Source organism: Elgaria multicarinata, chromosome 10 (genome assembly GCF_023053635.1).
Source record: "Elgaria multicarinata webbii isolate HBS135686 ecotype San Diego chromosome 10, rElgMul1.1.pri, whole genome shotgun sequence".
NCBI classification, from domain to species: Eukaryota; Metazoa; Chordata; class Lepidosauria; order Squamata; family Anguidae; genus Elgaria; species Elgaria multicarinata.
In genome coordinates, this window is record NC_086180.1 from 91,683,309 (window position 1) to 91,744,256 (window position 60,948).

At 42.4% G+C, this 60,948-nt stretch overlaps 2 protein-coding genes across 5 annotated transcripts; one reads left to right on the forward strand and one right to left on the reverse strand.

Moving 5' to 3' along the window:
• Positions 1–19,618: 19,618 nt before the first annotated feature.
• Positions 19,619–33,741, reverse strand: LYAR (Ly1 antibody reactive). The gene is made up of 9 exons (XM_063135642.1): positions 33,548–33,741; positions 31,242–31,426; positions 28,124–28,238; positions 27,230–27,334; positions 26,626–26,709; positions 24,284–24,623; positions 22,994–23,062; positions 21,461–21,546; positions 19,619–19,924 (listed from the first exon to the last, which is right to left on the reverse strand). Exons 2-9 carry the CDS (start codon positions 31,361–31,363, stop codon positions 19,790–19,792), a joined length of 1,056 nt encoding a protein of 351 aa, XP_062991712.1. The 5' UTR covers positions 31,364–31,426; positions 33,548–33,741; the 3' UTR covers positions 19,619–19,789.
• A 1,339-nt stretch (positions 33,742–35,080) lies between these two features.
• Positions 35,081–55,025, forward strand: ZBTB49 (zinc finger and BTB domain containing 49). 4 transcript variants are annotated; one of them, XM_063135643.1, is made up of 8 exons: positions 35,081–35,307; positions 38,270–38,441; positions 42,733–43,826; positions 46,828–46,874; positions 48,158–48,231; positions 49,749–49,831; positions 50,286–50,447; positions 54,271–55,025. In XM_063135643.1, exons 2-8 carry the CDS (start codon positions 38,290–38,292, stop codon positions 54,930–54,932), a joined length of 2,274 nt encoding a protein of 757 aa, XP_062991713.1. In that variant the 5' UTR covers positions 35,081–35,307; positions 38,270–38,289; the 3' UTR covers positions 54,933–55,025. The 4 variants fall into 4 exon arrangements, with proteins under 4 accessions (XP_062991713.1, XP_062991715.1, XP_062991714.1 ...); XM_063135644.1 differs by lacking the exon at positions 35,081–35,307 and adding an exon at positions 35,863–35,931; XM_063135647.1 differs by lacking the exon at positions 35,081–35,307 and adding an exon at positions 39,962–40,044 and having other exon boundaries at positions 38,359–38,441.
• The last annotated feature ends 5,923 nt before the right edge of the window (positions 55,026–60,948 follow it).

Genomic DNA, 60,948 nt, shown 5'->3' on the forward strand with positions numbered 1-60,948 from the left:
AGGGGAAGGGGGTAAGAAAATTAAATATCAGAACTTTTCTGAGAAAAATGTTCTGAGAAATTTTGACTCAGCTCTAGTTGTCATGAAAGCACTCTTCAAATACTTAAAAGTTTGTCACACAGAGGAGGGCCAGGATCTCTTCTCGATCCTCCCAGAGTGCAGGACACAGAATAACGGGCTCAAGTTACAGGAAGTCAGATTCCGGCTGGATATCAGGAAAAACTTCCTGACTGTTAGAGCAGTACGATAATGGAACCAGTAACCAATGGAGGTTGTGGGCTCTCCCCCACTAGGGGCCTTCAAGAGCCAGCTGGACAACCATCTGTCAGGGATGCTTTAGGGTGGATTCCTGCATTGAGCAGGGGGTTGGACTCGATGGCCTTGTAGGCCCCTTCCAACTCTACTATTCTATGATTCTAAAGGACGTAAGTGGGCAGTAGTGAGTGTGTGATAAAACTCGTCTGATGAACCTCCAGGTTGCCAAGCTGGAATCATAAATTTGTTCTATGAGCATATAAGGTGATTGTTATTATTTTCTATATTAAAGGTTGGCAAGTTAAGTTGCTCAGACAGAGGAGCAAGCTCTGAGGCTGGTCTGGTGTTGCACCTAGGGGATTCCTTTGAAGAACACAGCTTAATCTGCAGGGTTTGAAACAGAAACGTAGTCCTGGTGGCATAGGTGATACAATGCTACAGCTCAGCATATAGAACCCCAGCTTGACATGCATACATATGCACCTTACAAGCCAGTGCTGGGTCCAGGATTTGGATGGCCTTTGGGCAAGGCAGTCTCAGGGGGGAGGGGGAGTCTGTTTTCTCGCCACCATTGTCACTAGCTGCTATTGCTGCTCTGCTTCTTCATAATTGATACCACTTGCTTGCTCAACAGGCAGAGAACCAGTGAGCAAGTAAGCAGTGTCATCTACTGCTCATCCTTCTCACCACCACCTCTACTGTTGTCTGGGCCAGAGCAGGAGGTAGATGAACACGTAGGTTGCAATGGGGTGTGGGGGAGAGACAATTCTAGGGAGCTGTTGGGAAATCCATAAGATGCAGACCTGCAAATAACAGTGGATCTAGAGCACAGAAAGTGGTAAATCTCCCCCCTGCAAAGGTCATAAATTATACCAAACACAGAACAACACTGGATGGTTGTTAAGTACTTCCACATTGCTAATGGGCTGAGTCCAGGCCCATTCTAATGAAACCAAAGGAGCCCCCCTCATTGCCCCACTCCCACTAGAAGGGCAGGGGAAATAAGCCATTTGAGCCCACTGATGGTCTCTTCTTCTAACCGTTTCCCCAGAACAAACAATGCTTCAGCTATCAAGTCAGATACTGCTATAGATGGCCCCCATGATCTCCTGTTTCCTCCACTTCTGTCTGTTGCAGTTACATTTAGTTGAGTGATGTTGCCCAGGAGGCATGCAACGGCCCTTCCTTGTAAAAGAGCCGCTGCATAACTCCTTGGCAATATGACTCAACTAAATGGTAACACAGAATGGGCTAACCTGTTCTTCTCTGTAGAAAGTGAACCACAGGGCAAGTGGTGCACATCTTTCCTTGTGTTGAGATGATGTAATTATTTATCTTGGAGAGTTGTGATCATGAGTAGAACCTAAACTGGGAGACAGCCAGTTAATGGGAGTTTACTAGCATATCAGAATTCATTTTGCCTTATTTGATGTGTATGTGTGCATTTTTCTTCTCATTTAAACCATCATGAAACAAATGCACAGATACTGGAGCTTATCAGCACACCATCTGTTGAATGCAACCAGATGCTACAATCCAGTCTAAGTTTGACATTGAACAACCTGTTGAGTTCAAGTGAGAATTCTCATGTGTATATTAAGTTACTTTGTAACCCTGAACTGACCCTTTAAGGAGGGGGCACTAGATAATGGTGTATTTGATGCAAGGAATGGACTAGCTATAAGCATGTATGCATTTGAACTGCATGAGAGGAGAGACAGAAAGATAGAGGTAGCAGACAAGCAATTAAAAAGCCCAGTAGGGTATGCTTGGGAATCCAATATGTAAAACTGAAAAGGGGGCCATTGTGTAATAGTACAGTCTGGTCCACACAACTTGTTTACATGTCCTATTTCAAACAAGAACATTGCGAAGTTTATAACACGTGTCCAGCTGAGATTCCTCTTTCTGTGTCTCTGATGAAAGCTATTTTTCACCAGCTTGTGCTTCTGTTAAAAAAACGAAACACACACACACACACACACAGTGCAATGCTGTACAATAAATTGCATCAGAAATATTGGTGCTGATACTTTTACACCTGGCATAGACATATTTTTGTAATGATAAAAACAAGGTTTTCATCATATATATTTTCATTGAGGCATGAGCACTCAATATCACTTGAGCACTCAAGCAAGTCTTTGCTGAATATGTAGACAACCTCCCACCGCTGAAAAGGTTGCAGCCAATTCATGCCTTAAAGGCTATGCACACTTCTCATTGAACTCATTGGGATTTACTTCTGATGAGATTGGGAATATACGGATTTTGTTAAATCTCTTCCACCTATATTTCGTGTATTGTCAGACATCTTTCATTCTGTCGATCGCTCATCGATGGAATCAGATTTTTTTTAGGGATATATGAGAATTTTCTTCCACTTGCACTAATCCACATTCTGTGGGCAGCGCTAAATTGGGTCCAGTTGGCGAAGGAACAAGAACAAATAGACACACAGGCACAGCTGGGATAATAAATTAGCTACAAATGTATTGACTTACTTTAATAGGCTTGGCAGACCCCTTCCTGGTCTGCATGCCAGGAGCACTGGTGGTGGTTGGAAGGGCGAGGGGCAAGACCTCTAATGTGAACCCCTTTCCACCACCATGGATGTGGCCAGCTCGCAACTCCCATGCCAGTCTGATCTTGGCACCACATTCCTCAGATCCCTTATGGGAATCCTCGAGCATGTAGCCCAATCCCACTCCCCTTCACCAATGAATCCAGCCCAGTGCCTATCAGGCCACAAGAGGAGGGGGACGGGTGTCCCTTACCAACCCTGCCTTGCTGCCACACCTATTCAGGTTGCAGCCAATTCATGTCACAGCCTGTTGTCTTCCAACTTTAAGGTCTTGCACAAGGCACCATATGGCCTTATTTATCTTCCACCTGGCCTCTTCGATTGTCTAGGCCTATGGCCACCCACAACACCCACCCTAATGTTAGAGTAGAGAAACTTCTGACAATCATACCCAAGTTTCAAAAAAGAAATTTTTAAATTTAAAAATAAAGCCAGCCAGCCGGCAGCAAGCTTTGTTAGCAGCAACTTGCAGCGGAGTGAGGATACAGTCAAAAAAGATATTTGAGGGAAGGGGAGAATGTATCACACAAAGTATAGCAAAAGCTTCAAAGTACAGCAAAAGCTACAAAAGTAGAAGTGAGTGAAGTTAATTTCAGATACATTGAATGTCTCGCTTGTTCTTTATTTCAGTGATTTTAACATTAAGATGTTATGTAGAACGGATTTGTCTTAATTGTTTGCTGTAAAATCAGACGTAAAAGGCTATGTTCGGGTGGGCACGCCCCCTTGGGGGCCAACCATGTTGTCTCCTTTTTGGTTTCCAAAATATCACCCTAAATTGGAACCCTTACACAAAGGTCTCCTTCAGGTAAACCAGGCGGTCCTTCACTTTTTGAGCAGTTTTTAAACTCCTAATGTTAAGGCACACACTTTCCTAGTGGTGCCGCATCTTGGATATTGATGGCTCATCTTGTGACATCTTCCCCATTTGTATCACTAGTTCACTCATCATTAGTTCTGGGCTCCACAACACAAGAAGGATGCAGACAAGCTGGAGGGGGTTCAGAGAAGAGCAACGAGGATGATCAGGGGTCTGGACACAAAGCTCTATGAGGAGAGACTGAAAGAACTGGGCACGTTTAGCCTTGAGAAGAGAAGACTGAGGGGAGACAAAAGCACTTTTCAAAGACATGAAAATTTGTCACACAAAGGAGGGGCAGGATCTCTTCTCAATCCTCCCAGAGTGCAGGACACGAAATAATGGGCTCAATTTACAGGAAGCCAGATTCCAGCTGGACATCAGGAAAAACTTCCTGACTGTTAATAGGATGACCATATGACCAGATCTGCCCAGGTTTTTAGGGACAAATCCAGGAGGGGGAGGGGAAATCCGGATTTTCCAATCTTCCCCAGCCAGCTCTAATGGGAATTACCAAAAATGCTTATAACTCTGTCATTTTTAAAGATAAAGACATGAAACTTGGCACAATGGTAGCCCTTAGGTAGGGCTTTAGTCTTACCAAATTTGAAACAGATCCGTTCATCCATTGATTTTTTAGGGGGAGAAATTAAATGGAGGTTTTAAAATTATTATTTTTAAAATTGTCATTTTTAAACATAAAGAGATGAAACTTTGCACCATGATAGGTTTTAGGTAGAGCTTTAGCCACACCAAATTTGAAACAGATCCGTTCATCCATTGATTTTTTAGGATTTTTTTTAAACGGAGGTTTTAAAATTATTATTTTTAAAATTGTCGTTTTTAAAGATAAAGAGATGAAACTTCGCACCATGATAGGTTTTAGGTAGCGCTTTAGCCACACCAAATTTGAAACAGATCTGTTTATTCATTGATTCTTTAGGGATTTTTTAAAAATTGAGATTTTAAAATTATTATTTTAAAAATCGTCATTTTTAAAGATAAAGAGATGAAACTTGGCACCATGATAGGTTTTATGTAGAGCTTTAGCCTTACCAAATTTGAAATAGATCCATTAATCCATTGATTTTTTTAGGATTTTAAAAAAATATTTTAGGTTTTAAAATTATTATTTTTAAAGCCATGATTTTTAAAGATAAAGAACTGAAAGTTGGCACCATGATAGCTTTTAGGTAGAGCTTTAGACATACCAAATTTGAAACAGATCCGTTCATTTTTAGAAATTTTTTAAATTTGAGGATTTAAAATTCTTATTTTTAAAAATGACATTTTTAAAGATAAAGAGATGAAAGTTGGCACCATGATAGCTCTTAAGGAGAGATTTAGCCATGCCAAGTTTGAATCAGATCTGTTCATTCATTGTTTTTTAGGATTTTTTAAAAATTTCAAAGTTTTAAAATTATTGTTTTTTAAAACTGCTGGAGCCATATCCTTCAAATTCAGTTTGTGAAACCTCCTCTTTGGGGTCTAGCACAGTGAGCAGTTTCAGCCCTTGGCATTAAGGGGATCTCCAGTCTTTAGGTAAGAAGTCCTGGGCAAGCAGGGCACCTTTCCTGTTGCAGTTCGGTACGTGGAGCTCAGTAGAGGCAAGACATCCACAAATCAAAATGTGGGAAAGGAAAGGTCAGTCAAAGCAGCCCACAGGGCAAAACAGAATGGGCCAGAGGCCTTTTTCTCAAATTTCCACACCATGGGCGATGAAGGGTCATCTTTAGAGAAAAACTCTCACGACCAACAGTAAGGTGCCAGTCGAGAGAGAGGCTCTCTTCTTTGTGGATGCCCTGTTGCTGCAAATGTTGGAACCTGGCATATCATTGCTTTGCTTCGCTACCACTTCCCTTCCACTTCACTTTGTACACTTGTGAGCTAGGCTCTGACTGCACTGTTGGGATGCAATGCAGATTATTTGAAATGCATACCAGAGAAAAATAGATAGATTTGTGGCTTTGGCTGGCTGGCATATCTCTTAGAGACAGTGTTAGACTGAAGACACAACTCAGAGATGGCTGTAGCTGAGCCCTGAGAGGCTGCTGTACCACACAGAGCCTTTTTAAGAGTGTCTCAGAGCCTAGTTTTGGTGCAGGCAGAGGCAACTGGCAGTGGAGTTTTTTTTAAAAAATCAGGAGTCACCGGATACAACAAAGCTATAAGCTATTATTATTATTATTATTATTATTATTAATAATAATAATAATAATAATAATAATAATAATAATAAACATAGCACCATCAATGTACATGGTGCTGTACAGAGTAAAACAATAAAATTTACTCTGTTGCCCCACCCCCAGCCACAGGGTAAAGTGCACAGCCTGGCTGGGCCGTTGGGAGACTTTGGCAGAGAGAGAGGAGGGTGGGGGATTATTTGAGGCTGGAAATGTTGGCAGGCTGGCATAAGGCAGAGAGAGGCTGAAGGCAACCCAGATGCACCTGTAGCTTGGCCCTGAGGCTGGCTTGCCACACAGAGTGTTTTAAGAGTGCATCAAACTTGTGCAGGAGGAGAGGAGGTGGAGGTGGCTGGTGGCAGAGGTTTTTAAAGTATTTAAAGTTTTTATTTTTATTTTTATTTTTTTAAAAGTGAGGCCCTAGTTCTGGCAAGCTGCAGATATTGAAAGGCCATCAGTTCAGGTGGGGGGCCAGATGCCTGGTCGCAGTGTTGATTTTGGAGGTGTTCTCAGTTCACCTGGGAAAGGAGTCCAGGCTGATTCCCACTTCCATTGTACTGACTAGCTGCATGGTTCTGTCTGAGCAGTGAGGTTGCACGCAATGCCTACAGCCTGTCAGTGAGCTGGCCATATTTTGCAGCCGATCCCGGGCTTCTTGGAGAATCAGATTAGATTTCTAAATCCAATCCTGCTAAAAGCTGATCTTGCCCAAAGGACACCCAACTGTATTTCGTTATGAAGGTTAGCATTCCTGTCCTTTGTGTTCTAAAAATGCTTCAACGGCGGCAACTACTGTGAACAGGTGTCTTGCCCCCATTGAAGCATTTTTGGATTACTTGCCAGGGATTGAGAAAAACCTCCTTTTGAGGGCTTAAACTAAAAAACAGGACAGAAGGACTGCTTAAAGTTTGCAAATCCCCTGTACTCCCACGGTATTGCTCGTTCATGGCGATAACAGAATTGTTTTTCTGGCGAAGTCTAAACATATGACAAAAAAACGGATGCCTATAATCAGACTTGCAAAAAAACAACCCATTTGATTTATCTGACATAAAAAAACAACCTGTTTGATTTGTATAAAACAATTTGACTTTGTACTCAGTTGTGTGCTCTTTAGCATTGTTTAGTTTTGTTTTCTGTTCAACTGCTGCCCTCTTTAGTTTGTTGTACTGATAAATCTTCCCCAGGAAGCTGTTCCCCCCACCCCCCAAAAAAAATTATAATGGTGAAAATCTGTAGAAATGGGTTTTTGAGCTCATCCCAGGATAGAAATACATTTTATTTAATGTGGCAAATATAGGAAGGTGCGTCATTCTGAGTCAGACTATTGGCCTAACTACCGTCTAATCTTGAGAGTTGACATTCCAAGGTCTCAGGCAGAACCCTTTCTTCACCCTGTGCTAGCCTATTTTCTTTTAGCTGGAGATATCAGGTATTGAATCTAGGGCCCTCTATTATTATTATTATTATTATTATTATTATTATTATTATTATTATTATTATTATTTCTTTATAGAGCACCATCAATGTACATGGTGCTATACATAGTAAAAGAATAAAACAGCAACACCTTGCCAGCGCCACGTAGGCTTACATTCTAATATAATCATAATAAAACAATAACAGAGGGAAGCAGGGTGGATTTGATTTAAATCACTACTCAGAAAGACTCTATTTAATCATGTGACTCCCCCCCCCCCAAAGTGCACTCTTCCTCGCTAAAGCAGCTTTGGTCTCTCTTGTAAGCACTTTCAAACCAGCCCCACTGCTCTAAAATATTATATGCATCTACACTCTTAAGTCCCACTGCTGTCAATGGAAATTAGTCACAACTACCTTTTGCTGGATTGTGCCTAGTCAGTTTGCTGTGGTCTAAGTCAAAGAAGATGGATAAGTGTGGCACATTCAAAATGCTTCCTATGAATTGTACATGTTCAAAGCACTGCAGTAGATAAAGGCATTATGTGAAAGGAACCTAAGATGTTTCTCTGCAGTAATAATGTTCTGTTCTATGTATCTGAAGTTCTGGACAATTAGTCCAAAAGCCAAAATAGGCTGTCTTTTCAAATGTGACAAGTAAAGTTGGTGCCTCAGATTTAGAAAGTGTCCTTGAATTAAGCTGGACCTTAAAGACAGACAGACAAATGGATGGCTAGAGAAATTTAGGTTCTGCAGACTGAAGTGATGAATACACATTGGGCCTGTTCAGATAACACATTAATGGTTAGGCCACTAACCCTTTCACAGGAAAAGGTTAGTGAGCATGTTTAAAATGTGGTTATGTAGCCACTATAGTTAGGAATGGTTTATATGACATGGTAAGTCATGGTTCACATGACACACTAAGCCGTAATGTTTAGCTCAAAATACGTAACCAACCACCATGGCTTAGTGTGTCATCCGAACAGGGTCATTAGAAGCTAGCAATCTGAACGTAACCCTGGAGGAAATTGAAGTATATACACAAGAATTGTTCATAAAGCTCAAGTAGCAGGGCTTTCAGAATATGCTTTGAATATTCAGTGGGTTGGATTAGATGGTCCTTGTGGTCCCTTCCAATTCCACAATTCTATTATTATTGCTACTGAAACAACTGACCTGCTGGATCAGACTTAAAATGTCAATCTAATTCAGCATTGTTTTTCCAATAGTGGCCAGCTAAGTAGACAATGTACTTTTCTTCCCTGAGATTTATCTTTTAGAAGAAGAGGGCTTAAACCCTGAAATTTCACATCATACCCTGCCAAACTATCCACTTGTTGTTGATAAGCCACATATCCCTCCAGGCAATGTTTTTGTTGAGTAACAACGCTGAGGAATAATTATGCAATCTGTGTAAAATATTGCTGAATGTATGAAGGATTCTATTTCACTGCAACAACCATTCACCTACTTTCTGACCATTTCTCACCTCAGTTGTCTTTGGTGTGCTAAACTGTACGAGAGAGGTGCAGCTATATAAATATTCTGTACTGGGGGCAAGACACGTTTTAAGAGAGGCGAAATCCATTTGTAATCACAGCAATGAAATACTACAGGAAGTCTAGACTACCTAGTTCTCAGTGTGGGCTGAGGTGCCCCACAGAAATTCATCATATTCACCACAGCTGAATCACGGTGTGCATGTGGCTAGTTTACATATTTAACCATGCCATGGGAATGCCATGGTTTGTTCTTGTTGTGTCATCTGAACCTGGGAGGAAGCAATTGAGGGTTAAACAACCTTTAAATAACCCTGAACAGACCACAGGTTATAAACAACCCCTGGTGTTCAGGTTCAGACATAGCACCAAAGCTCATTGTGGTTTAAAAAGGCCACAGCAGGCTCCAGTGATTGTGCAAACCAGGTAACTGACTCTCAGTAGCTAGACCTAAGGTTTATCCCAGGATCGTCCTGGGGTCATCCCTGTTCATGTAAATGACACACAGGATATCTCGGGAGCAGGCAGGGACTACCCTGGGACGATCCCGGGATAAAACAGGGTAAATAACCCTATTTCCATTTATAATCTGGAGAAGGCAAACCTTTTGGGCTGTGGGAATATTTGGCAATTTGAGAAAGTGTCCTGGGCACCACCAAAAATGGCTGCCATGGGAGACGAGGCAAAGGACAAGTACTTTGCCCAAAAGACTGAGTAGAAGGCAAATGTGGAGTCTGAGTCCCAACATACTAAACAACTTGCTTGAACTCACAGTTTTCAGCACTAACAGAAAACCATTTCACAGCAGTAAGCACATTCTTACTGCTGCCAGTAAGAAAATGTGCTAATTTTTTTTTAAAAAGTGGGTGAGGTAGGGCACCTCAGCTGGTGCCAAGAAGGGTGTCTGTGGGCACCACATTGCTTTTTCCTGGGTATAATTAGTTCATAAGATGAAAATAATGAGGGAACCATCAGAGAAAAACAAATGTAGTTTATGGTGAACATTTCCTTGTTTCCATGCAATAGGGTGACCATATGAAAAGGAGGACAAGGCTCCTGTATCTTTAACAGTTGCATAGAAAGGAAATTTCAGCAGGTGTCATTGGAGAACCTGGTGAAATTCCCTCTTCATCACAACAATTAAAGCTGCAGGAGCTATACTAGAGTGACCAGATTTAAAAGAGGGCAGGGCACCTGCAGCTTTAACTGTTGTGATGAAGAGGAAATTTCACCAGGTTCCCCATATATATAAATGACACCTGCTGAAATTCCCTTTTCAATACAACTGTTAAAGATACAGGAGCCCTGTCCTCCTTTTCATATGGTCACCCTACCATGCAAGAAACATAAACAAGGGCAGACTGTATTTCTAATGGCTTCACCTCAGTGGGTGAACCCACAGACAAAAAAAAAAGAGCCCAAGCATTTAAGGAAGTTGCAGTTAAAAAACAACAAAAGGGTAGCCTGGTACAGAATTCAAATATATGTTTATTTTATAATTACTAGTCATTTTATATCACAATAGAGTGCTCAAACACTTCACATACATTATGTCAGGGATCCTTTGTAGAGGCAACTTAATGGAGAGTCAGAGGGAGGACACTTTTGAATCAAAAGCATTTTCTAGTAACTCCAGTATCAGCCATTATACATTGGCCAGGTCCAAACAGCCCTTTGCCTGAACAGATAATGTTTCTGTGGTGAGGAAGGAGTTGCCCATTTTCCTTTCTAACCTCAGCACTCCGTTAAATTCTTTTCTGAGCTTCAGAAGCAGCTTTTCAGCAGGTGAGAGGAGCTGTAGTCCAAAGAGGGTTGATGATAAAATTTTTTAAAAGCCATATTGTGCATGAGCCAAAATACCACATGTGACCAGGTAGATCCAGACCATTATATATCTGCCTCACAGATGTACAAGTGTGCTTTGAACAACAAAGCTCTATTTATTACAAACAAAGAGTAATCAAGGTATTTGATGTGGTGATGGCCACCAATTTGGATGGCTTTAAAAGGGGGTTAGATAAATTCCTGGAGGAGAAGGCTATCAATGACTACTAGTCCTGATGGCTAAGTGCGACCTCTAATATCAGAGGCAGGAAGCTTGCATACACTAGCTGCTGGGGAACATGTCCTGCTTGCTGGTCCCTGGCCGATGGCTGGTTGGCCACTGTGTGAACAGAGTGCTGGACTAGAATAAAAAAAGGCTTTGCCTGCCTCCAAAAACATATCAAGAGCCACTCTAGATTGCAATGATTAGAAAGAAAATACATGTGTACACTATGCACTACAGTTTAACTGTTTCTAAAGCTTATTAGAAAAACAGTGTGACTAGGCCGGAACCAATGTTGTACGCCCAGAAGCACTTTGAAAGTTTTAAAAATTGTACTTAAAAACTTACACCAGGCCAATCTAATTAAATGAAGTGTTTGAAGCTTTCAAATTTATAATTCATATGAACAAAAAGGTAAAAGAAGCATGAGCAAAAGTGTAGTACTTATTTAAATATTTTGCCCTACTTTTTGCAGTGTATAAAGAGGCTTAGAAAAAGTTGTTAATTGTAGGATTGTTGTGCTGGAAAGGAGGAAATTCTCAGTAACATCTCTCACTCTCCTCCTGACCAAGGTTCTGGGCAGTTTTAAAAGGGCTACAATCCCCTAAACAGTTACCTGGGAGTAAGACCATTACACTCAATGGAACTTACTTCTGAGAAGACACTGATGATTCTACTAAGGAAATGACTGTGCTAGAGGAGGCAAGTGGCCATTTTATTTTCAACATTCTAATCTAGCTGAGTCAGGAGGGAGGGGGAGAGTGACGGTACTGAGCATGTGTCATGCTATGCCTGAAGAAGGCCCCTGTATTCTCTCTAATAAGATGAATAATTATTAATTGAAAATCAACCAAAGGGAATTTTTTAAAAAAACGCTATTCCACCAACTAGAAGGAAGGAGTAAGAAGACACCACCACTGGATTAATGAGTAAGGGGCTAATTCCTCCAAATTTCATGGATAAAAAGATCACCAACCTAAATTCAGTAATCACAATGCATGGGAGAGGTTTTGTTTCTTTAAACTGCCCTTCTTCCCTCAGTCTTTCACCAATCTTCTTGAAATTTTCAGATGATGTAAAACCAACATTTCTTTCTGGCACATGTAAATTTCAGCAAGATTGGTGGAACATTTTCAATTTTATGAATGTTAGAATGACCACCCCCAATTACCCTTTTATAATGGTAGAATGCTTTTTTATTTACTGTCCAACCTTAACTAAAGGGACACTGCTGTGTCCCTTTAAATCACCCCTGCTAATTCTATTTTCTCATTGATTCAGAACACTGGAACTTCCATTGGATTATGACTAATGGTAACCACTGGATACAGATATCTAATAATGCATTGTTTCGCTCAGATACTTTTAAGCTGCAAGGAAACCAGAGAGCAAATATTAAATTTATTCACAGTAAGTTTTAAAAGGCTATATTGTTCTTATATTGAACTGTAGTAAAAGGTTACCAGATCTCACAATCAATATATTCAACATGTACTTCTCCCAATTAAGCTTTCAAGGGGCGGGGGGAGCCCTACACACACAGAACAAGTCTTCTAAGTTTCTTTTCTGTTCTGTTGGCCAAGGAGAGCATATTAAATTTCCCATTAGTACTTTAACAGGAAGTGTTACTTTATATTCAAGTTTACCACTCAGCTGGGCAGAAGACATTTGTTGAGAAGCCTTTCACTTGTTAAGGAGGATACAGTCAACCCAGCTTACCTTGCATTTGCAAATATAAGTTTTGATCATCTTTATATTCTACTTGAATAGACACGGTCTCTTGGAAATTTCTGATTCAAACAAGTAAACTTTAAACAGTCTTTTTGTTAAAATGCTCTCAAGCAAGTAGTTGCTATAAGAAGTCTGCTTCCTGTGTTGTTGTAGGTTGTAAAAAGACCATCATTTCATCACTCCTTAGCAAGGACACTGAGAAATTACCCCATCCTGAAGGCAGTGCCAGGAACAGAGAGAAGGGGGGATGTGTTTCTGACTCTTTCCCACCCCCTCCATACCCAGTTTTGTGAGAAAAAAGAGACAAATAGATGAGAAATAAACTTTTCTTTTTTTTTTTGAATATTTTTATTATTGAAACAACAAACACAAATCAAAATCACTTAATACAAGATATTATCATACCTTACTATCATATATTCAATATTAACCTATTAAACATAATATAATAAACATAACAGTGCTCCCCCCACCTCGGGATCTCATTCTTGTTTCCAAAAACTCATAGTTTCATCTGTTGGTGGAACCCCCCTTCCTTTAGAAAATACAAACTCCAGGAACTTTTTCCATATACTCTCAAAATCATTCGTTTTTACTATGCCTCTTTGCATTTTTATATTACATGTCAATTTATCGTTTATAGCAATGTCCCACACTTCTTTATACCATTCTTCAATACAATAATCTCCTGTAATTTTCCAATTCCTAGTTACTATCAACCTCGCAGCTGTCAGTAGGTTCGTTATCAATTCTTTCATTTCTTTATTACATTTAGGATCATCATGCAGTGAGAGTAATGCAATCCTTGGTGTAACTTCTACTTTAAATCCCACAATCTGTTCAATCTCATAAAACACCATCTTCCATAACTTTTGCACATATATACAATCCCACCACATATGTAAATACGTTCCCTTTTCTCCACAACCCCTCCAACAATCTGCTGAAAGCTGTTTATTAATCTTATTTAATCTAACCGGAGTTAAGTACCACCTCCATACAAGTTTATAGTAATTCTCCTTTATTCTTACTGACATATTTCTCAACACTCTCTGTCTCCATAGTCCATCCCACCTCTGTTGTCCTATTTGTATCTTCAAATCAGTCTCCCAAACCATTTTCCCAGCACTATCCAGCCCTCCTTTCTCAACTAATATATTATATATTTGACTCACTAACCCCTTTATCCCTATGTTTTGTCCCTTATCTATTTCTTTTTGTTCAATTAATTCCTCAAATTTCGTCCTCTCTTTACATTCTCCATTTTCTCTTACCCAATTTTTAGTCCATTGTTCTAATTGAAAATAATTTAACCACGTTAATTCCAAATCTCTCAAAACTTCTTCCAACCTCTCTCTTGTATTCATCCCCCTTAACCACTCTCCTAATTTCATTTTGAAATAAACTTTTCTTAACCCCTCCCTCCCCAGGGCCTGAAGGCTGTTTTCTATTTGGAGGAAGAGTGAATAGGGCCAAGCTCAGAAATGCTGCCATTTATTTATTTATTTGCTTACTTATTTGTTTATGTAGGGACTGTCTACACAGTGCGGCTTTCACTACTGGGGGGAATCCGCACGTCGTTCCGAGATCGCTTCTAAGCGACCCCGGTGCGGCGTGAAAGCGATCGTGTAACTGGCCTTTGGAAGAGCTGACAAAGAGACGTCCTTCCCGCCACCACCGCCACCCGCAGAACTCCTCGCCGACCGGCGAGGAGAGCTCGGCTGAAGAAGGCGGGGTTGAGAGCGGAAGAAGCTCTCCACCCCGCCTTCTTCCCCCGTGCTCTCCGTCCCAGCTGGCGAGGAGGTCTGCGGGTGGCGGCGGCGGCGGCGGGAAGGACGTCTCTTCGTCGGCTCTTCCAAAGGCCAGTTACACGACCGCTTTCACGCCGCACCAGGGTCGCTTAGAAGCGATCTCGGAACGACGTGCGGATTTCCCCCTGATCCCACCCAAAACCCACATCATTGCAGTTGTGAAATGACAACCACCATGATACATGCGCAGGATTGAACATAGAATATCCTTCCCCAAAACTTCACAGGATCATTTACACAGCCGTAATATGCAGCAAATAGTGACTAACAACGGGCTCTGAAATGGGGTTTTTCTTCTGCTCAACTCCGTAGCAGTGAAAGGATGCCTCTGTACACCTACCCAGCTTCAAATCAAGAGGCAGCCACCTTCTCTCAGTTGTGCTCCTTCGTAGTTGTGAAGCTTTGAATCAACAGGCTTCCATTGCTTGCTTGTGTGCTAATAATAATAATAATAATAATAATAATAATAATAATAATAATAATAATTTCTTACGTGCCTCTCCATTCTGATCGAGTCGGGGAACAACAGTAAATATAAATACATAAAACTGAATTAAAATATAATATACATTATTAAAGCATCCTAAAATCATTTTAAAAACATCCTAAAATTACACTGGATACAGAGATCAGTCTTAATAGCTTTCTTAAATGCTGATAGACTGTTAAGTTGACGAGTCTCCTCCGGCAGGCCATTCCACAGTCTGGGAGCAGCAGAAGAGAAGGTCCTCTGGGTAACAATTGTCAATCTAGTTTTTGCTGACTGAAGTAGATTCTTCCCAGAGGACCTGAGTGTGCAGGGCGGGTTGTACAGGAGAAGGCGATCCCGCAGGTAGCCTGGACCCAAACCATGTAGGGCTTTAAGGGTGATAACCAACACTTCAGCCCATGAAGAGATTTTAAAACTGGTGTAATGTGATCACCTCTAGGCGCACTGGTGACCAACCTGGCAGCCATATTTTGAACTAGTTGAAGTTTCCGGACTAGGCACAAAGGTAGCCCTATGTAGAGCGCATTGCAGAAGTCGAGCCTCGGAAGTAACCAGCGCATGCACTACTGTCTTCTAACTCTGCATTGTTGCTGTAGACAATCACATGGGGATTGCTGAGCATCTACACCAAGTCTTCCTGTACATTCAGAACATAATTAGGCTCAGACTTGGATATGCTCATATATGTGGGGCCATTTTAAATAAAAGCGCAATGCTAGGTGGAGACATTTAGACGGTTTAATATCCCACTCTTCAGTCCTGAGGGATTCCCAGAGCAGCTTACAGGCTAAAAACAATTATTAAACAACGAAATTAATCAATACAATAAAATTGATTAACCAGTACAAGCAGCCGGAATATCTCAGTTTAATAAAGATCTAAAAATTCTGGGCAACCCTGCTTGGAGTGATATTAGATATGACCTCTCTAAGAGCTTCTAGGATGGAGTACACCTGCCCTCTCTTGGAGACCGTATAGTTTGCATGGATGATACACACAACTGACAAACTACACTAGTTACAGTGGAAGCCATTTGTGCCTAAAACCAAAAACATATCTAGACCTAAAACTGAACTTTTTAATATATATAATCAGTTTTTATTGTGAATTTTTAAACAAAATAAAACCCATAAAAGAAAGGAAAATAAAAAATAAAATAAAAAATAGACGTATACAACTACATACTTCAAATCCTCCATTTCAAATATCACAATTTCTAAATGAAAAAAGAACAAAAAGAAAAGTAGCATAGATTACACATGAACGTCCATAAAGGCAGGCCAAATGCCTGAGCAGAAGTCCATTCGTAAATGACGCCTGTATGCCACTCTTTCAAACGTTGCTAATGTTGTTATGACTTCAGTCCACTGCATTACAGGGAGTGTGGTTTTACCTTTCCAGTGTTGTAGAATAATTGTTTTGGTGGTTAAAAGGGTGCAAGAAAGCCATTTATGTTGACAGTGGGGTTTTTTTCCAAGAAACCGGTACAGAATTTAATATGACATGTACATATGAAAATATTAAAAAGCTTTCTAATACAAAATGTATGTGTCTGATAATTTCCTTTCCAGAGGTGGTGACTATTGAACATTTCCAGAACATATAACAAAAGAGGCATTAGCTGTATGACACTTCCAACAATTTGGACAAATCTTTATTAGACAGATGCTGTGGCATCCAATATACCCAAAGCACTGCCCCTGTCCATATCCCAGCGTAGGTCATCCACCAAGGTGACCAAAGCTGTTTCTGTTCCATAACCAGGCCTGAAGCCAGATTGAAATGGATCTAGATAATCGGTCTCATCCAGGAAACCCTGGATTTGAGAGGCCATCACACGCTCCAATGCCTTGCCCAAAAATAGAATGTTGGAAACTGGCCGATAGTTATCCAATAGTTATCCAGTTATTCAAGGAGGGCTTTTTCAATGAGTGCCAGCAAGTCTAAACCACACCAGGTAGTGATCTGACCATGACAATGGAACTGTAGAAAGTCCTCCACTCTCAGATCCGTCACCCCATCCAGCACAGAAAACAAGGTCCAAAGTGTGTCTAGCAGCATGGATGGGAACAGATAATATTTGGGACAGACCCATGGTTGTCATGGCAGACATGAAGTCCTGAGCCGCTCCAGACAGGACAGCCTCAGCATGGATATTGAAATCCCCCAGAACAACAAGCTGGGTGGACTCCAACACCAACCCCGAGACTACCCCGGCTAGCTCAGGAAGGGAGACTGTTGAGCAGCGGGGTGGATGGTACACCAACAGAATCCCTATTCTGTCCCAGGCACCACCTTCAGAAACACACATTCGAACCCTGCAGACTGTGGGACAGGGCACCTGGTCAGGGGGATGGAATCCTGATAGACCACTGCCACTCCGCCTCCCTGGCCTTGCTTGCTGCTGGACAGAGAACCCTGGTGGGCAAAGCTGAGAGTAACTCCCCCCCACTTCATCCAACCAGGTCTCTGTGATACAGGCCAGGTCGGCATGCTCATTCAGGATCAAGTCCTGGATAGCCGTTGTTTTCCCATTAACCAACCTGGCGTTCACCAGCAGCAATTTCAACCCAGGAGGTCTGTTGCCAGGGCCATCCAGGTTATTTGAATTGGGGGGAAGTTTGGGGACAACCAACACCCTGTTGTTGCACCCTCTCTTATGACAGTGCAACTGTCTCCCCACCCCTCCCCTGTATCTCCCTCTGCTCTGTATAACTCTGATGGCTGCTCCTGGACTCACATCACCTCCCCTCTTCCAGGGGAAAGGATATATTCATGATGACAGGCTGGCAGAACCCTCACACAATATTAAATGGAGGTAGTCCAGCAGGCTGAAAGTAGGGGGAGGGGGAGAAAAGGAAAGCAAACCAACAGGGGGACAGGCCCTCACCCGCTTGTACTTCCCTGAAGTGGAAGTACACCCTTTGGTGTCGCCCCTGAAGGAGCCTGTTTCTTACGTTCCCAGTCCCAAAAAGTTGTTGCAGCTGGGGGGTGGGGGGGTGGCAGCTCTTTGCTGGGGACCTGAGTCTGCTAGAGGCAGTTGGAAAGTTCCAGACCAGCTAAGCCCCCGCAAGGCAGGACACAGCAGCCGCTGACTGGCCACTTGCTTTGCACGCTTCCTCTCTTGGCTGGATCAGGTGGACAGCTGTCCCAGGTAGCAGGAGCCTGCTTTTTACATTCCCAGTCCCAAAAAGTTGTTGCACCTGGGGATGAGATGACTCTAAATATAAGTGGAAAGGACCAAAATTTGGTGCACTGAACTTAAAAAAATGGCATCTACAGATCATAAAAATAAACTACTCTCATAGAATTAGAAAAAATCTTACCTGAAACCACTCATAGTAAATGAAAAAGATCTCCAGCATCTGAATTAAAAAGCAGTTTGGCTCTTCCTATTATCCAAAGAACACATTTTTCATTATCCTTAACCAAGTTACACAATTGTTACAAAATGTCTCAAAATGTCCCAATTCCACATAAAAGGAAACCCACATAAATGGCTGCATCCATTTGTGGTGACCCCTCCCACCTGCCATGTGTGGTTTTAAAATCGTAAGTAGATACATGTCTTTGAGAGGCTGAACTCTGGACATGCTCAAAGGCACCCCATCCTGATACTGGTTTTCTCAGAAACTGAGGAAAGCACACACACAGCCTTCACCCTTAAGAGGGAGGGAAGGGAAGCACTCGGCACATGCCCAGAAACAGGTTTGACAAAGGGGGGCAAGTGCCCAGCCCAGTCCCGGCCCTTCAGTAGGATCCTGATGGAGCACTTTGAGGGTAAAAAGTGTAGTTTTTGTTTTCTGTGGGGACAAGGAAAATCACGATGACAGCTTCAAGTCAGCCCTGGTCAGGCATTGAGAGAGAGAGAAGAAACTAATTTAATTTGACGGTGGGGGAGGAGTTCCCGCCTAAAACGCTTCTCAGCTATTGGAAGTCCCGATCAAGACTCCGCGCAGGCGCAGAGCTCCATTAAGTGTGATGCACAGAGACCATGAAGAACCAATGTGAACAATGATTTTACATGTTCAAATGAAATTATCTCAAAAACTAATGTAGTTAACAAAAATGTGTAATTACAAAAAGTATTCAGAAAAAAATTCATCTCAGTAGCATAAACGGGTGAGAAGTTATGCATATTTAAATGTGGCAACTACATAATAGTGTGGCAGCCATATTGATGACATCATCACACAGCCCCTCACTTAGGGCGTATATAAACAAAAAAAATCACTAAGTTTTTGCACTCGCTGAGGTAAATAAATCCTGCCTGGCTCTGGGACTATAATGGTTCGATTCTGATCATAAGGTGCGTCCATTTCCAGAAGAATCATTTCACTCATGGAATAGAACATCTGGACTCATAAAAATAGTTGTTTATTTTGGGCTGCAATCTTGAAAGGATGTACATTGCTGGAATCAATGGAACTGCTTTGGCTCAAATTTCCTCACGCTGCATTTGTTTTCTACTATAACAGAATGTCAAGTGCTTACTAATCCAGTGAAAGGCAATAATGATTTTGTCATTCAAATGAATAGAACAAATTAGTTGTTAATTTATTATTTTCAATGGTACTTCAGCATGATTAATATTAGCTGGACAGGGGCCAAATTATTTATTGCGCCAAGACATTTTATGATGGATTCATATGTATATGGAGCATATATTAGTTTGTTTGCTCTTCAAAAACACTTAACAATTCAATGACAACAGAAAACACAAGTCTCTAGAAATAATACTGGAAAGATTTTAATGGAGGTTTAATTTCTTTACATTCCAAAAGTAATTTTTCTATCAATATAAATGGTAGATGAAAGAAAAGGATGTACTAATGAAAACTTTATTTGCACTCAATAACAACATTAGCTACAACGTACAAAACCAGATCATTTGACCACAAAAAGCTATTTTAAAAGTTTAACTTTTTCCTTTAAAACTCTAAATTTAGGATTGCTGTTGACTTTCTTATTAAACAGGGCAAGAATTTCCTCTTCAGATTTGTGATGATCACCTGCTATTGCATAATACTGGGCTAAAACCTGCACAATAAACAAAAAGAGAAAAATGTTACATTCAAAAGACTTTAATGCTGTTATTAGTGTAAGCAGATTTTCAGGAATAAAATATAAAACTCGCACAACCACTGTTTCCCATATATTTCAGATACTAGCCCAATCAATGTGTGCAAGCATGGGCTTCTCTTTCCATTGAAATGTTGAGGAATGTTCTATACATATAACTCCACTATCAGCACCTGTAGATTTCATCATATTTTACCAGTCAGTGCAATGTACTGGCTACCAGTTTGATGATGGGGGGCTACTTAAAACAGCCTTCCCCAACCTGGCGGCCTCCAGATGTTTTGTACTACAAATCACATAATTCCCAGCCAGGTTGGGGAAGGATGACGTGAAGCATTAATTTTGAGCTTTCGAGCTCTAAATGGCCTTGGACCGGGGTATCTGAGAAGTACCACCTGCTCCAATATCAGCCTGCCAATGCGTTAAGATTGTCCACTGAGGCTCTGAACTAATTGACCCCACCTATGGTGGCTACTGGGGTGAGTGCAATGGCACCCAATTAAAAACACGTATGGGCAGAAGCTTTTCATGGCACACAGCTGGTGTTAACCTTTTCACTTTTCTGTTTTAATGTTATAAACCATTTAAAGTTATATATAGCCCATCAGTTATAACCTAATATATACTGCAATAAAAAAGTGGAATATAAGGGTTTTAATAAAATGTGACACTTTCAGTCACAAGGTCAATAAGGGCCTAAAAGGCTGCAATCCTAAGTGAACTTACTTTCCAGGAAGACCCATTAGATTTGTGTTATTAAGAGTTGACCATGTTTCAATGCTGTAATTTGTTGATACGTGGATTTCATTTAGAACTGGAATCAAGCCATGGCCTTTACTCTGTTCACACATTGGATGGTGGTGATATTAACATTGTCTCAGGCTGTAGTCTTGAGTTGCATCACATGCCTCTACAGAGGGTCCCCCATCCCTCTGGATTGGCATTTCAGAGGGCAGAAAGGGCCGCAGTTACTGGGTGGGTGAAGGGGAAGGAGGGAGGGAAAATCAGTGACTCTCACACTCGTGCATGAATAGAAGTACTGCCAACTGCACACATCCGAATCCTTTCCATTTTGAATTTTCAAAGTTGATGTCAAAACCACCATTGCCAATCAGTTGGGTGAAATTAGTACTCAGGAACATTTAGTGGCCAAAATTTTATGGAATATTTGTGAATGTTCCAACTGCTTAGAAGTGTAAAAAAACTGTCAGCACACAGCTTGTACTGTATGCTATTGGTGGGACAGTGGAGGTCCATCGGAGAAGAAACCAGGCAGCACTGCTGAAGTGTTCGTGTTACAGGGCGTTAGCAATTGCTCGTTTATAAGACCGATGAAAGAGTAGTGCCTGCTTTCGTTGCACGCACTCTCAATATGTCTATATATCAGGGTATAACCCAACAATCCAAATGGGAACTACTCCCATTTATTTCAATTGTGCTTACACAGAACTTCCTCTTGGTTTGTATTCTGTTTCATAAAGTGTTCCAACATACCTTTTTCCTTAGTTTCTTAACTGATATTTCATTGTCAGGTGCTTGCTTCAGAACAGCTTTTATGGTTCCTTTCCAACTGAATTTACCTGTATAATTGGTAAAATCATAAGGTATAAAAGAAATTGTTTCCACATATTTTGGCCCAAGATACTACCAAAACCATAACACCACTCAAGTGTTACACTTTCTTGCTAAAAGATTGCCATTGAGCATAGTACTAAAGGAAGTGACTAGGTCACACAACACGCCTACTCATGATGGTTTATTTTCCGAAACCATCCATGATGGGTTAGTGTGTTGTCTGTGAGACACCCCTGAGAACCCACGGTCTGCAGTAAGGGTTATTTTACCTAAAGTGTGTTAGCATGCTGTCTGAAGCACGGTGTGGGTTATGGAGCAGCCAAAAACAAGTCCACCACTGTGCTCCTGTCAAGCAATCTCTATTCCCACCACAAATGAAGCTGGGATATCTGCCCAGCTGGGTGGGAAGACTACAGGAGGGGGAGGGGGAAAGGGTGTGTGTGAAATTAAATGCTCTGCATAGCTTGCCTGCCTGATTGCCTGCCGGGAGCACAGTAGATGGTTTGCATAACCACCTATCCAATGTAGCTCGCCACTCACCATGAGGTGTGAACCCAGCCAAAATTACTCTTCTGGCCTAAGTAGCGGATTTTTTTAAAAAAGCCCTTACAGAGTAGATCCACATGAGCATGCAAAATCAGCAGTTGGCCACTAGGTTTATTTACCACCCTAAGGAGTAACACATCTGACTGGTTCCTAGTGGGGAAAGAAAACAGTTGCATAGATTGCATAGACTGAGAATCATGACCAGTGTGTTTCAAGGGGGGAAATTCTTATCTGAAAATATACATAATCTAACACCCAAATAAAATAACCTGCATACATGTTATACTCAATATGGTATTCTACAATCAGGAGACTAAACCCGTCTTCAATAATACATGACAATGGCTTTTTAAAAAGCTAGGAAGAGACATGCAGTGGGAGGGAGGGGAAATCAGTGAAAGCCAAGGGCAGGCAGCTCACGCTACTTTGGACGCAACTAAGATATTCTTCAAATATGTATAGGCTGTCTTTTGGGACAAAAGCCTTTGCAGTAAGATTTATTCAAATCATCAAATCGTAATACAGTATTGTAAGGCAGCAGGTTAAAAAACGCAGGCTTAAGCCAAACCAAAGTTTAAAAAAACAGATTAAAACAGCCCAGACCTCCCTAGTTTCCCTAGTGCAAGTCATCCAGAAAGGCAACCAAGCTGCTTCCATCCCAGAGTCCAGAATGGAGGCCAAGCACCCCGTCAAGCACATGGCCCAAAAAAGGAAGGTTAAAAACAATACGTCTTTTACTGCGATGGTGAGAAGACCCCTGCCCTCTTTGGATTCTAATATCTTGAATCACCTGGGTTTAGCATTCAGTAACCCACTTCCAGGGCAGGGGAGCTGTTCCCGTGGTTATTATTACCATAAATACCTTTAGCTCACTATTGCATACAGCTAAATCCAAATTAAGTTTACCTTGATGCTCATCCTCGTTTTCTTCCGTTTCTGAATTATTCAGTCTCTTCTGTACAATGGGACAGTCACCTGCATTTATTTATTTCGAGGGTGAGTGGGTAGGGAGAAATACAGTGAGAATAAGTGTCAGAAAGTCCAGCAATGAGAGCAGATATCACTGTGCTGCAGACAGCCTCTCACAAAATGGAAAAAGCAGAACAGGTTTTTTTTTGGTGTTCTTAGATAGAAAACAGAATGCCCCCAAAGCTGTCCCCCTCACCTCAACTTCACCGCAATTTTAATTCCAAGCAGTAAAGTTCATCATGGTGAGATATTTTCCTGCTCTCATCCCTGCCCATTAAAGAGTCTCAGAGTGCGTTCGTAGAACACGTTAGCACACCCTGCCCTCACAGGCCACTCCACGGATGACTATTTGCACGTCACACTTGGGTGATACACTAATGAATCACCTGTTGAGTGGGCTAGAAGGGCAGGGCTGGCTATTCCTCTCCCCGCCCTCCCCACCAAATGGCAGGCGCTGGTTCCCCCTTACCGTATTGGGGCACTGTCAATCTGTGGGGAGGGGGGGGGGAGAAAAACTTCCCGCCTCCTTGTTGCTGCAGCAGCACCAACAGCACGCATGTCTCCCTCTGCGGCTGTCGCAGCCCAAACCAGTGGGGAGGAGACCTGTCCCCCGGTTCTTGTTGCAGCAGCATTGCCTTCGGCGCGTGTCCCTCTATGGCACATGTCCCTCCTTGTTGCTTCCACAGGACGGAACGCCATGCGGAGGGATACCAGCCTTGGACCAAGAATGTTCTTCCTCCGCACTGTGTCCTTGCCCATTTGTTTTGACGCTGAAGCCAGAGAGAGCAGTCTCGACATTGAAACAAATGGTAATGCTTGCGCTACGGATGCAGTACCCAGTCCGGGTATGGTATTCATCTGCAGCATGAGTGTTGCCATTAGTTTCGAGGCTGAGGGCAGCGGGGGGAGCTGATGCTGACAGAAAATGCAATAATCAACAGTTGTGCTGATAATCAAGTCTGCACAGCGTTGATTATTGGAATTGGGTTATTTTTAGAAAATAACCAACTGTGGGGTGGTTTTTGCCCCACAGATGACACAGTAGTCAATGGTGGATTATTTAGTCTAGTGTGGACTATTTAATCAACCATTGATTATTGTGTTGTCCAAATCCAGTCTCAGTCTCTTTCTCATCTATATTTAGCTGTTAAAAAAAATCTGTCCTTTGCTATAAGATGCTAAAACGGGTTTCACAATTAGGAACAGCATGAAGTGCAAATGCTTTACCGTTTGAGAGGCTGCGCTTGCGTTTCTGCACATTTGCTTTGGACACTGGTTCAACATCCAGGCAATTTCCATTCATTTCAAATTCAGCTGAATCAACTGCTTGCTGTGGTGCCATCTTTAAATGATTGCTTCTGGACATTTTTGCATTTCCTGGTGCTTCTCTCTTAGACTTTTTGCTTTTTGTAATTTCTAAGCTCTCTTGTTGATCTTGTAATCTCATTTTTTTTGGCTTTTGTTCCCTTGTGCTCTTTTTCTTGGCAGGTTTCTCTGTTTTTACTACATTATCTTCTGATTGTGGCGGCACAGGCTCATTTTTTACAGACTCTTTTTTAACTGTCTCCTATTGGAAAGATGACAAGGGGCTTAAACTTCACAACTCATGAAGGCTTCTCAATCAGGTGGTGGTGGATTCAGTGGCCAGATAGAGAGTTTATAGCCTGTATGCAGCATCAGACACATTCACTCATCTGGCACAGCCACAAACATCCAATTCTGAAGTAATAATGACACAGTTTAGAATCCCTCTTTTCCCATAGTTGAAAGGGTTTATATCTTATTTCTCACTCATTATCTCAGTAATTCTTTCAACAACCCTATAAAATATACTAATATTGCAGTTATGGGAACTGAGGTTGAAAAAAGCAACAGTGGATTTACTGTGATCCTCATTCTCTTTAACAGATGAAGAGTGGTTTACTCCTTCCAGAAAGCGGAGCTATGAAAACAGACTTCTGTGTACTCCCTTCCTGTAGAGTGTCAAGGCATGAGGAAACAAAGAAGAAAATAAAAGCTGAAAGCATCTTCCTAACTGAACTTTCTTCCAAACAAGCATGCATAGGATCAAGCCGCATGGAAAAACAATTGGGGGGGGGTGGGGAGGGGAAAGAGAAACAGGGTTTGTGTTACTGGAAAAGAAAGCAAGAATACTAAGAAAGATGATTGCAGTTTTATATGAAATGCAATTTGTTCTCTAACCTGATGAAAAGGCACACTTTAAAAATAAGAGGCAAGCAGCTTTGGCAAATTAAAAAAGATAGGCAAGAGGTTTATACACTGTAACATGGGGGCACACGCAGGCTTGTCTATAGTCTTTATAACGGTGTGCAGTTCTCCCTGATCCTCTCTCTTCTGGGTTGCTCCTTCTCCTGGGAACCCCCTTCTCTCTTGCTTGGGTTCAGGCCACCTCCTCTGCATTTTGTTTGGTAGGCACCCATTGTTTTCCTTTGGGGCATGTATTCCATCCAAAAATGTCCAAATCTTTATCTTTGATTCACATGAACCCTTAACAACATCCGTAAGACACCATCATGCACTTTATAGGAAGCAAAGATGGAAGTGTTTTTAATGCAGTTCTTTAAGCAAACAAGATTGGTTTACTCTGCATGTGGAAAGGGAAGGACATTATCTATTCAGTTATCAGGTGTTAACAAGATTGCTTGGTGTTTTTTTAAAAACAACAACAACAACACTGAGGTCCCACTGTGATACAATTGGACTTTGCAGCTGGCAGAGAGAAAAGAAATTCTGGCTATAGCTGAACCACAATTTTTGGATCTCTGGCTACAAAAAATATCTGCCATGCTGTAGCAATACTACAAACGAGAAAGATCTTGGAATTGTTGTAGATCACAAGCTGAATATGAGCCAACAGTGCGATATGGCTGCAAGAAAGGCAAATGCTATTTTGGGCTGCATTAATAGAAGTATAGCTTCCAAATCACGTGAGGTACTGGTTCCTCTCTATTTGGCCCTGGTTTGGCCTCATCTAGAGTATTGTGTCCAGTTCTGGGCTCCACAATTCAAGAAGGATGCAGACAAGCTGGAGCGTGTTCAGAAGAGGGCAACCAGGATGATCAGAGGTCTAGAAACAAAGCCCTATGAAGAGAGACTGAAAGAACTGGGCATGTTTAGCCTGGAGAAGAGAAGGTTGAGGGGAGACATGATAGCACTCTTCAAATACTTAAAAGGTTGTCACACAGAGGAGGGCCAGGATCTCTTCTCGATCCTCCCAGAGTGCAGGACACGGAATAACGGGCTCAAGTTAAAGGAAGCCAGATTCCGGCTGGACATCAGGAAAAACTTCCTGACTGTTAGAGCAGTGCGACGGTGGAATCAGCTACCTAGGGAGGTTGTGGGCTCTCCCACACTAGAGGCATTCAAGAGGCAGCTGGACAAGCATCTGTCAGGGATGCTTTAGGGCGGATTCCTGCATTGAGCAGAGGGTTGGACTCGATGGCCTTGTAGGCCCCTTCCAACTCTGCTATTCTATGATTCTATGAGCGTGAAATAAGGGAGAAACCACCTGCATTTTCCACTTCTACAATAGCGCTTGGTTTGCTTACCTTACTGGTAGCTTCTGAAAAAATATCCCACACCTGATCCTGCAGAGCAGTGCTGTGTATTTTCAAACTGTTGGCTATCCAGTTCTGTTTAGGTTAAAAAAAAATAGCATTACTATTTTAACACAACGCAGGTCTACTTTCTGACAAAAATCAACTTGCAGTGTTTAGTTCACCACAAAGCCCCATCTACTTGTACTCATGTTCCTTTTTTCAAAAGCTTGTAACAGCCAGAAGCCAACTAGTTTTGTGCAATATTGTGTTTGGTTGTACCGAAAAACAGTAAAATTATATGACACGTCAACTGGTGCCCTGTAATGTAGTATTTGGGCACCTTCTAGAGAACAGCATTTTCTTCTGGAAAATACTGTACCACTTGGTAGGATGCTGCAGACAATCACCCAAGATCAATTTGTCATGACAATGGACGCTTCAGGAAAACTTATCTGTCATTACTCATCTTTTCATTAATCAAGAAATAAAGTCTCCTACATTGCAAGCCTCTACATATCTCTCAGAAGTAGGTCTCATTGAGCTAAAAGGGGCTTACTCTCAGGTAAGTGAGTATAGAATTGCAGCTTAAATATTTAACCCCTCAACAACTTACCTGAAACTTGCGCTTTTTTCTTGGAATATTGTCATAGGCACATATCTGTTCTAATATATCCTGAACTTTGGGGTTGTTTGTTTCCTTTATTGTCTCATGAATCTTCTGCAAAAGGAAAGTGGATATGATTACATCTGAGACAGAATACATTTAAATAACAAGTTTGATTACCTGAAATAAGATGTATGCAGTACACTGGTAAGCATCAGAGGCTAGATTCTAGTATCACCATTTCCTCTTCCTGCAGGGACTCTGGGGAGTTGAGCAATAGTGCCAAATGCATCAACGTTAGATGGCCGGGGGGGGGGGGGGGAGGAGAGATTTGGTTCCCTCTTGATTATGATACACCCTTCATAAACAAAAAAGCCTGGCACCTGCCACACTATTTTTGGGGGTAAACATGACTTAGGGCGAGTTCAGATGATTTCAATGAGGAAAGCAACTATCATGGCTGCTGCCACTGCCCCAGCATGCCCAACCGCCATTTGCATTATTCCTCCACTGCAGGTGGCTTGTCATTCAAACCCAGCACACATGCCCACCCCTACAAACTCTACGGCAAGTTCTAGGGTGGCGCGACCTCCCTGCCCGCCACCCACCAAGTTTGGATGCCGCTCAGGAATAATGAAAATGGTGGTTCCATGCGCAGGGGAAGCAGGCCACAGGGATTGTTTCACTCACTGCGAACATCTGAACCCAATCTCAAATGTTTAGCAGATATTATAGAACACTTGTGGAATTAATGTGTTGTTTGCTTAAAATACATACTTCATTGCATTTTTGTACTGCTTTTAGTTTGCGGGTGCAAAGTTATAGATGGAAATGACACTTGGTACACAATTTTTTTCTAAAAGTAAATGTGATATTACTTCTTTTTTTAATAAGTGTTTTTACCTGAATCCATTCCTGCTGTTTGACATCTCCTTTGTGAGTTTTGGCTTCATAACCTTTGCCACCATATTTCTGATCTTCACTCAGGCACTTCACATGACATTTATAATCATCACCCCTTTGATAATAAGAACAGCATATGTAAACAACCATGATAGAAGAGGGCATTTTAGGACAACCCTTCAAGAGAAGGATGTTTTCAGCTAGGAAAGCACTAAAAATAGCCCTGATACCTGCCAGAGAAGCCGCTGGTCCAGAGAAGCCATTGGCAGAAGCTCTCCAAAGTCTCAGCCCTTCGTGTGACTTCCCAGCCCTGCTGCTGGGATCCTTTTAGCTGGCATTGAATTTGAGAATTTCTGTATATGAAGCATGTGCTCTACCACTAAGCTACGAATGGTCCTCTGTCTATACTGTCTGATAGACAATAGGCCCGTGAAGCATTTAGGTGCTCAATGGGCCCACTGTGTTGCACCTGTGAGAGGGGGCCAATAGCCAGGTTTAAATCACTGCTCAAACCATGACATTTACTGGGAAGTTGAGGGAAACAGCCTAATCTGCCTCACAGTGGTATTACAAGACTAAAACAACAATCTTATGTAGAGTTAAGTATACTTAGGCCATAGCTAGACCTAAGGTTTATCCCAGGATCATCCCGGGTTCATCCCTGCCTGAGCGCTGGGTGTGGCACTTAGATGAACAGGTTTGACCCCAGGACAATCCTGGGATAAACCTTAGGTCTAGCTACGGCCCAAATCTATTAATTTAAATGGCATTAGATGCACCGAACTCTGCATCATAGAATTTAGGCTACACTTAAGTTAAGAATTATGAAATACTTAGGTCATTGCCTCAATACTATTCATATGCTGTGTAAAACAAGAATGGGTTTTTTACCCACATAAGATTTCCCCTTTAAATTATAAATGAATAAAGCTGTGTCTGAAGAAATTTCTCATCATCGTTAAGGCCTATTTCACCATCTGAGGACCTCTTGACCTCAGCAGTTTCTGAGAAGCAACAGATTTCTGCTTCATGCTTCAGTATGGTAGTATCTACTAGAGATTTCATTTTTACAGAGATTTTAAATTAGATGACACTACTTCAAACATAACCATAATTAAAATTCAAACATGTATTAGCAGTCTATTCTGGAATTCACCATTTGTTAAGGTATGTAGCAATACTGGAAAGATTTGCACATCCAAATAGTAAATTGATAAGAATTTCTCTGCTTTTTTTGTTTAACTTTTTTATTTGGTGAGTAAACTTTAGATGGATATCCAGAGATTGTTCTAGAATATATATATGTGTGTGTGTGTGTGTGTGTGTGTGTGTGTGTGTATAAAATTACATATGGCTAAACTAAGAAAAAAAAATCCAAACTTACAATCCTGAATCTATCGATACAATGATGGATCATCATCTATACTAACAGCAAACTCCAAGTGCCAATCCTTATATAATGAAAATGGTATCATAGAACCATAGAATAGTAGAGTTGGAAGGGGCCTATAAGGCCACCAAGTCTAATGGAATCCCTGAGGTTTGAGAACAAAAAACAAACAAACACCTCTTTGAAAAAATCCTAAAGGGATGAAAATTTCCTACATAACCTAATAAGGACAGAACATGCTCAGTGGGCATAGAATGCTGACTGTCTTTAGGAGAAGGGCAGAAAGGAATGAACATCGAGGGATAGGGGAAATGGAATGGAGTATCCTGGAAGAAGGCATAGCTGGAACACTAAACAGGTGCACTCCAGACTGCTGGTCCTATTCACAGAACTGCATTTATGAGATGTAGCTGAAGAGCTCTTTGCTTCAGTGGAATGGAAATGCATTTAAACATGCTGAGAAATTTCCATCCATCCTTTCTACAATCAGAGGGTACCTCTCTCACCCTAAAAGACTGCTTGGACAGTCAAACCTGCATGGTCAAGGAAGTGTTTGCTTGTTTTATGGTGTTCTTGCTATTGTGAATGAGATTTTATCTGCTGCTCCTGTGTTGATTTAATTCTTAAGTTTTTTCATTGATTTTAAATTGGTTGAGAATATATTAACATCACCAGTATCTCCTGATTCGGATGAGCAAGAAAATCTTTTCCCACATTCAGTAATAGCAGAAAGACCACATCTAAATAGCCCCACAGTTGAAGAGTTACTTTTGGAAAAATAAAAGATAATTTTAACACTTGGCTTTCTGTACACATTGCCTAATTGCAACTTCCCAGAAAGTTTTTCTGCTGACAACTTACTGGAGTGGTTCAGACAGAAGAATTTATTTATTTATTTATTTTATTGCATTTACATACTGCCCAATAGCTGAAGCTCTCTGGGTGGTTCACCTTCGGCTTGAGCCCTCCTCCTCCTCCTAGTAATGAGTAGCTTTCTTGTAGCAAGCTTACTACTTCATTAAAAAGGCAAACAAAAGTTTGTTATTTGCCTGTAAGCCAGGAGCTCAAGTCAAGATCAAATTATTATTAATATTTATTTATAAAGCACCATCAATTTTCATGGAGCTGTACAGAATAAAATCCTGAGTACAGACAAATATGAACCATAGTTTGCTATTTCAGATGAAACAACAAACTATGATTTGCTGCAAACAGAGACTGAAAACTAGTAATTACAGCACACATGAGGCGGAGGAGGGTGGAAAATGTATGCAAGCCCAAGGTTTGAGTCTGCTGGTTCTTGTAATGGTAAACCATAATTTGGCATCATGGCCACATTCAGATGTAATAATAAGCCAGAATTGCTGATCACCAGTGCACTCTGCCCTATTGGCCCTGCTTTGCTCCTCCCACCATCAGCTTCACGAGAACCCCGACACCTAGTTTATTATTCGCCCGTTTGAAGTTGGTTTCCCGTTTTGGTTTGTTAAGGGAGTGACAAGCCAGGGCCCAGGGCTCCCTCATTAATTTAGCCATTCCTGCTGGTAGGAGGAGCCAAGGCACAGCAGTCACACAGCCTACACAAGTACCCTGCTCATGAACAATAAGCCAGAATTCTCAACAATTCCGGCATATCTCTATGTCCAAATGTGCCCTTTGCCTGAACAACTTCATTGCAAAGCTACTTTATTTACTAAATAATGAAATAAAAAATTGATTTCTACCTACCAGAAATCTTTGCCACAATCCATACAAGAAAGGCATTGACAGTTCCGGCACATATTTACATGCTTTTCTACCTGCCCCTTCTTCACAGATTCTCCACATGCGTTACATGTAAAAACCACCATTTCTGACAAAATAATTGAATGTTTCTTCAAAGGCGGCTAGAGCTGATTGTTCTCCAGGAAATTCTAGGAATGAATTAAATGTAGAATTAATAGTTCTATATAAATGTATTTTAATTACTTTTTAAAAGTAAAGCTACCAGAACAAAACGCAGCAAAGATATTCAGATCCTTGTCAAACTTAAAGATAAAAACTGTGATGTTAATATCGTACATGAAATACCATACACTCAAGGCCATTAGTATTTAAAAACCTAGAGGTGCTGGTATTTATTGTGAACATCCAACAGACTGAGTTCAAATAAAATTCAATAAGGAGATGTTGCTCATTTTACAGAACAGTTTGCATTCTTATGCACATTTATTTGTCCTCTGAATTCACTGGGACTTACTTCCCAGTAAAAATACACAAGATCAGGCTAAGAGTATTCTAAACTTCTCCCTCAATTTCTTTATATCTCAGAGCAGGAAAAGCCCAAACTATTCTCCTTGGCACCATTCCCAGGCTCCAAAACAGGATGGTTTCATCAAGAAGCAGCCCAGGAACATCCCATCAGCTTGGCCTGAGAGAACTGTTGGGGCAGCCCTTTCTTCACCTTCCTGAGGCTACTTAAGATCTCTGTGCCCCGAGGAGAAGGCCAGGCCAGGGAGCTTATGACATCAGGTCCTGAAGCGTCCCATCAGTCAGCCTTAGAGAATTCTATTGTTTTGTATTTTGTACCATTTATGTTATATTAATATATTTTTAAAAAACCCTGCAAAGTGCCTCAGGCAGCTGGGCAGAAAATCAGCATATGAATGCATTAAATAAAAGGTGGTATTTCACCAATGTATTACCCAAAGCATGATAAACTTTCTAAAATTTGAACTGTAAAAGTTATGAAGACCCTACAAGAGGCCCCGTGAAACCAAATACTTAGCTTTCAGACACCTTTCCAAATATTTGTATTGAAAGATGATTGACATAAGCAACACATGACAGATTTACAGACACGAATGAGACTCAAGAGTTTAAAATGTTTCACTCATTCAAAAAGGTAAACTTCAGAAATTGACAGGAAGCAAGTTTAATGCAAACAGAAGGAAACATTTTATGTACACAATATTAAATCACCCCATGGGATTCCTTGCCATAAGTTGCTGTGGCAACATTAAAAGGATCCTAACAACTCCATGAAGACACATCTCTCTTTACAAGCTTAGGCAGATGCCTCCCATCACCCTGCAGGATCTGCCTGTCTTTGTTTTCAAACAGAAGGCCAAGCTAGATAGATTATTGCTTTGATCCAGCAAGGCACATAATTAGAACTGACTTGCTAGGTCAGTCAAGATGCATCTACTAGTCAGGCAGGTAACAAGACATGCTGAAAGCTCACCAAATGCTCTGCCCCAATGTGTGTTTATATCACAGGTATAACCCCCCCACTCCCCTCTGGACACGGGGGTTTCTCTTTGGCCGCTGTGGCAAAGAGCAGTTGGTGGCCCCTTCTTCCTGAGTTTGTCTAATCTTGTTTTAAAGCCATTGAAGCTAGTGGCTGCTGTCCCAGGGAATTCCGTACATTAATTACACTTCAAACAAGCTTCCTTTTATCACACTTTTCCCAGATGCATACGATTGCAGGGGACACAGGCGGGGGGGAGCGCTGCTGAGAGAACAGGTGGGTTGTCCCCATCGTTTACCCACCAGTGACTCCTCACGGGACCCTCAACCTGCGTTTATTTACTCCCCATAGCTTGCAATGCATGGACTTCTGGGGTGGGGGAAGGTGTTTGCAAAATGGCTCAAAGCGACTTCTTAATTTCAGAAAGTTACGTCTCACTTATTATAGCACAGACGTTCAGAGGGATTTAGTATCTAATTGGGCAAAAGAGGAAGCGGAAAGGACGCCGGGCCCCTGTCCTTTGCACACACGTACAGAGCGGGCAAAGGGCCTCCGAGCAGGGACGTCTGTTCTAGATGCTCGGTGCGGGGGAGGGAAGAGGAGCAGGAATAGAAGCCCACTGGCGCTGCTGCGGCCGATCTTTAAGGAAAGGAAGAGAGAAAAGGCCTCCCACCACACTTCTTAGCACGAGCAGGCAGAGGGGCCGGGACGGACGGACGGACGGAGGGGGGGTCACGGGCACCCCTTCTGTGCCGCTCTTCGCATGGCTCCGCGCATGACGCAGAGGGGCGAACGGGGGTCTTACCGCAGGATCTGCCCGTCCGTCACGTGTGTCCCCTGCAGTCTCCCTGGCTGTCGCTCTCGGGTGGACGTTGGGAGAGGCTGCTGGCAGCCGGGCTGGGGAGGGCGGAGGAGAGGCGCCGGGGGGAGCCGGGCTGGCCCACGCGGCGCAGGCCCTCGCCCACTGCTCACTCCCCGATGGCGCCTCCGCCTGGCGCACGTGCCGCCCCCGCCGAGGTCTCCTTCCTTGGCGCAGGCCAGAGGCGGCCTCAGATCACAGACTGAGGGAAAGCGACGCGCGCGCGCACAGCCGGAACTTCCGGTAGAGTGGTGTCGTCTACCTCTCGGCATCTCTATGGTCGAATTGCATACGCTCATAGATGTACAAAAAAGACTCGCACCAAGCATAAAACTTCCGGGTTTGCATTGCCTGTCTGTCTCCGCTTCCCTAGAGCGGAATGGGGAAAACGGCGGCGAAAGCCGGGCCTATAGCGTCGCCGCGATGGGGCAGCGGGGAGCCCCCCCTCCCCCTTACAAGAGCAGCACGGGAAGGGCTTCGTGAGTGGGGGTGGTGGGGGCAGTAGAGCCTTTCCCTGCGCGTTTTGGTCTTTCACATATTGTGATCGTTACAGGGGGGCGTAGAGCAGAAAACCAGTTTTAAGCAGAGTTTTATCCATGCCTACTTAGAAGTAGGCATGGATAAAACTTTGAGCGCCATAAAACTTACTCCCAGGTAAAAGGGGTGCAGGATTCCAGATTGGGATCAGAAATGTCCAAACCGACGACGCTGAGATCGCGGGGATGCGGCGGGAGGGCAGAGGACGCTGGGCGCTCACAAGTCACTTTTGATCGTTACGTTTATATCCCGCCTTTTTTCCTCCGATGAACTCAAGGCGGTTTACATTCGTTTTATAGAATCATAGATTGGTAGAGTTGGAAGGGGCCTACAAGGCCATCGAGTCCAACCCCCTGCTCAATGCAGGAATCCACCCTAAAGCATCCCTGACAGATGGTGGTCCAGCTGCCTCTTGAAGGCCTCTAGTGTGGGAGAGCCCACAACCACCCTAGGTAGCTGATTCCACCGTCGCACTGCTCTAACAGTCAGGAAGTTTTTCCTGATGTCCAGCTGGAATCTGGCTTCTTTTAACTTGAGCCCGTTATTCCGTGTCCTGCACTCTGGGAGGATCAAGAAGAGATCCTGGCCCTCCTCTGTGTGACAACCTTTCAAGTCTTTGAAGAGTGCTATCATGTCTCCCCTCAATCGTCTCTTCTCCAGGCTACACAGGCCCATTATCCTCACAACCACCCCGCTGTGACTGTGAGGTACAGTTGGGCTGAGAGTCTCAGACCGGCCCAGAGTCACCCGGATCTCTTGGCTCCCAGGCCCGCCCGCCCGGTTCCCACCGCGAAAATCTTTAAAGCGCCCCATCCCCGAACCATTCACATGACAGAAAGTGTGCAGAAAGCAGAAGGCCCCTGTCTTTCCTGTTCTATCAGTTACTAAGTCTAGGGATGCCGGAAGCGACAGCAGGAAGCCACTCCGGAGGAAGAGGGGGAGGCGAGGCCGCCCCTCCAGCCCGGGCGAGGCGTCAGGTTTCGGCCTGGTGCCCGGGGAGGTTTTGCCGGAGGAGGAGGAGGAAGAGGGGAGCCACGAGGACGGCGCGAGCCGAGCCTGAGCCCTGGCGTGAGGGCGACTGACTGCGGGGGGGCGCCGCCTGGCCAGCTGCCCTGCCTCTGCCTCTGCCTCTGCCTCCTGGCCCGCCCCGGGGAGAAAGGTCCGCCAAGGTTCGTTCCTCGCCCTCCGTGCTTCAAGGAGCAGCAGCAGCTCCCGAGCGTATTATGGCCAAATGCGAAGCATGTTTATTCGGCAGCTCTGCATTATGTCACGCGAGGTGAAGCGAGTGGATGGAGCAGAGGGTGAGCTGGTGGGGAGAAGGGGCCACCCCACCCCCCGATATTGGGCTGAGGGTCCTTCCACGAGGGCAGCCTCTCCTCCCTCCCTCCCTCCCTCCCTCCCTCTCTCAGAAGACAGGCCCTGGGTTCAGCCCAACAGGGCTGAAACAGTCATTCTGAAGCCAGAAAGGCCCATTGACCCAGAGTTCAAAGCTAATGCAAAATGACTGTTTAGAGTTCACAGTAGCTAATTTTATAAGCCGTTGGATATGCTGCAGCTGATCAGGCAAAGTGTAATCCGCCTGCTTTCCAGCCTTCATCGCCCCCCCCCCCCCGAGAATGGGCCTGGCTTTCCGAAATGCGCTGTGGTACCCAGCTATTGGCAAAACATTCACTCTTACCACTCTTACCAAGCAGAAATAGGATGGGATCCTGAATGCTCCCGTGGGTGGCTCCGAAACAATACTCCTCAAGTAGCCCTTCCTTTCACAGGTGATCATCAAGAAATCCCACTAGGTACTTTATTAACCCTTTCCTCCTAACTAACCTTAAAAATGTGTAGTAATCAATCTGTTTTTCCTCCATAAGGTCCATTACAGTGAAATACTATGCATGTCTACTCAGAAGTAAACCCCATTGGGTTCAATAGGAGTTACTCCTAGGTAATTCTGTATAGGATTGCAGCCTTAATGTTTCTGGCAAACAGCTGCCAGGGTGTCCCTGTTCCCACATATGTGACCAACCAGCATCAATTGTGGGGAGTTTATCTAAAACTTCACCACGGTACACTCAAGCACCCGAGCCTGGCTCCTACAATCCCAGCCTAGAGTAAAATACGTCTTGTGCCAAGAACCTTTCCTTAGGGTGGGGACATTTACACTAGGGCAATCCCACCCCTAGAAGATCACCCACCACCGCTGAGCAATCCCTCCCTTCACTTACACTGCCACCATTAAACTACCCTTTATTTAAAATACATATTTCCCCCTAAAATAGCTGATCATTATGTGTGAGACAAAACAGTTCAGAGGTACCAGGAAAGTAAGCAAAGGTATGTAGTATTTTTTTTAAAAGAAATAAAACAAGAGAATTTTACTACTTTTAAACAAGGGTTCCGTATAGTTACTTTTACCACCAATCAAGTGTTAAAAGTCCCAGTTCCTGTTCACAACTAACCTTAAGCTAATTCCTATCAAGCTCTGCCCCAGTTAACTCACAGGCCTAACTACAAGGGTTTAAAGGGCAGCTTCCTTCTGCTCAGGGTCAACTCCCACCTAGAACTTACAAGGCTATTCAGGCTTCTTCTGAAGTCTTCAGTTTGGTCTAACTGCTGCCCAGTCTTCCGACCACCATCACCATCTGACATTCAGGCTGACTCAGTTAGACTGACCATATGAAAAGGAGGACCGGGCTCCTGTATCTTTAACAGTTGTACTGAAAAGGAACTTTCAGTAGGTGTCATTTGTATATATGGAGAACCTGGGAAAATTCCCTCTTCACCACAACAGTTAAAGCTGCAGATGCCCTGCCCTCTTTTAAATCTGGTCACTCTAGTATAGCTCCTGCATCTTTAACTGTTGTGATGAAGAGGGAATTTTGCCAGGTTCTCCATATATACATATATACAAATGACACCTGCTGAAATTCCCTTTTCAATACAACTGTTAAAGATACAGGAGCCCTGTGGTCACCCTAACTCAGTTCTTTCCTTCGAAGGCTGCTCCAGTCTTCCTCTCCCCACTTGCAGAACTTCTCCTGCATCTGTCTCATGTGCTGTCCGATCAGCCTTTCTGCCCTTGTAGCTGCTCATCACCTTGGCTGATGTCTTCTTCAGCCTCTCACAAACACACCTCCTAATGACTTAGGCAGACTTCTCCTGATACACTTCCCCACCCCCCAGATGCCTCTCGGGCTCTTTATATCCTCTAGCCAATCAGCTTTGGTGTAGCCGACTCCACCTCTGTATAGATTTAGGAACAATGCACATCCTTAGAACGTTCAGGTATTCTCCAATCAGATGGTACCAGTTTTGATCTGACCTTCCCATATATAAGGACAGAAACACAACATATCAGTTAAAGTTTTATTTCAGCTTTACCTCAGTTTCTTTGCAGTTGGTAACCTTATTCCCACCATTCTCACTACCCATATGCCTCGCACCAGCTTATTACATTAGGGGACTTATAGATCACTTCAAATGACCACCTTCCTTTGGAAATATAAACCAGGCGAAAGCCGTCTCTTCCTGCATTAAAAATCAGTGATGTGTTCTGCCACTGACTTTCCTGTGTGAGAGAAGGGGAAATGCATATCTTAAAATGGTGCTTGTCATCTACAGTTTTTATAAGAACTTGAATTAACAATATTTTAAATTTTTAGTTGAATTAATTGTTGATTTTAAGGCTTTTAAATTGATGGATCTCATTGATGAAACATTGAAGAGGCAGGCTCCCAGGCTGCTGAGCTGGAGTTCTGTGATGGTTGTACTCTGTTTCGACCTCTTTTTAATTGTTGGAGTGATTCTGGATAAATAAAAGTTTGGTTTATTCATATCTTCCTGAACAGGAAAGTAACATCAACACTGGGCAGGGAAAGAATTACGTTTGCTTGTGAATCTTTCTCTCTATAGTCATCTGTAGGATGTATGCATGAGTTGTATGCTGAATTGTCACATATTTGAGTATGGATAGTGTGCTATAAAATAGACTACATTTTAAATCTTTGGATTAAGTAATTATTTTAGAATGTAACATATAGACCTTTTGTGTATAACAAATCTATTATAATATATGGTTCCCCATAGTGTATATGTAAAATTCTGCTTCCTCAGAAGTTTTATCCTTTATTATCATAGGTAAATAAGGCCCATCTGGCATGGATGCTTTCGCCAGCCACAGCTGTCACCTTCTTCAGCAGCTCCATGATCAACGCATTCAAGGCCTTCTCTGTGATTGCATGTTGGTGGTCAAAGGTGTTTGTTTCAAAGCACATAAAAATGTTCTAGCTGCTTTCAGCCAATATTTCAGGTATGTTAATAAAAGTAGCGTGGTGAAAGCTATAGTGCATTTTAGGCTGCAGTCCTTAGCAAACTTACTTGGAAGTTTCACATAATCCTAGGCAGGCTTGTGACAACCCCACACACTTCTCAGGTGATCAAGTTGGTATGTGAGTCACTGCTTATATGAACTACAGATGGTACCAGTTTCTATCCTACCTTCCCATATATAAGGACAGAAACACAACATATCAGTTAAACTTTTATTTTAGCTTTACCTCAGTTTCTTTGCAGTTGGTAACCTTATTTCCACCATTCAGTTACAGATTTTAAAGCTCAGCTGAAAACTTTTTTCTAAAGTTTTTAGAAGTTGATTTTGACCTTACTTTTATATTGTTAGTTTTACTCTCCCCTGTACCTGTTTAGTGCATTCCCTTCCTTATTGTTTTCTTATGATTTTATTAGAATGTAAGCCTACGCGGCAGGGTCTTACTATTTTATTGTTTTACTATGTACAGCACCGTGTACACTGATGGTGCTCTATAAATAAATAAATAAAATAAATAATTAGCTCTTAAGTGACTAGATTGATTTTTGGAAGATTTATAACCAGGCTTTCAATACAGTGGTTTTCAAGTTGGAGTAGAACAATTAAAACTATAAAATACACTTCAACAGCAATAGTAAATTGAATAGAATCAATTAGAGGGAAATTATACACCTGTCAATGAAACTCAATAAAATTAAAGTCATAAAAGGACTGTCTAATGAGAGGGGTCTTTGCAGCTACTTTGAAAGGGTCCAGATGCTGCAGCTGGTACATTCTGGTGGGCAACTGTTTCATAGTTTGGGGGCCACCACAGAAAAAGACTGTTCCATGGTATTTGCCAGTCTACTGAATGATGGAGCCATCAGAAAATTCTTCGTGCTAGATCTCAGAGTCATGAGTATGGGAAAAATGTACTTCTTCAAGTGTCCTAGTCCCAGACCATCCATGGCTTTAAAGGTAAGCACCAGGACTTTGAATTTAGCTTGGAAGCAAACAAGGAGCCAATGAAGCTCATAGAGGACCAGTGCTGTGTGTTCCAGGTAGTTAATGCTAGACATTCTGCATTTTAAACCATTTGCAGTTACCAAGCAGCTTTCAAAGGCAGCTACAGTTAAAAGGTTACTAGGTTACCACAGTGGCCAAATCTGTGATGAGAGAAAGACAGAGAGGGTGATCCTGTTAATTCTTCTGGACTCAGTAGCTTTCAGTACCATTGACCATGGTATTCTGCTGGATATGCTGTCCAATATGGGAGTTGGAGACACTGTGTTACAGTGACTCTGTTCCTACGTGGATGTAAAATTGCAGGAAGTAGAGTTGGCCGACTACTGCTCATCTCCCCAACACTTATATTATGGGATCCTGCAGAGTTTGTGCTTTTCCTCCGTATAATTTGAACATATACATGAAATTGCTGAGTGAGGGCATTTGGAAGTTTGGGGTACAGTGTCATCAATATGTGGATGACACCCAACTCTGTTTCTCTTTTTCATCTAATTCAGGTGAGGAAGTGCTGAATCAGTGCTTGGGTGCTGTAATGGACTGGTTGAGGGTCAATACATTGTAAACCAATCCAGACAAGTTGGTGAGTGGTTCATCTGCCTGACAGACTAGTGTTCATCCTATTCTACATGGGGTTGCACTGCCCCTGAAAGAACAGGTTCATTGTCTGGGAGTGCTTATTGATCCATTTCGGTCACTGGAGGTGAAGTTCTGCCCTTGTGGTATGGAGCACCTTTAATAGCTTAGATCAGTGCCCCAGTTGCTGCCCTTCCTGGACAGAAAGAGCTTAGCATCAAATGCTTTGGTAACTTCCAGATTAGACTAATATAATATGTGGAGCTCCCTTTGAACAAAGCTCAGAAAGTTCTCTTAGTTCAAAATATAGTTGCAAGTTTGACAATTGGGATTGGGCACTATGATCCTATTACACTGAAATGTGGTCAACTCTCCTGGCTCCTGGTCTGTTTCTAGGCCCAATTCAAAGTGTTTTTTTAAAAAATCATTTAAAGCCCTTCATGGATTAGGGCCAGGATACCTAAAGACCCAAGTTTCACCAGGGATATACTGACTTGCACATCTTGAGTGGAAGACAATGAATCTGACTGGAACATTTCAGTTATCCCTGAAGCCATAGGTAATTTTGTTTTTTGAAGGCTGGGGGAGGATTATTTCATTTATTTTACCCAACTTGTAACCTGCCTTTCAGTTAAGACCAGACTCAAGGCAGCTACAATAAAAACAATATATTATCCTCAATTTTAATTATCATTTTATCTTTCTAATCATATTACTCCTTTTACCACAAAAGTTTATTAAAGTTTGTGCTTCTTATTTCAAAAATATAATTCCCTCTAGTACCAAACTATGCCTAACGTTATGGTATAGAAACAGGGCCACCCAAAAATAAGGTAGTGGTTTCTGCATACTCAAGAGTTTCCCCAACTGTGCAGAAGTATATTTGTTTATAAATTCAAAGAGTTTACTGATATTTTATAAAATGGACATTTTATTACATCATAGCAAAATATATTCTCATTTATGTAACAGTATTCTCCAAACCATAAGTCTGTCGGTAGTCCCTTGAAAAATGTAGAAACACATGCCATTTCTTAGGAAGTTTATGCGATTGATCACTGGAGAAAATGAAAATACAAGGTCTGGGTGGTGGTGATGGAGGGGGATTGGCCAGGTTGATTCTTTGATATCCCAGAGGTGATGCTAGGGTCAGGGGGTGCGTGCATCATGTGGTTTAAACCTTTCCCTTCTTGCACTGTATGGACAGAAAGGAACAATGACACTTTCCCCGTTTTCCATTTTCCACAAAGGATGGGGGTGGGGTGGGGGGGTGGGAGATGCATTTCCCCCCCCCTCCCCTAAAATGAAATTTCTTCCTCCACTGTGAGCCCTGAGAAGCACCAGCTTCTAAGCTAGATGAAGCCCTGAACAAGAGAAATCTTATTAGTGGCTGTGGACTTGCAGTCCCTTTAGAAAAGGTGAATTATCCAGAAGAGCTGAAAGGTAACATCTGAATGTTTTCTCATCAGTCAATGTCAGAGGCTGAAATTGGACTTCGAAATTAGCAAATTTAGAAGTAGTTTCAGACTAGCTGCTATCAACAGTGGCAATGATACACTGCAATTCAGCATTTGCTAAAAAAACAACAGCAAACATTTTGTGCGAAGAAAAGCTGAATTCTAGCATGCTATCTATATATTGTACAAATGAAAAATATTTGCACATATTTGCTTATTTTGCATAAGCTATTCTCCTTTTGCTAGCTACAGACAAAACGCAAACCAGAATCCTGAAGCCCTACCCTCTTATCAGTCGAAATGCTGCTCAATACAGTACCATCCCACCTGGGTTTCTGAGATATCCCTAGTCATAGCCCACAAGTATTGAAGCCTATTTTAGCATTCTTAAGGGCGTTGCACATGACTTCTTTTTAAATGAAATTGAGATTCTCAGATTGTAATCCTAAACCCACTTGCCTGGGAGTAAACCCCACTGAACTCAGTTATACTTACTTCTGAATAAACATGTATAGGATGTCAAGAAGCCAAATTCTCCTAAATACAATTTCTGCTTGTGTGTGGTACAATTTTGGAATAGTAGACTATTCAGCATGGCTAGCACATAAATACCAAGGGCCTAAAAATTAGAAAGCCACTTTTTCCTGATGTCTTGTTTTTATGCCATCACATTTTTGAGTAAAATGTTTAATACAATTCTTACATCATTAGGAATAATGTATGCAAATATACAAAAGAGAGCAAACGCTTTAATCTAAAAACCGCTTTGCTTCCATTAGTTTCACAAGTCCTGGCATTACTCCAGAATGGATTTTCATGTAGTGTAACTTTGCTCTGTGCAGGAGGATTTTTTAAAAATCATTGACTTAGTTGCTCCTATGCACAATATTGTAAGTAACAGCTAAAAAATAACCACTTTAGGAATTTATAATTTGAATAGCCATCACAGTGACTGCAGAAATAATGGATTTCAGTAAGTAGCACAAGTTTCACTTAGTATATTAAGTAAAAAAATGTGATGTTTTTGAAGCTTGGCAGTGTTGTTATTATTATTATTATTATTATTATTATTATTATTATTATTATTATTTATTTATTTATTTATATAGCACCATCAATATACATGGTGCTGTACAGATTACACAGTAAATAGGAAGACCCTGCCGCAGAGGCTTACAATCTAATAATTATTTTTTATACATTTGTACGTTTTAAAGGGTTGTGCTCTTCCTTCCTAGGACTCTGTTTCAAAATTCTTCAGGCCAGAAGAATGATGTCTTTCACTTGGATATTAAAAATGTAGGTGGCATAGGCCAGATATTAGACTATATGTACACATCTCATCTTGACCTCAACCAGGACAATGTACAAACTTTGTTGGATATTGCACAGTGTCTACAAGTGCAAAATATTTTGAGTATGTGTCGTTCATTTTTAAAATCCTCCACAGCTATAGAGCATCCAGTCAGTATGCCTTGTAACAATGCTTTCTCATTGCAAAATGCGTTGGCTGCAGATACTAACCATGAGAGTTATAGTACTAATTCACTGTGCATGTGCTCATCCCCTGTGGAAGCTTGCAAAGTCCTGGATGACCACCATCTACGTGGGCCACAGCCTGTTGCAGTCCACATCTCATCTGGTGATATAAATAGACAGAAGCAGGATTCCATGGATGCTAGTTGCACAGATCTCTCCTTTAAACAGCCAAATCGCCATTACAAACTCCGTAATTTTTATAGCAAACAGTTCTACAAGCAAACTACTTGTCCCAGCAACAAGACCTCACCAGAACCATCCTTTGATTTCACTACCTCTACAGAACAAAACACAGTCAAGAATGGTTCATGCACCATCAATCAATCTAAACGTGTTTTGGAATCATCCAGTCACTTACCGCCATCCTTTCTGGTTCAACCCTTGAATGAGCGTTCTGAGGATCAAGATTTAGAAGGCACATCTTTACAGCCAACCAAAGAGATGAGGCTTAAAAAAGCCATTCATCTTAAAAAACTGAATTTTCTGCGGGCTCAAAAATCTTCTGTACTTAAAATTGCTAATGGAGACACTGCCAGGGAAACTGAGTTAGAAAGGCAAAGTAGCACAAAAAGGACAATTATTGGTGCTATTGAAAGAAACGAAGTTAAACATGCGGTTAGTTCAGAATGCTTGGAGCAAAGCGTTGAACTTGAGCCCGAGTCTCAGGAACCTTCTGAGCCAAGTAGCCAGTTGCAGGTTTTCCTGTCGGAGAGGCTGCAGTATCCTTGTGCGTTGTGTGGAAAGGCTTTTAAACATCCAAGCAATCTGGAGCTCCACATAAGGTCTCATACAGGTACAGTTATTTAACACTCTCAGATCAATTATTTAATTACAAAATGAAAAGCAGATAGAATACGGTGTTAGCAGCTGAAAAGACCGTCATGGTACAGCAATTATGTCAGTCCACCATATGTGGCAATCAAATTCCATGATCTTGATCAGCTAATCAAGTGAATATGATTTTAAATATCGTATGCCCCCAGCAAAGGTTAACACATATTTATCAGACAAAGGCCAGTAACTGCAATTTTTACAAAATTACATGTTTGACCCCTTGCCATGACTTCTTGCATGAACAGCAGAATACATTTTGATTCTTTGCCATGTAGTTGTGCATGTAGCTTAAAAAAGTAATGTTTGTTACTAGATAGTTGGAAAGGAACACAAAGTAGTTTGTAAAAGTCCTGCCTTTCCCCCCCTTTACCTATGTCAGTATGATCTTACTGCATCACATTTACAGTGATGCTAAACTGCTTACCGACTTTGATCCTTCCGTTGGATAGAGTGTTGGTTTTAGAATCATGGGAGATTTGTCTGCAAATCCTACTTTAGCTGTGGACTCATTGGGCAGCCTGAGCTCACAATTCTGTGCCCACTTATTTGGAAATAAGTCCCATTAAACCCAGTGGGACTTATTTCTGAGTAAATATATGCAGGATTATGTTTTAAATTAGGATTGGGGAACATGTGGCCCTCTAGATGTTGGACTGCAACTCCCATCATCCCTCACCATTAGCTATGGTGGCTAGAGCTGATGGAAGTTGCAGTCCACTAACATATGCAGCATCACGCAGTCCCCACTCCTATTTTAAGTCATCTATGTTCCTGTTAAGCTTTAGTAAAACAGAACAGTATTGAATTGTGTTGGGAATAGGAACAATGTAAGACAGGGCTCTCCATTGTGGCACCTATAGGCACCACTGTGCCCAACAAGGCTTGTTAAACTATTTTCTCCCTCTGCAAGTGAATGGAGTGATTCCTTCTTTCACTTGTATAGTGAAAATTCCTTCTTGCCCAAAAAATGGCTGGAGTGGGGGCAGGGTCCACCCCCACTAAGGACCCTTAGGGTATCAAGGGGTGAATTTTGCTTCCCTCCAGCAGATTTTTAGCAGGTGGGGGCTTTTTCTTGCCCCATGCAAATAAATTGAGAAATTACTGCATTCACTTGCTTGGGGAGAGGAAGAAAGAGGAGTCAGAGTCACAGAGGGAGGAAGAAAGAAAGAAGCCAGAGAGAGAGAGAAGCCAGAGGGAAGGAAGGAAGGAAAGCAAAAGAAACAAAGTGAAAAAGAAAGGGGAGCCAGAGAGAGAAGCTAGAGTGTGTAGCACACCAAGACACAAACATGAATAAGGGGGTGTTCCCGTTTTTTGTGTGTGATTGGCAGCCAATTTGTGGTGGTGCCCAGGGCATTTAAAAAAAAATACAAATGTGCCCAAATAAGGTCAGAGACCCTGATGTAGGATGTGAATACCATCCATCCAACTAGTTAAATAATAATAAAATGTGAGAGGCTATATTTTTGTCTTGAAAACAGTAAGCATGATCAAGCCAAAGTCCAGCACTGTTAAGGACCATTGATTTCAAAAGTCTAGTTAAACATGTGCTTAACTCCGCCTGAAAGTGAATGGGACTTTAAAGTGCTTAGGTCTATTTCCAGTGTATATAAAATTGATTAGTACTATCAACCAACTAAAGAATGTTCAGTTGATTCAAACAATCAAGTAAAAAAATAATCAGTCTGCATATTACCAAAATCTCAGTTAAGGTGCTTTTTAAAGATAGTAGTTTATTTAGTAAAAATTATTACTTTTAAGAAGAAAGGGGTCTTTTTAGTATTTTTTATTCAACGTTACAGTAACTTGCTAGAGCCAAAATATCCTTAACCCTATGCTGTTTATTTACAGCCTGCTGTAAAATTGCCTTCATTAATTAAAATCAAGTTTTAATTAGTTAGTTTTCAGTGTTAAAATGGATTGTACTACTCTGCTGCAGTACAATATAGTAAATATATTTGTGACTTTTGTACTGCAGTTCTAATATTATTTACTTGAGAGTAATTTATTTTTGTGAACCGCCCAGAGAGCTTCGCCTATTGGGCGGTATAGAAAATCAAATAAATAAATTTCTAACCATTTGAGAATGTAAGATTAGATCACAGCCTTAGTCAAACACACACACACAAAGCTCTCTATTCAAACTGTTTTTTGACATTTAAGAGGTTGCTCTTAAAACCTCTTAAGAGGTTTTTAAAAGGTTTTAAGCTGAAGGGCGGGCATTGAAGTTCAACAACATTTTTTGGGTGTGTGTGTTCCCAGCCCTTGCTCTTCTGGTTTGTGCATGCACACAGAACTCCCCTGCTCATAAGAAATTCCCCGTTCACATTGTGGAGGAGATGTTTCTTCTTTTAATGTGATCTTGCCATCTGTTGACTAACTTTTTGTAGAAATAATGGCTTGGACCCAGATTTAGGTGCGGACAGTTGAGCTGAAGGAAGGAAGCTGACTTCCTCCCCATCTCCTCCCCATGGCAGCTCCTACAGTCCCCTGAAAATGCTACATAGAGTTGGAGAACACTTTTCTGCTTTACTCATGGAAAGTGACTTTGCCAATTTTCAGGCATCTCTCCCTTTTCCCCACACCATCGCCAACCCCATTCAGTGAGGCTTTATCGCCCTGGGTGGGATGGAGGGACTGCTATGGGGAGGGGGGAAGTTCACTTCCACCAGCCCAGTTGCATGCTGCTAAATCTGGATCCAACCCAAAAGTAATACTGCTGAGCAAACAATTCATCTGAGACTAGTCCTGGTGTTGTTCCGTAGGCTTCATTGACCCTTCTGTGGAGTGAGAGATGGCTAAAGTGATTATTTCGCCAATGACAACATTATGGAAGGTTTACCTTCAAACATTTAATCAAATATGCTTACTATGAAATTCAGAATATCGTTTGGCAGCAAATTTCAAATTTGTGTTCAGCTGCAACTGTTAGAAGTGCAAAACACTATTGCTTCTTCTTTTAGGTGAGAAGCCATTTGAATGTAACATTTGTGGCAAATGTTTCTCACAGGTAGGAATTTAATAATATTTTACTTGTTCTGCTGTGTTAAGTCTACTGTTGTTTATAGGCCATCCAGCCACCTGGGACTGTCCAGTTCTACTGCACAGGCCGTTGAGGCTGAAATAGGTTCTGCACCCCTATTCTAACAATAGTTCAATTTGCGCCTCACCTTCAAAATCCTCGAGGAGGGACCGCAGCTCAGCGATAAGAGCACCTGCTTTGCATGCAGGAAGTCCCAAATTTAATCCCTGGCATCTCCTAGGCCTTTTGGCAGTGCAGTGGGAAATGAGGCAGAATTTTTTAAGGAATGTTTATCAGCTCTTTAATTGAAAAAAGAATTCATAGAATAGTAGAGTTGGAATGTGTTATTTAATAACCCTTTAAGTGCTATTAAGTAATATTAGATTAATGAAATACAACTTGAGTTAGAACTAATTTCTCATTCCTAAATATTATCCTCCCCATTCTTTTAGTTCTTTTTTCCAAATCTGTGTTTTGTTTTTGGTATACTGGGTAAATAAAACACACATTATGCTATACTTCAGTAATTGAATAATTGTGTCTTTCAGTATGGCTTGGATCCAGTATTGTACAAACGGATCCATTGTCTCCCCTTGCAGCCCCCCGTGTACCCCCCAATCTGTTCTACACAGTCAACCAACCCTTTAGAGCAGATTCGGAGGGCGTGCAGAGAGTGGTTTTGCTACTGCTGGTGAAAAGACACCATTTGATTCAACCTTATATCTTTATTACAAAGACTGAGAAAAGAAAAATAACGTGGTAATGAGATTAAGGGCCACGTAGAGACTCTAGGGAGTGCAGTATTAAGTTTCTATAGTTGGTAGACTTCTCTGGCCAGAATGCAGAGCAGGGCATTGGAATAGGTTCAGGGCTCTGCACACTAGTACAATGATAACGCTGTCCTCTTCCTCAGGAGTTGTCACTTTGGCACTGGGGAAAGAGACAACAGCAAAGGGCTTGACCCATCCTTCCTAATGCCTGCAGCTTCACACAAAAGTTCAGCAATGCTCTGGTGAAAATTTGATCCTTTTGTGGCAAGTAGGGATGCACAGGAACTTGTGGTAGCTCTTTTGGTACAAGGAAACTTGTCAGTTTCTAGTCTAAACACTTTTGTCCCAGTTCTGGGAGACTTCGTTTTTCAAGTGCCATGTTGTTAACATCACGAGCTAAAGCAAGATTCTCATTTCTAATCATTAAACTTTATCAGCATGACCTATTTGATTAGTTAAGTTGTGTTTAAAAAGCACACACCACTTCCCTTATTTTTGTAGGCAGGTAATCTTCAGACTCATTTACGTCGGCATTCTGGTGAAAAACCTTACATCTGTGAGATCTGTGGAAAAAGGTTTGTATGACAGAAACTCCTGTGTAAGTACTGTAGTATTGACCAATTAAGATATCCTATGATTTAGAGGATTGGGAATAAGCAACAAGTTGAGCACACCTTCTTTTTTTCTCTTAGACACCTTAAGAATGACACGCTGGGAGTTGTAGGCCTTTTTTCTGTCTAAACATGCATGGGATTGCACCTTTACGTATAGTAATAAAGATTTCCTGGTCATCTTAAAATTTTTCAAACCAGCTTGAGCGGTCATTCCAAAACAGGATTGAGAACTAGAATCAAATTAAGATTTACAATCCTGGTTTGGAGGGATGGCTAAAACCACAGTTTTCCAGTATGGCAAGCTGTGGTTTGAGGGAACCAAGAAGTCTTCTAATAAGGGGAGGGGAGGAGGAAGGAGTGCTCAAGCTTGTTCTTTCTTCCCAGTCCTTCAAACCATGGTTTGGAGGATTGAGAATGTGATGTCTGAATATGGCCATTGTTGTAAATGTTCTGGAATTTATTAATTTCATTGACTATGGGTAGCTGGGGTGGATAACTTTGCATGCCACAGGGTTGGGGAACCTCAGGCCCAAGTTCCCAATCTGGCCATCCTGGGGTTTCCAGAAGGTCACACCCCCTTTTCCCCAATCGCCAATGATTTCCCAGCTTTTGTGCAGTTGAAGGTTGAGAGGCCTCTCCTCTAAGATTTCGTTTCTGGCTGTGAGAACTTTAAGCTATAATATGTTTGATAAACATTGGCCCCATCCCCCACCACTGGAAGGTCCTGCCCTGAGAGCTTCTCCAAAATTGAATTCGGCCCATGGTCTGAAAGAGGTTCCGCACCCCTAGTATACTAGAAGGTCAAATTAGCACAATCGTGAAAATCCAGCAGCAAAAGGGACACTTGCCAGTGCAGCAACATCAAGTCTATGACAGTCCAGCATGTCGGGGAGTTGCAGGATCAAAAACAATGTTCAGCTAACTGTAATAACGATTTCTCAAATGTTTCTCTTCCAAAATAGGATTTGTCCTAGAACAAAAACCTTTTATTCATAAAATGATGAATAAAGTTTCATAAATATTTTATTAGTCTAATTTTTAACCAAATAATTACTCAATAAAATTGAAAAGCTGTACATATTGCAAAACCTGAGTGAAGTTATAATTTTCACCTTTTTTACCCCTTCCGTTATAATATTTTTGCTTCATTTTGTTTAGCAAGACTGAAATTCATGACCAAACATAAACTCTTTCAGGCTAAGTGACAGGCTAAAGAAACCACATGGTAGTAGGAGTTTGTCTGCCTGCTAGTGCAGTCACAGCATCTCAGGCATCATCTCACCTCACTGTGGCCCTTGTCATCCATGTAATTATGACTGCTTAAAAGAGGGCAGACTTGCTATCAGGGGAATGGTACGGGGGCCATGTGCACAGCCTCCCTGTGGAAGTGCTAGTTCATAAATGGATACCATTTATGAAGCTCAGTTGTGAAAAGGTTTCTAGCCAAAGTTCAAATGATCTTTTAAATTGTGTTACAGGTTTGCTGCATCTGGAGATGTCCAGCGCCACATTATTATTCACACTGGAGAGAAACCACACCTGTGTGATATTTGTGGTCGAGGTATGTTGGCATTAAGCCCTGCTCAAGAGTTAGGAATACGCTGCGTACAGGACTAATCCACAACCCCACTGTGCTCCCTCCTGGTCCGGCCCTCCCCAGCCCAAGCAAGTCTCAGCCATTCCTTGAATTTGGGAGATGGTACGGCCCAGCTGACATGCAACAATTGGCAGTGTTACTAGTAAGAGCAGCCACATCAGCCCATGGTGAGGAACTGCAGGCCTATGATGTCTTGTCCTCTGCTTGAGACCTGGAGATCAACCATTTGTCACAGCCCAACTGGGCAATACTGGGTCTCACATCCCTGGGTATGGATGGGATTTGCCTGTGCCAGTGTGGTGAGAAAGGATAGTTACATCAGCATAGTGGGAGCCTTTTGTGGTTTGTATCCTGCGAGCAATATTTTTCTTACTTCTTCTGTGAGCAATATTTCTCTATTTCTCTTACATTGTTCCAGGATTTAGTAACTTCAGTAATTTAAAGGAACACAAGAAGAACCATACAGTAGAAAAAGTTTTCACCTGTGATGAGTGTGGAAAGTCATTTAACTTACCTCGGAAGTTAGTAAAGCACAGAATCAGGCATACAGGAGAGAGACCATATAGTTGCTCAGCCTGCGGTAAGTCCCTGCTAATTTTCCATCTAAAACAATAACTTCCTTATTTGGAGGTCATGTTTTTAAAACACATGATTCAGATACAGATATATAACAATAATATTTGTTCTTGAACTATCAGGATATATTATTCAACTAAGTAATAAGTAAAGGGCACAATAATACCCCCCAAAAGCTCCATCAAGTGTAGAATTAATGGGCACAGTCATAATGAAAGAGAAGAGCTAATGTAAAGCCTCTGTGACATCTATTATTATACCTCTCCTTCGCTGCCACCACCCTATTCTTCTAAAAGAATGAGGGAATAATAAACCTTTTGTGTGTGAGTGTGCGTGTGGACTGTCTACCTGAAGTAACGCATAGGACTGAGCAGACGTTGTTAAACAAAATGAGAATAAAGTTTATCCATATAGAAAAAGATTTTAAAAGACACTTAAGGATTATTCTACTTTATCCACATACATCTACCTCCCTCAACCTCCCAGGGAAATACTGTCCTGAAACAAGCCTCTACCGAACTCTTCCCACTCCTCCCCTCACTAACGCCCTAACGCTGACTGACTCCTCTAACTGCCCCCATTCAAATCAGCCAGTCGGATGACACCAGTCACACTGCTCACCATTCTAACTCCCCCCTCCCACTTACTTACCATTTCCTGAAAATAAAATAATAATAATAATAATAATAATAATAATAATAATTTATTTATATAGCACCATCAATTGGCCACAGCAAATCCAAACCTGAACTAAACACTTAAATATACGCATATAAACAATGACATAAATTATCATTTTGTCACAGGTATCCTATAGGCTGTTCCATATGACATTAATAGGACCAGATTTAAGGTTCATGAGTTAGTCAATAAAATCATAGTGTAAAATTTTCTCACTACAAAGCATTAATTGCATGTATTTTGGGTTCATCTTGTGGTTTTTACCGAGGTATGAATTCCTAATTTTGTAGATGCCTCAATTACTTCAATGATCTCATTCTTCAAGGTGGTGTTTGAAAGTAGTAAATGATCATTAACATAAATATATTAAAAACAGACATTAAAATTAATGCAAAATATTAAAATATAAAATATCCATATGAAATACATAATATACTAGTAAGTGTAGAGGTCACCCAAATACATTAGAACTATATAATAATAAGTTAGGGGGTTTCACTCACAGGAACTGATGTCTGCATGTTGCTGTTCCTTTCTGGACATACAATTCATTTTCTGCATCTTCCCCAACTCCTCCTTTATTCTGTTCAATATCTGTCCCACTCCTTTCTAAAACTGGTATCAACATTTACACCATCCCAGCCATTGAAAGAGGAAAGTTTTACAGTTCTAGAAAGTATTCAGGTTTGGACTTTGACAGACCTCTCGAATCTGGGAGTTCTATGATTGTGGAGCAGTTGAGAAGGATCCTACATGCCCTTGCTGTTCAAACTTAGTACATTGGTGGCACAGTTATGAAGGCACTGACGGGGTTTGGACGACACAATAGTCAACGGTTGACTGAATAGTCCACCGTCGTCTCGCGAGCATTTTCCACACAATGGTTGATTGTTTCACAGAAAGAAATAACCAACACAGAGTCGTGAGGCAAGAGCAGCAGAAACCCTGCCACTCTTGCCCAGTGGGACTCCGTAGGCAGGTGTGTGTCATTCATCTCGTGAAGCGTGTGGAGAGCCACCGATCGGACAGCTCCCCACACACCTCCTGGGACATGCAAAAATGGAGATCGAGGCAGAGGGGTGTAAGGATCTCTCCTGTAGCTGCAACGTCAAACCACAGGAGAAATCCAGCCCCTGCCCCAATACCCGTGGCAGAAGGAGACACTCCCCTGATGCTGTCAAGGATATCAGTAGGGATGGGACAAGCACATGGCGCCCCACCCAGGAATGGGGCGCACACAACCTGGGGGAGCCGCAATCATCTCATGTGATGCTAGTTCTCATGAGAATCTCCCTTGGTGTCAGGTCACCCCACCGTCAGAAGAAGAGGAAGAGAGCACAGTGCCAGGTACTGACAGTAGGGGGACCCAGCCCAAAGGCGATTCTCATGGGAACCAGGGCCGCTATTCGGTGGTGAGGACGGAACGGAGGTTGGGGGTGGGCAGTAGTTAACTCTGTGATAATAGTCAACTCTGCGGATGCCTATTTAGGGGGTATCTCCCAAGACGACGTGATCATAGTCATCTGTGAAGGGTTGACTATTAGCACAGGGTTGACTATTGTATCATCCTAATGCAGCCACTCTGCCTGGTTGTAGTTTGATTTTTAAAAATGTTAAGTATTCCCCCCCCCCCCCAATTCAAAGCTTCAAAAGCTTTGCTGAAGTCAAGATATATGACGTCCACAGCATTCCCACAGTCCACAAGGGAGGTTACCCGATCAAAAAATGAGATCAAATTAGTCTGACAGGATTTGTTCCTGACAAATCCATGTCGGCTTCTAGTAATCACGGCATTGATTTCAAGATATTTACAGACTGACTTCTTTATAATCTGCTCCAGAATTTTCCCAGGGATGGATGTCAGACTGACTGGTCTGTAGTTCCCAGCTTCCTCCTTTTTGCCCTTTTTGAAGATAGGGACAATGTTAGCCCTCCTCCAGTCGTCCAGCACCTCACCTGTCTTCCATGATTTTGCAAAGATAATAGACAAAGGTTCTGAGAGTTCTTCCGCTAGCTCCTTCATTACTCTAGGATGCAGTTCATCGGGCCCTGGAGATTTGAACTCATTCAAGGAAATTAGGTGTTCTTTGACCATTTGTTTATCAATCTCAAACTGAAATCCTGCCCCCTCAACTTCTGCTTCACTTTTTCCAGGGGGGTCATAGACCCGCTTTTGGGAGAAGACTGAGGCAAAGTAGGAATTGAGCACTTCAGCCTTTTCTTTGTCATCTGTTATCAATTTGTCATCCCCATTAAGCAGTTGAACCACCATTTCTTTCCTCTGTCTTTTACTACTCACGTATCTGAAGAAAGCCTTTTTATTGCTTTTAGCATCCCTCGCTAACCTCAGCTCATTCACAGCTTTAGCCTTCCTGATGCCATTTCGGCACTTCTGTGCCACCTGTCTGTACTCTTCTTTTGTAGCCTGGCCTTCCTTCCACTTCCTATATGTATCCTTTTTTGTTTTCAGGTCATCTCTAAGCTTTTTGTGGAGCCACATTGGTTTCCTCTGTTGTCTTCTATCTTTTCTCCTTGTTGGAATTATTTGTAACTGTGCCTTTAAAATTTCCTTTTTTAAATACTCCCACCCATCCTTCACTCCTTCTCTCATTAGGCTCACTTGCCACAGGACCTTACTTATCAAAGTTCTGAGTTTATTAAAATCAGCTTTCCTAAAATCCAAAGTACGTGTATGGCTACGCTCGACTTTTGTCTCCTTCATAATCAAGAATTCAAGTATGACGTGGTCACTTTCCCCCAGAGTTCCCGTAACTGCCACTTTATCCACTAAGTCATCCCTATTGGTCAATATCAAGTCAAGGATTGCCGATCCTCTAATTCCTTATATTGTTAGATATGTTCTTCTTTTTGCTTTCTGTTATATTAATTTGTAGTATTCCTAAATGGTTTGTAAAAGGATTTGATTCTGTATAAATGGAGAGTGTATAAACTGAGGATAGGTACTTTTCACTGCTTTCCAGTAGCAATAGTTATTTCCAGCTTTGCAGAGATAAATCAAAACTACAAATAAATACATTTTGGAAATGATAATTAATAGTTTGAAACATGTGCAAGATGAAATTCTGCATACATAGCAGATCTTTGCAGGAAGAAACAGTATCTAAATATCCTTTTTTATTTTATAGGGAAATGCTTTGCAGGTTCTGGTGACTTGCGAAGACACATCCGGACTCATACTGGGGAAAAGCCATATAATTGTGAAACTTGTAATAAATGCTTCAGTCGTTCTGCTGTCTTGCGTCGACACAGAAAAATCCATTGTAAAGCTGTTAATGAAGGTCCAAATGCACTAGATGAGTTTACGCAGGCGGTAGAAATCTCGGACCTTGAAAAGTCCCAAAACTCAGATTCATTTACCCAAGAAATATCAGTAACTTTATTACCAGTGTCAGTGAAGTTTCCCATCCACCCAACAGAAAATTCATCCAATGAAGTTAACAGTCCTGGGGTAACATTACGCAAGGTGCGACCCACAGTGCAACAGAATGATTGTACAAACCAACAAAAACTGATTTTGGACCCTATTAAACTCTGCAAATCTCAGGAAAGACCTAATCGTCCCTGCTCTTATAAAGAAATGGATCCATCAATTGAGGAAGAACCTCTGCAGTCTGATGGCACTCCCATGATTCGCTCCTCCATGAGTACCCTGGGCAATAATTGTGAATTGAGCAGCCGTGTATCTTCTGCTGAATACAGAAATAATGAAGGGCCGTTCTTCTCTAGCGTGACCCTGTGGGGTTTAGCGATGAAGACTTTACAGAATGAGACTGAGTTGGGTCAGTGACAAATTGTGCTAATCCTTTGTCAGCTTGTAAGGAAGTTGTATTTGACAGGTGTTTCTATAAAATAATAAAGTATTTATATAGTGTTTCACATATATTCAATGTCTTGAATATGTATTTCACATATATTCAAAGTGTTTTGCATATATCACTTTATAATCCTTACAATAACTGTATAAGATAAGTCGGTATTATCCCTATATTGTAGATCGGCAGAGGAGAGAAAGGCTCACCTAAGGACATCTAATGTGTTCATGACAGAGATGAGGTTCAAAATGGGAACGTCATGCTCAAATTCAGATGACAGATTTTGTGTGCCATTAAGGAGTGACAGAACGGCAAACCAGTAAATGTATTACACTGAGCACAATCCACTAAGAACACAGTAGTGCTCTAGTTCATTTCAATGAGGCTTGCCAGGAGTAATTCCTGCTGGATTATGTGTGGCGCAGAGCAGTAAAGCAGCAGTTTCTGCAGCTGAAACTCTCCCCACGGCCTGAGTTCGATCCCAGCGGAAGCTGGTTTCAGGCAGCCGGCTTGGGTCGACTCAGCCTTCCATCCTCCCGAGGTCGGTAAAATGAGTACGCAGCTAGCTGGGGGAAAGGCAATAACGACTGGGGAAGGCAACAGCAAACCACCCCGCTATAAGGCCTGCCAAGAAAACGTCAGCGAAAGCTGGCATCCCTCTAAGAGTCAGTAATGACTCAGTGCTTGCACGAGAGGTTCCTTTCCTTTTTCCTATGTGTGATAAAAGTACCATTTGGATTTTCCTCTTCAGACACTGTAATGTCTCAGTTTGGCCGAGATAATAGTTATGGACAAATGGTTTGAGAGCCCAGCTGTTCTCCTTCCTCGTCTCTGTGCATCACACACGGGGCTCTGCGCCTGCGTGGAGCACCATCGGGAAACCTGTAGAGCTGAAGCGTTTTGGGCAGGAGTCCTTGCAGTGCAGTGCAGTGCGCATGCTCAGAGGGGCTCCTGCCCATTCCCCTCAGTTCTGTTTTGACCACCATTGTAGGAACACTGGAGAGCTTCTCTTCATCTCTTATGTGTTTTTCTTCTTAAAAAAAGGGTTTTTTTAAAAAAGCTATGTTAGTTGTTAGTAGACTATGAATAGTTCTTTCACGTCGCGCCTTGCGATCTGAAGTATACCGGATGGGTCGTATGGCCCTGCGGGCTCCATTTTGAAAGTGTACTGCTTGTGGGAGTAAGCTCCCGTCCTCCAATGGCCACTCCCTTTGCCTGTTGTGTTTGGGTGAGGGCCACGTTGTTGAAAAGTGCCGTTTTTGCCAGGCCTTTTCCAAACAGACTTGAAGACATCGCTCGGATAGGCTTAAGGCCATTATGTGGACCAAAATGCTCCAGGCAGTGCACACTTCGGCCAATCTGCAGCTCCCAGGCGATACTTCTCCTTTGTCCCCGCTTCTCTAAGAGCCAGGTCCCAGTGGGCAGTCGGCTTCCCCATTGTGGGCTAGAACACTGAACATAGCCAAGAAATTGTCAAAGAGGGCCAAGTCCTCCAAATCGACTGCCGCCTCTCTTGAGGAGCAGAGAAAGAAAAAGAAAAGATGGACGAAGGTACCTAAGACTCTGTTTTAGAATATCAATAAGCCCTGTTACTGCAAACATAGTGTGTAGAGCAATCACGGTTTGGAGCTGTGCTGTGCTCCTGGCTCTGCCCCTAGAGTCACATCCCTGAACCGATCCCAACTTTGAGTGTGGTTGCCTGAAAAGCAACCATACACATAACCAGCTGCTCATCCATATAATTGAAACATGTGGCTGCATGGACATCCCAATTGTGTGGAGCCCTTGTGCATGAGTAGCAGTTCATGTGCAGGAGTTCCTTTGCCAACATCCACAGTCAATGTGCAGACATTAAAGGGCATGTGTGGGTGGGGTGAGAAGCATGGTCACATGCTGCCCACTGCAAGTAATATATGAATTGTACTATAGTCAGTTTCTAGCCTAGAGGGAAGACTGTCATTGCTTATGTTAGCCTAAATGGGGCTTTTCCTCCAAGAAAAGGGAGCAACAAAAGGTAGAGAAATACAGACAGAGATATAAAAAGTAGAGAGAACAGCTTATTGTCTGGATAGGTCATTTCCTGGTTCACAGTGAGAAACTTTTTCAGGGATGGAAGTTGAGAGCTACCTATAGAAATTAACAGGGAAATCCAAGGTTATAATGTAGCTGGGACTGAACACCAAACCAACCCCTTAGGCCCCAGAACTGTTCCTACTCTTTCAAACTCAATTTTTATTTAGTGTGAAATGTTTTAAAATGGCCTTTGTGATGCTAATTCCAAAGCAAAAGTAGTTTATTGCCCCAAATTTTTTTAGGGTGGGGGGCGATGGTGGGGAGACTGTAGCTTATGAGAGCCCTGCAGTGTAGTTCACACTGAATACTGCAGGTCAGGCGCTGGATGTTTTGAAGCCCTACAATTTACCTAGACCTATCAAAGTCTTATTGCACATCGGGGTGGGGGGTGGGGGCCTGTGATGAGAGAGGATCTTCCAGCTGCCCTGTTAATATTGCAGGTCAGAGGCTGAGGCTGGTTTGGATTCACAGACAAAAAAATCCACCTCTCTCCTGTAGTTTCTAGTGGAGGCTAATCTTCAGTCCTCCTCCCAGTCCTCAACTGCATGCAGAAGCCCCATGCTCCACTGAACTGCATGCAGACATGATATACTTTTAAATGTTCAAATCAAATGTAAAATTATTTTTGCACACGAAGTAAGACCCAAATTAGAGTCAGGATTCCTGTCTTTGATGCTGATGTTTGCTTTTTCAGCTCCCTCAGCCACAGGCTCACTTAACATGCACACTCCAGAGCTATACTGTTCTTCTTCGTGGTCTCTATGCATCACACATATGGGCCTGCGCTGAGACCTGAACCGGAACCTCCAAAAGCTTAGTATGATGTTTTAGGCGGGAACCACCCCTAACGCTACTGCGCATGTGCATGTGGTTCCCACCCAAAGGCCAGTTCTTCGTCGTCCGCCATTGTGACTAGACGCACGAATCAACCTCCTTAGCATTTTCGTAAAAATTTCCTATATACTTACCTCTTTTCTCTTCTCTTTCACTCTTCTCTTCAAACTTTTCTTTAATCTATTAAAAAAAAATTATATAGTTAGTATTTGTTGCCTCAGCAATCTCCGGTCGTTTGTGGCCTGGGGCATATGGCCGTTAAGGCGCCATTTAGAAAGTGCGTCAGCTGCCGCAGCAAATTACCACCAACGGACAGACATTCACTCTGCGTCCTTTGTCTAGGAGAGGGCCATATTGTACGCGGAAAAATAGAGCAGATCGCCTGAGGGCCATTTTATGGGAAAAAGCCCTCAAGGCCACTGACGCACCTCGACAAAAACCGACTGAAAACCGGAGAATACACAGCCAGAGAATGGCTGATGAACAGAGCTCTGACATTCATTCCTTTGTCATCTCTGAGACCAATATGGCGCAAAATAGGACAGAGATACCCCTAACGCCTGGTCGATCTTTGTTGGTATAAGTGGCCAAGAAAATTTCGAAAAAGGCCAGGACACCCAAGTCCTCTGAAACTCATGCCAAAAAGAAAAAGAAAAAGGACGCTTCTAAGTCTCCATCAACAAAATGCTCCTCGCCACCGACTGCGACAATACCGAAACACTCGACATCGAAGGCAGCACCTGTACCAGCCCGATCGAAACCGACCTCTGTATTGACACCCTCGATACCGACTACCTCGGTACCGAACCAAAATAGATCACGACCACCTTCAGCTGCGAGGCCTATAGAGTCCATCTTGGAGGGCGAAATACGGGACTCCACGCCACCACGCTCAATTCAACAACAGCCTCCGTCTGTACAGCAGGGACCGATCGAAATGGTCAGATCTCCAAGGAGATCGCTACCACCTCCTTCTCCTGCTAGATTTCGGTCTCCTCGACCACTGACTTATAGGGAGCGCTCCCATTCACCACGTTTGGAGTGGGACAGGGTCTCCGAATACTCAGTGTCTCTTCAGAGACATTATGAGTATCCAGACTGGAACTATTACCGTCCGCACCCGTATTTCCCTTCGGACGAATACGGCCATCGGTATCGTCCACAGTCCGAAGAATACTTTGCATACCCTCCGCCAGTGGCAAGGTCCATACCTAATCCACCTGGACTTGAACAAGACCAAGAGCCAACGGCCGCGGTACCGAGCACCGCACCGGTACTGGCAATTCAACCACCAGAACAGTCGGTACAACTTACACTTCCGTCTTCTCCTGATGACAATTATCAGTCAGACTCCGCGTCCTCAGTGTCAATAGCACCTTCGATACCATCTCCGGAGGATGCGGTTGCTTCCCAAGATCCTCCACCTTCCGATGACACGGGAAGATTTTCTGAACACATCCTTAGAATGGCTCAATCACTTGGTCTGGAAACACAACAACATACCGAGAAGCTTGTTGATCCAATCTATGATGTACTACATACAGAGGCTAACGCTTCCATTGCAATCCCTTTTCCACCTCCCTTGCTTCAGATGGCACAGCTTTCATGGAAAACTCCCTCGTCAACTGCTCCTACTTCGAGACGCCTTGAAGCTATGTATCGCATACAGGAAAAAGATGCAGGCTTCTTGTTCCAGCATCCCAAACCAAACTCAATCATCGTCGAGTCATCACAAAGCAGGTCCCAAAAAATCCATTCTGCACCTGTAGATAAGGAAGGAAGAAAATTAGACATATTAGGCCGTAAAATATACGCCTCCACATCGCTGGGATTACGCGCAGCTACTTACCAGGCCACTATGGCCAGGTATCAATTATTTCTATGGGAGAAAGTAGGATCATTCTGCGATTACTTGCCAGACGACAAAAGAGAATTAGCCAGAGTATTCCAGTCTGAAGCAGCAGCAATGGCTCGACAACAACTCAGCACAGCCTGACATCAAGTCGATTGCGATTCGAAAGCCATGATGGGTTCTATTGCCCTCCGTAGGCATGTGTGGCTAAGGTCCGATGGATTAAGCCAAGAGACAAGACCCGCATAGAGAACCTTCCCTTCGATGGCGAAGGGTTATTTAACTCTAAGACTGACGAAGCCATGGACTCGATACATAAGGCTCGTACAACGGCGAAGAGGATGGGCATCTCAACACCAGCCATCCAATACAGACCCCGTAGATGGAATAAACAACCATACATGTTTCAACAACGTCGTCAATACGACAAACCACAACGGCAACAGCAACAACAGTTACAAATGCAAAGAAAGCACACTTATCCCCAAAGATACCAATCCAAACGTCAGCCGGACTTCGGGAAGAAGCAGCGACTTTGACTGCCCTCCACCTCACCTCCCATCCTGGGAAAACAGGCTGCTCCCATTTCTTTCGGAATGGGAGCAAATAACTACAGACTCATGGGTCCTCACTATTATTTCCAAGGGGTACCATATCGAGTTCGACACCCTCCCTCCCTTTTCGGGAATACAGAGAACATCACCAACACCTATCCTTACCCAAGAAATCAACACCCTCTTGGAAAAAGGAGCGATTTGCCGGGTACCATCCCATCAAGCAAACCACGGGTTTTACTCCCGATACTTCACTGTCCCCAAAAGAGATGGAGGACTTCGACTGATATTGGACTTAAGAAACGTCAACAATCACATCACCCCAAAAAAGTTCCATATGACCACGGTAGCATCTGTCCTACAGCTACTTCACAAAAATGTTTGGTTTGCTGTCATAGACCTAAAGGACACCTACTTTCACATCCTGATCAGGCCATCAAGCCAACCTTTCCTCCGTTTCTCCCTCGGAGACCAACACTTCCAGTTCATGGTACTTCCCTTCGGGTTAGCCACTGCTCCAAGGGTTTTCACAAAGTGTATGGCAGTAGTCTGCGCACATCTCCGCCAACTCTCCATCATGATCTACCCTTATATAGACGACTGTTTCAGAGAACAGAACCACATTAGAAGCGGATATAGCCACAACGTTAAAAATCCTCAACAATCTTCGACTGTGGA

What these genes read in the sequence shown, in the direction of transcription:
- ZBTB49 (XM_063135643.1), top strand. Translation starts at nt 38,290, where the DNA reads ATGGATGCTTTCGCCAGCCACAGCTGTCACCTTCTTCAGCAGCTCCAT. An exon ending in GTGTGATATTTGTGGTCGAG is followed by an intron (nt 49,832 to 50,285) that starts GTATGTTGGCAT and finishes ACATTGTTCCAG; the next exon opens with GATTTAGTAACTTCAGTAAT. An exon ending in ATATAGTTGCTCAGCCTGCG is followed by an intron (nt 50,448 to 54,270) that starts GTAAGTCCCTGC and finishes TTTATTTTATAG; the next exon opens with GGAAATGCTTTGCAGGTTCT.
- LYAR (XM_063135642.1), bottom strand. Translation starts at nt 31,363, where the DNA reads ATGGTGGTTTTTACATGTAACGCATGTGGAGAATCTGTGAAGAAGGGG. An exon ending in GATTGTGGCAAAGATTTCTG is followed by an intron (nt 28,239 to 31,241) that starts GTAGGTAGAAAT and finishes TTATTATCAAAG; the next exon opens with GGGTGATGATTATAAATGTC. An exon ending in TTAAGAAACTAAGGAAAAAG is followed by an intron (nt 19,925 to 21,460) that starts GTATGTTGGAAC and finishes TTTATTGTGCAG; the next exon opens with GTTTTAGCCCAGTATTATGC.